Source organism: Arachis hypogaea, chromosome 12 (assembly GCF_003086295.3).
Source record: "Arachis hypogaea cultivar Tifrunner chromosome 12, arahy.Tifrunner.gnm2.J5K5, whole genome shotgun sequence".
NCBI lineage: Eukaryota > Viridiplantae > Streptophyta > Magnoliopsida > Fabales > Fabaceae > Arachis > Arachis hypogaea.
Window position 1 is genome coordinate 94,980,152 of NC_092047.1, and position 72,089 is coordinate 95,052,240.

The following is a 72,089-nucleotide window of genomic DNA, read 5'->3' on the forward strand; positions in this document are numbered from 1 at the left end:
CAAATGTTCTCTCCAAGATTTGAACCCATGAGCAAAGGGAAGAGTGGGGAGCACTACTACAAAGCTTGGCAAAAGAAAATACACAAAATGCATCCCCCAAGGTTCGAACTCAACACCTCAAGGAGCAAGGCATGAGATATCTTGGTTTCCTTCACAAAGAAAAATTGCCAAATTGCATTCAGCAAGTTTCGAACCAAGGACCTCTCCTTGGAGGAGCCAATGCTCTGCTCACTTGGAGAGCAGAGCGCTACTCCTTGGCACACACAAGCAACATTGACACGGGCCAAGGGAGCATGAGGCGCGCAATTAACACGGTCCAGGGAAGCAAGGAGCGCGCAAGACAACCCCCACACCAAGCCAATGCTCAGCTCCCCTTGTGAGCAGAGCATTCCCCTGGTGCCTCTCCCAGCCTAGCACGCTACAAAGGATCTCCAACATAAGCTCCAATGCTCTGCTCCCCACTTGAGCTGAGCATCCTCCTAGGAGCAATTTTCACATGGGCTAAAAATTCAATCAAAAATCCAATTAAATTCAAATCTTCACCAAATTAAAAATCCCACCCAAATTCTAAAATTCAAGAATAGAAAGTGTATAAATAGGAGTTAGTTTGATTTAATTATGACATTTTTTTACCTCTAGACTTTACTTTGAATTTTTCTTTGAACTTTCATTTTCATTTTGAGCTTTTACTTTTGAATTTAGATCTTAGAGAATTGGGAAGGGGAATTGATCTCTCTTCTTCCTTGTTCTTGCTTGAGCACTCTTTTATTTTCTTGCCTTTGATCTTGGGTGAAGAATTGAAGAACTTCTGTTTCAATCTCACCTTGAGATCTCTTGTTTACTTCTTCTGCATAATTAAATTTCAATTTCTGTTTACTGCTTCATCTTCTCTGTACTTCTGCAACTTACTTTTCATTTCCTTTTGCAATTGCTCTTGTTGGATCAAGGAAGGATTTGAGATCTAGACTTGTTTTCTAGTCTCTTCCACTCCTGAGATCTTCAACATCTTTTTAATTGCTACAAATTAAGCATCACTTTCTATTTTAATTTCTCAAGCATTTTTACTTTCTGTTTAGATTTACTTTACTTCAATTCACCTTCTACTCTTCTGTTTAATTGCAATTCACTTGTTCTCGTTTAAATTCTGCAATCCCAATTCCCAATTCCTTTTATAATTCAAGCAATTTACATTTCTTGCACTTTAAGATTCAGCCATTTACATTTATTGCAATTTAAGTTTATGCAATTTACATTACTTGTTCTTTAAGATTCAGCACTTTTATTTTCTGTTCTCTTTGATTTACTGCAATTTTTCCCTCTCCCTTTACAATTCATGCAATTTAACTTCTGTCAATTATAAACCACTCAACCAATACTTGATTCGCTTGACTAAATCAACCACTAAACAAAAATTGCTCAATCCTTCAATCCCTGTGGGATCGACCTCACTCATGTGAGTTATTATTACTTGATGCGACCCGGTACACTTGCCGGTGAGTTTTGTGTTGGATCGTTTTCCACACATCAAGTGCAAGTAACAATTATCACAATTAACATAATACATTCAGTTAGGCATTCCCAAATAAGGCATAGCAAACAAACAAACAAAATGCACATGATGTATTCTTGTCCTATGGCTGATGAGGCTCATCTGTCAGTTATCAAGTCAACCCGACAAGTCCGAAAATCCTTGGACTGTCCCCTGTTGCACATCCCATGAGTCTATGCATAGCTTTTCTTTATTTCATTCATAATTCATACACTCATATATAACTTTACTCAATGGGGGTTATCCATTCCCGGGAATTTATACGTGCCCGGTCACCCTTACGACGTAGGATCAACAAAGTATCGAGTCTCAACCTGGAACACGTGGTGGCGAGTCACGGTTCTGTACCCAGAGAAACTCGTATCTCAAATAACATAAGAATTCATAAGCCACATACTGTTCATAATCATTTATATTCATTTCTCAATCATTCGTCATAGCCATGACACCTTATAGCTTTCATATTTACACATTCTCCTCATATAATTTATCACTTTTAACCATTTCTTCATTCCCAAGTTACCTCTATTTCCTAACTCCGTTTAATTACTAGGCTTACTACTCATGATTTAAGGCTGAGAGAACAAAAATAGAAGTTTAAAAATTTGAAAATTAGGTTTAAAATTCAAAAACCCATATTTGCTTAATTAGGGGCCACGCGTTAGGGATGAGCACGGGTCGGTTTGGTTCGGGTTTAAAATGAAATTAGAATCGAACCGATCAAAATGTAATTAGTTCGGTTTGGTTCAGATTTGCATTTTTTTATACATGTACCCGAACCAAACCAAACCAATTAAGAACGGATTGGTTCGGTTCGGGTAATTGGGTACCCGATGAACAAAAAATTCATAAAAAAACTAAATTTTTATCTTAAAAATTCAACAAGTACAATAAACATGTAACATTAATATAAATAATCTAAACATATTAAATACCAAATACATTAAAAACTAAACTCATTAAAATCCAAACATATTAATAGTGAATAATCTCACTAAAAGCCATATATATATATATTTAATTAATATATGATCGGGTTTACGGGTTGGTTCGGATTCCGCACCCCTAGAACCGATACCCGAACCAATCACTAACAAAGGCCATTGGTTTGGTTGGGTTGAACCCGATTACCCGTTGGTTCCAGAATCAATTTAATTGGTTCGGTTTGGGTTTGGACAGGTAATCGGGTACCCGCTACCCGTGCTCAACCCTACCACGCGTATGGGTGGGTCACGCGTACACGTGGGCGTACGAAAAGACCAGCTCCATGCACATCCCCTCATCATACGTACGCGTGCATATTCTCCTCGTGTCACATGTACGCGTAGGCCACGCGTATGCGTGGGCATACGTTTTTCCAAAAAATTCAGTGAAGTTAAAAAGATGCAGAATTACATATTTTCAACCCAAACTTCCGACGCGCTTAACTTATTCGTTTTAAATCATTTTTCATTCGTTCTTTGAACAGCATAAACTTCATGAACCCAACTTGCATTTAAAACAAGTTTGAAACCATTTGGTGGTTTGGAAGCCAAGTTATAGCTTGCCGAAATTCGGCTAAAAACCAATTTTTACAAAATTTCAAAAACCTCAATTTTTCATTAAAACCAAATTCAATATCCACTTCCCTTCATGTATTCACCACAAACACATACCATAACATTTCCATATAACTCTACTATCCACTTATCACAATCCATCAAACTCCAATTTTTACCAATCCACACCCTAAATTTCATACTTCCATCAACAAAAATCACCAACACCTTGCCATACATTCATATACAACCAATATCATCAATTTACCAACACATACATAACTTATATTACCAATCAATGTTACTAATTCTAAGCATCCAACATTCATAGTTATTCCACCCTATCCTATAAGTTTTCACAGAACATTATATATTAAATACGTGAAACCTAAACCATACCTTGGCCGATTCCCGCGTATTGTCCAAGGCAAACTCACCAAAACCAACACAACCCCAAGGTCCAAAAGTTCACCAAAACACTAGTACTCAACCTTCACTAAATTCCAACGTCCACAATTTCAAGCTCCAATTACTTATTCACAACCTATATTCATAACACATATACACTCAATTTACATATCCATATATATATAAATTCAGTATTCATACACTAATTCAATAAATTGACTAGGGTTAATAATCCTTACCATATCCACAGATCAAGAGAGCCAAGTTCAACGAATTCTGCAAGCTAATTCGAACCTAGAGAACCAAAATCAACAAATTCTTCAACTTGAGCTCTCACAATTTTCAAAAATTAAGGGGTAGAAGAACTGGAGTGATAGAGTGGCTTACCTATGAAATTGTTTTGGTAGAATCGTAGAGTTCGATGCGGTGGTCGCATGGCCGCAAATGGTGCGACGATTGGAGCTCGGATGGAGGAGATATGGTGGTTTGAAAGTAGCGTAAGGGTTGAGTTATCTTCTCCCCTTCCGTGGCTGTTTTCAGCGTTATGCTGAATGGGGAAGAAGAAGATGAGCTTCAGCTCATTTAAGTGCTGGACCGGTTGGACCCTCGGGCCCAGTTTGGACTCGGTTCAGCCGGTTTGGCCCGTTCGGCCCAATCTTGGGCCGAATTCTTTGAAATTAGTGTCAAAATTTTCGTTTTGATGAGCTCTACCCTAATTTAATATAATATTCATATTTCTAACTTTTTTATTAAAATTTAATTTATTGACTAATTATTTACTAATTTAACGGGGTTTACACCGGGTGGCGGTGGTTGGATGTTGGACACCCGTTGTGGTGTTTTTGGCGCCCAATTTTAATGTTTTGGGTCTGGTTGGGCCTCCTTTGGACTCTATTTGTGTTTTCTTGTTAAAAAAGTTTTAATTCTTGATTACTTTAGGAACAAAAACTTCTGAAAACACAATAATACTAAAAAAAAAAACTCCAAATTCTTAATTAGTTTTGAAATTCCACTAAAAAACATAAGAATTTTGATTAAAATCTAAGAAAACTAAACCTAAAAACTACTAAAGATGCCTAGGCATCAAGATATCAATTTACATCCCATTTCTCGTTTCATCATCACTATCCATTCATTATCAGAATTCACATGGATTATAATTGACTTTTGAAAATTGATTCCCAATCTTGCCATCATCTTGAAGCATTTCAAGATTCTTTTGTATCCTCTCAACACCTCTCGTTTTGACACACAAAAAAGTATGGTGTCGTTCGTAAATTATAGGTATGATAACACACAACCCCTTTTGCCCACACTCAGACCTTCTACCATGTTGGTATTTACTGCCCTTTCAAACAGCTTGTTAGGCACCTCCGCTGTAACCAAAAGGTCGATAATAGATTGTCTTGTCTAAGACTTCTCTCCATCCTAAATGACTTTGTGGGGAGCAATGGATCATTACTGACATAGATGTTGTCTGTAATATTTCTTTCACCCATCTCCTCTATGCGCCTCCAAACCCCATTCTCTAAAGCACGTGATCAATGGAGTTCTATCTCATCGAGTCATATGGCTTTTTAAAATCTAATTTCACCACCTTTTTATCCTTTTTACTTTTCTTAAGCGAAGCTATTGATTCACACGCTACTAATGCTCCATCCAAAATCTGTCTATTTTAAACGAAGGCCTTTGCGACTTGCCAACTAGTTTCTCCATCAATGGTCTTAACCTTTCAACCATTACTTTTGAGAATTGAGATTACTTTGTAGATACAATCAACCATGATAATTGGTCATAAATTCTTTATTTTCTTCCCCCCATTTAGCTTGATTGCCAATACCTTCCAGGTCAGATTTATCCCTCTTGGTATTTTTCTTTTAATGAAAAATCTCCTTATCATATCAGTGAATTCTTTTTCCACCATGTCCTACATCTTCTCGATGAAACCAAAGTTGTATCCATCCATCCCTAGTGCTTTGCTTGATTCACATGCCCATACAACTTCTTTTATTTCTTCTTCCCTGAAAATTGTTTCGATGTTTTCAGCTTGCTCCTTTGTAATCCTTGCCACTGCCATATCTTGAAAACTAAACCTTCGGCATTTTCTTTTAAGAGTATAGCTCCTTAAAGTATCTTCTTGCCAATTGCTTTATTCTATTTGTCTCTGTCACATTCCTCTCATCCTCTTATATTTCTTCAATCCTACTATCTCTTTCATTTTGATAGTAGATTTTAGTTGAAAGAACTTGGTGTTTTTGTCCATATACTTTATAAACCTATCCCTTGATTTTTGTTTCCAAAACTCTCCCTTCTTCTGGTACCACACTTCTACCTGCGACTTCAAAGCTGCTTTTCTGACTAGATTTTTTTTCTAATTTTTTTTTGGCTCTCTATCATCATTTCAACCTTCTCTATTTTTGACTAAAATAACTTTATTTTTTTGTCAATGTTGTCAAACTTCTCATTGTTCTATAACTTTTGGCTTGTTCTTCATGTGCTTCATTTTTTTAACTATGGATGTGGTGCGGAATTTTGAATAGCACAAACTAACTGGCAAGTGCACCGGATCGTACCAAGTAATACCTCACGTGAGTGAGGGTCGATCCTACGAGGATTGATGGACTGAGCAATAATAGTCGAATGACTCACTTAGTCAGGCAAGCAAAAAATGGTGTTTTGAGGTTCAAAAGCATTAAACAATAATTCAGAGAGTAAGAACACAAATAGTGAAATTGGTGTGAAAAGTATGTGAAAAGATAGTTAAGGTTTCGGAATTATTTGTTCTTCCGGATTAAGTTTTCTTACCAACTATTTTAATCATACAAGATTCATTTCATGGCAAACTGTAATTGACTAAACCCTAATTTCTTAGTGATTTAGTCTCCTCTAACCTAATTAACCACCAATTCCTTGCTCATTTAATATAGATTAGAAGGTTAGGTTCAATTCTAGTTTATTAGCCACAAAAATCCTAATTACACAAATATAAGAGGATTATATGTCACGTATCCCGTTAAGTCCAAGTAATTAGCAGTTTTGGAGGAATTTACTTTCAAGCTAGTATTCAAGTGAGATAACTTTTCGGGGTAAGTATTGTTTTGGTCCCTAATGTTTAGGGTCAAAATCAAATTCGTCCCCACTGTTATTTTTTTTTAAATCGTCTCAAACGTTTTATTTAGTATTAAAATTGTCCTTTTGACTTTTTACGGACAAAAATACCCTTCACCACTACCATCTTTACCACCACCACCACCTTCCTTACTCCCACTAAATACCAATAATCATATTCAAGAACAACAACAATTACACAATATTCAAATTCAGAAACTAACAACATCAAATTCAACAACAAAATTAACACACAACAACAATAAAATCAGAAAAATAACAAATCAAAATCAGAATCAAAAGTAGAATCAGAAGCAAAAGCAGAAATAAAGTAGAAGCAAAAGCAAACACAGACACAGAAGCAGATGCAGATGTAGATGCAGAAGCAGAATCGAAAGCAGAAGCAGAAGTTAAATCGGCGACATGCAGCGGCGAGGACGCGAAGTGGCGGCGAGGTCGGTAGCAGCGGCGGCAGTGGCAGAGCACGACTCCCTGGCTCGTGTTTCCTCTCTCCCTCTCGAGCTTTCTCTCCCTCTGGTTCTGATTCCCGACGGCGGCTCCAAGCTTCGCCGACGTCGTCCCCCTCTTCTTCTTTCCCCTCATCTTCTCCTCCCCTCCCCCCTTTCCCTTCCCCTTTTCCTTCCTCCCCCCCCCTCCGCATCCTTTCCCCTTTTCCTTTCTTCCCCCGCGTTATTTCTTTTTTTTTTAATTTTATATTTTTTTATTAGGGTAGGGGTAATTTAGTAATAAAATAAAAAATTATTAAAAATGACAATTTCAATACTAAATAAAACGTTTGGGACGATTTTAAATAAAAAATAACGTTGCGGACGAATTTAGAATAGGAGTTATTTTTCAATATACTCAAATTCATAAGATGAAAAACGAAAATAATCCTTGAAATTAAATCAATACATTAATTAAAATAGAGTGATAATAGTATTAATCCATGAAAATAAATAGAGCTCATAACCTTAACCAAGGAGGTTTAGTTTCTCATGACTCAGAGAGAAAACTAGGGTTCAAAAGTATGAAAGTGCAGAATGAGGTTCGAGAGAAGAGATCCCCTGATGGGCGAAATCTTGTCCCTTTTATATCTAACCTAATTTGATTTCAAAATAAAATAAACTAATAATAACTAAAGCCCAAAAGATTGTGTTTGGGAATAAAAATTCTTAAAATAAAATAAAATATAATAATTAAAAGTCAAATCCAACTAAAGATGCTCCTTCGAGTGAGTTAATCCGTGTTGTTGGCGCTAAACGCCAGATTCAACGTTTAGCGCCTCAAGTGGCAGAAACTTCACTTTCAATTCTGACTTCCTGGCGCTAAACACCGAAGGTTCAGCGTTTAGCGCCCCTGATGGCAGTGGCTCTTATTCGTTTCTGACTTGCTGGCGCTAAACGCCCAGGTCCACGTTTAGTGCTAGCTTGGTAGATTTAAGATTCTTCTCTTTTCTTACACACGAACTCTGCCAAACCGATCCAAACTTCACCTAAAATAATTAAAGCACTAAAGCTATTCAAAGTAGCATCCAAATAGACTTCAAACACTAAAATCTAATTAAAACTCTATAAATTTATATCTAAAATAAATAGAAAATAGAAAAAAGATACTCACACATTAGGATGCTCCCCTATTGTTCTTCATTTCTATTCCACCATCCTTGTGAATTGAGGATAAGAGAACCACACATCTAGTGTTTTGAATGACTTAGGATCCCAATCCTTCTTTTCTTCTTCCATAATCAGTCGCACATGATCTGACTTAGAGCATTTTAATGCCGTAACCTTCCAGTTCAAAAACTTTTGCACCCAGCTTATGTCCATGCAAAATCTAGCAATTTTACTTACGCAGTTCTCATTCTTCCATGTGAACTTTCTTCCCCCCAATAGCATATCTATCATCTTCATATCATGTATCCACTTTTTGAATTTTCTCATCCCCTGTGTTATTTATTCTCCCACTACTCATTTCATCTTAATGTAGAATTTTAATAAAATCTCCAAGCATAATTGCCGGCAAATTGGTTTGGCTTTTCACATTCCACAATTCATCCCATACCTTCTTTCTTCCATCAATAGAATTTGGGGCATAAACTGACTCCACCAAAATTTGTTCATTCACGTCTTTTAGTGTACCAACCACACAAAATCATCTATTCCCTCTAATTACAGTTTGAACATCTAAAAAAAGCCTTCTCCCACATCAATATAAGACCGCCACTATTTTGTACTGCATCGACAATAGCCCATTTATGTTCTATGTTTTCCCACATCCTTTTAATTTCAAAATCCTTCATGCTATAGCAATTTTTGTTTCCACTAGTCCAAATATTTTTACACAATTTTTTTTCACCATATCTCTTATCACTCTACAATTTCATAGCACAATCATAAAGATATATTTATTGACTCACCTTATTTATTGTTGCCTCTTTTTCCCTTTTACAGCTTCTAATTCTTTTTCCAGTTTCACCCATCTTGTCTCTTCTATCTTTAATTTCTTCTTTCTTTTGGTACTTCTTCACATTCTCCTCATTATATATGCATAGTCCCAATTTTATGCCCACGCTCCAAATCTTGTTTGCCTCTATCTCAAGATCGCTAGCTTCATCTTCACTAGAAAAGTTGTTCTCAATCATGTCGTTCTCTTCTTCTACTACTCTTGCTTTTTTCATTCCTCACTTACTTAATAATTTCCTTCTTCTCTCTTGTTTTGTGATGATCCCCACCTTTTTTCTGGTTTTTTTCTTCTTCGATTCTTTTTTTTTAGTTTTAGTGAATTCTTGTTCTTTCACACTATTCACCTATTTATCATGCTTGTTGCACATTTTCTCGAATCCTAGTGTCATCAATAGGCCTAAAAGAGATCCATCTTTAAATGATACTCCACTTTCTTTTATATCTTCTCTATTTTTTGTTTTGGTGCCTGCTACCCTTTGCTATTTTAGGTCCCCTTATGCAAATCCAAACATGATTCAATGACTACATCTATAACATCTCTTTCATCTTGTAATGCTTTGAGTTTTCGACCCATGATCTTCTAACCTCCACCCGTGGCCCTCATCATTCTCCAAGTGGTCCATCCTTGCATCATGACGTACGTCCCATCCATGAACTATACCAATTGGTTCCACATTCAAAGTCTCTTTCACTATCGAGCCCTCCTTGATCCTTGCAGTTACATCTTCTTCTTTATAAACTTTATCTTGCTTAGCTCCCATATTATTGTTCTTCCTTATTATGCTCACTATTCACGTCCTTTTGATCATGTTCTTTTTCCTCATGATCGACTCCCTCTACTTTTGGATGAGTGCATAGAGGCCCCAACTCTTTTACAAAGATTTAAAATTCTTCACCTTCAATCCTTGCATTCAACATTGGCTGGATCATTGGTGAGAAATTAGAATCCACTAACACTTTAAATGAGTTGTATTATTTCATCTCTCCCTCATCTATCTTGATTACTGCTCCCCATACTTTTTCCACTCTCAACGTGTTCTCTTCATACCAAGCATGCAACGGCAGCTCGAAGACTTCGATCCATTGCCTTCTCATTGTGTTTATCTCCCCCACCGACCACTTTCTCATCTCCACAAGATGGTTGAGAAGGAACAAAAAGTTGGCTACCATCTCCATGTTCTCTGTGGTATCAAAAGTCATTAGCATTTTTATGGATACCATCATATTCACCTCTACTATGTCGCTTCAATCTCTAATTATAGTCTTCATCATCTCTTTATAACCAATTAAGTTAATCGCCTCCTCTCACTAAACTTCTCTAATATCCCATTGTCACATCTCAAATTTATTGTTGACTTTCACAATGTGAACACCACATTTTCATCTCTTAAGTTATAGTTTCTTGCTTGTTTCTTCTCCCATCTTCAACACGTCCTTATATTACCTTCCATCCACATGTTTCCTTCCTCCTTGATGTAACTCTCTTACTTTTCTTGCATCTTCTTTTTCATGACTCCCCTTCCTCGTCTGGTACCTAATAACAAACACAAACATTAGCTCATTCCTCGTTCCCTTCTTCCTTAATAAGAACACATCCACAACTATTCTTTCTCTAGAAAACACCTTCCAGATCTATTTTAGAGTTGTATTTTTCGAAAGATTATCGATAAAAATCATCACCACTTGCTTTTCCATTCTTCCAATGTCTTCCCTACTCATTTTCCTGGTTTATAGTCTCATGTGATCATGGTTGAGGTGTGTTGAATGGTGGTTTGATCCTCCATGGATTTTAGTTTTACGTCTCCTCAGAAGTTGCCACTCTTCTCTCTCCGTCTCTCACCTTCTTTCTATTTTTCTCTTCACTCTCTTATCTCATATTTGTTGATCTTTCTCAAAGCATCTATTTTAATAAGTGTTTATTACTCCTGTTTCTGCTATTGGTGGGTATTATTATTGGAAAAATCTTGGGCATCAATTTTTTCAAATTCTGGTCAGGATATAATCAGCAAAAAAAAGTGAGCCATTGGATGAAATCTCACACCAATCTCATACCATTAAAATTATCATTGATAATTATCATTAATGACTATTTGATGACTACAAATACCAAAAGTTACTGGATCCCTAGCCTTCCTCTTTATTATTTTTTTGGAACTTTTTCTAGCTCAATCACCTCTTTAATTGGCTAGAAAACAAGGTGAAAGTGAAAGATAGGAGATTTGGGATGAGATAGAATTAGAGTTCCATGTTAGGTTAGATTTTGTAAGGTAATTTAGAAAATTTGAATAATTTTTTAGAATTTGAGTAGTTTAAAAATTTTGAATAAATTTATTGACATTCTAAACATTCATAAATAAAAATAATAATTTACTCTTAAAAATATCAAATATTATCATTTATATATAAAAAAGTTATTTTTTATATTGTTAAATCATAATAAGTATTTTTTTTAAACATTTGCTATATAATAAATAGATAATACCGTACTATTAAATTCTTCCCGCTGTATGGCTACTGTATAATAATTACTTGCATGCTATATAATAAAAATGATTAAATTAATTAAATCTGGATCCAATCCAAAAAAAGGAGAAAAATAAAGAAAGAAAGAAAAAAAATAAAAAAAAATATTAATTGGAGTTTGAAGAGAGAGATGGAAGTGTATGTGTCTGTCTATGCCGTTAGGAATAAATAGTATCATTACCATTCAATTAGTTATATGTCAAATAATTTATTATTAATATTATATATATTATTCATTTAAAGGATTAATATAATAATATTTTTGATTGAATTTAGAAATTTATTATTACGACGATGATCATAATAATAAGAGATAATTTTTTTTATAATTTAATTTAAATTATTTTTTGTCATAAAATTATTAAAAAAGACATTAATCTCTCTATATGCACCGTCTATATATATAATTTAATAAATAAAATTTATTAATTTTCATCCAATAAAGATCATTATAAATTAATCTTTTTGAATTATTACACTACAATAATATAGATTATTTTTTAGGGTTATAATGTGTAAAAGAAAATCAAAATTTGTCAAAAAAAACAAATTTTGACACTATTTTAACTATGAAAATATGTTAATAAAAATTTTGTCAAAAATAGTATTTTTAACATATAAGTAATTGTGAAAAAAATTTAAATCTTATTTTGATAAATATTGGCTGTCAAAAATAATTTGTTAGAAAATTTTGAGAACATATTTTCTTCTGTGATACTTATTAATTGTCAAAAATACTATTTATTTTGACACTTATTGACTTTAAAATATTTTCAACAAAAAATTTTAACAAAGAATGAAATGAGATCTTGGAACTAAAGAATAAATTGAGATTTTGAAGATAAAGAATGAGTAGTATAATCCTAAACTGAGAGCAGTGTGATGTCAAAATTAACAGAGCCCAAAGAAGAAGAAAAATAGTGGAGTAAATTGAAAACAAATGAGTATCAAAATTGAGGAGTAATTTTCTACGATCAAATTATTCATCAAGAAAACATAGAAAATTTGACATTTGTGATATTTGTCAAAAATATATATTAATTTTGATATTTAATTATGGTGTTAAAAAATAAAGTGTTAAAATAACTCTATTTTCTTGTAGTGAGATATGACCATTGGAATGACTCACTCTGAGATTTCCTAATGGTTATAATTGTCACATATTTGTCAATAGGATATTCTCAGGATGAACGTAGTACTAGAGTTCCTTTGACCTGCGACTATTATAATAATTAATAATGTATTTATTATACTTTGATTCCGGACACCTAATATTCTAGTGTGCTAGTTGAATAGATATTGGATATGATTTAAATACTTGTAGAATTAATGATTAGTTAAGAAAGAATCCATCAATTCTCGGTAAAGAATTTGAACTCTATGATTATAATGTCTGAGATGAATGAAATCTTGGCCAAAAAAATTGAATGAACGAAAAAATGAGTTTCTTAGGCCATTCACATTTCATAATAATAATGGTTACAAGTTAGAGTTTGACAATTAAACCATACTCTAAGAATTAATCAAGAGTTGGAAAGATGGAAGGAATTATACTTTGTTATTCTCGGATTCTTAGTAAAAATATATTACTTCATACTATTAGATCGTTGAGAAGTGTTGCTAGATGCTAACTTTAATTAGTAAATTGAGTATGACTAATTTATCACCTGCTTAATATTGGACCTATGAGTCACACACTAACAAATATTTTAATTTTTGTTAAAGAATTATTTAAATATTATTTTGGGCAAAAAACCATTATAAGCCAATGCCATCTAGAATTTACGTATATAAGCCAACGGAGTTCGAACTGCATTTGTTAGTAATTCGAACCAGTGCAGTTCGAATTACATGTTGACTGTTGTTAATAAATCAAACCAAGATGGTTCGAACTTCAAGTGCATATAATTCGAACCAGAGTGGTTCGAATTATAAAGAGAGAAAGCTGACAAAGTAATTCGAGCCAGGATGGATCGAATTAAACCAACCATAATTCGAGAAAAAATTAATAATTTATTAAAAAATTATTAAAAAATTTATTAAAAAAATTAATAATTTAAAAATTAAAAAAATATATATTTTATTTCATACGTTAAAAAAAAGCTAACAAAATATTTAATTACGAGACTTCTTTAAAATATTAATGAGCTATCAATTCGAATTCCATACAATACTTTTCTGTCCATTTTTAATAGTTCATGAATATTCTTTAATAAATTTTTTTAAATTATACTACAAAAAATATTTTATCCTATGCAAAACAATTTAAAAAAGAATAGCTTAAAAAAATGTTAGGAGTACTATAAAAATTTGTAATGTTATAACTTATAATAACTTAGGTAAATACATGCATGTACTCAAATTTTAAATAAAATACTCTACATAGTCAATAATAATTTAGAAGTGAAAGAAAATATTTTATTCCATACAAAATAATTAAAAAATATATTTTATTCTATACAAAATAATTTTAAAAAATGACTTAAAAGATGTTATGAGTACTATAAAAGTTTGTAATATTCCAGTGATTTAGGTAAATACATGATAATTTTTTAATAAAATTATTTAAATTATATGGTGAGATATTACATGATTCGAATTACGTATAGGGAAGTTCGAATTACTTTGATTCAAATTATATGGTGAGCAATTCGAATTCTATACAATACTCTTCTGCCCATTCTTGATAGCTCATGAATATTTTTTAATAAATTTATTTAAATTATACCACAAAAAAATATTTTATTCTATGCAAAATAATTTAAAAAATGGCTTAAAAGATGTTAGAAGTACTATAAAAATTTGTAATGTCCTAATGACTTAGGACATTAAAGAAATACTCCACATAGTCACTAATAATTTAGAAATTAAAGAAAAAATATTTTTATCATGTATTTACCTAAATCACTAGAATATTACAAACTTTTATAGTACTCATAACATCTTTTAAGCCATTTTTTAAAATTTTTTGTATAGAATAAAATATATTTTTTAATTATTTTGTATGGAATAAAATATTTTCTTTCATTTCTAAATTATTATTGACTATGGAGAGTATTTTATTTAAAATTTGAGTACATGCATGTATTTACCTAAGTTATTATAACATTACAAATTTTTATAGTACTCCTAACATTTTTTAAGCCATTTTTTTAAATTGTTTTGCTTAGGATAAAATATTTTTTGTAGTATAATTTAAAAAAAAATTATTAAAAAAATTTATTAAAAAATATTCATGAACTATTAAAAATGGACAGAAAAGTATTGTATGGAATTCGAATTGATAGCTCATTAATATTTTAAAGAAGTCTCGTAATTAAATATTTTGTTAGCTTTTTTTTAACGTATGAAATAAAAATATATCTTTTTTAATTTTTAAATTATTAATTTTTTTAATAAATTTTTTAATAATTTTTTTAATAAATTATTAATTTTTTCTCGAATTATGGTTGGTTTAATTCGATCCATCTTGGTTCGAATTACTTTGTCAGCTTTCTCTCTCTATAATTCGAACCACCCTGGTTCGAATTATATACACTTGAAATTCGAACCATCTTGGTTCGATTTATTAACAACAGTCAACATGTAATTCGAACTGCACTAGTTCGAATTACTAACAAATGCAGTTCGAACCACGTTGGTTCGATTTATATTAATATACGTTCTGGCGCATTACTGAAACCATTTTCGATTTGGCTTATATACGTAAATTCTAGATGGCATTGGCTTATAATGGTTTTTTGCCCTATATTTTAATTTGATCAAATAAATAATTATATTAATTCAAATAAAATATTATTATATTTTTTGCTAGTACTAATAAGAATATAAAAATAATATTATAATTGAGAATATTAAATGAGAGTTGAGGATAATTAGTTATTCTATTTCTAAATTTAATTTTTAAGTTTGGATGAGATCCTAATTGATTCTATTTCAAATTGAATTGTGATATGATATGATTCATAAAATTTCAATTTAAAGTAAGATAAGATAAGATTTAAATTTGAAATGAGATTCAAATTTGAAATCAATAATAAATCTTATACTATATATATGTATGTGATCAAAATCCTCTAAAATGAGGAAGGAAGTTAGTAAATTGGTAAAATGAGGAGTCAATCACTCTTAAATTAAAATAATAGGACAGACATTTCATAGAAATTATAAAATCAATGACTACAAGAAAAACACCCATTCAGCCACACTTTTTTTAAACTACATTTGAAAAGCGTAGCCTATTCCTAGAATAGGCTACGCTTTTTTGCAGGGTGCCCTTTTATAAGAGAATAGGAAACACTATTGAGGCATCACTCCAAAAGTGTCTCCTTAGATATTTTAAACATCACTTATAAAGTGTAGCCGTATCTGAATAGCTATGGAGACACTTTTTACACCAAAAGAAACGCTTTTAAAAAATAACCCATTTATTATGTTTTGGGTGCGCTTCTAAAACGCTGCCTAATCCACGTAAGACTACTAAATCCCTCAACACTTACTAATTTTTTTTTCATTTTCACCAACACAAAAGTAACTTCAGAATTATTTCACTCGAGAACCCCAACTCCTCAGTCCTCATCACCACCAACACTTCGTCACTATCTCATCAAACCCCAAATACGTTCTGCCGTCGCACCATCCACTCGAGAACCATCGGTGTCGGCACTCCTCTTCCACACTCACCGCTCCTCTGATCCCGTCGCTCACCGCTCCTCTGATCCCGTCGCTCACCATCAGTCGTCTTCGCGGCGTGCTCACATCGGTCGTCAGCTTTGTCCTCTGATCCCGTCGCTCACCATCGTGGTGGAGAAGGTATCTACTCACGCCCATTTTGTTCTAAAATTTCAGAGGGTTAGGATTCCGACTTTAGGGTTTTCAATTTGGGGGTTTGGTGACCATTTGCGGCGTGAGTGAATTCTCGTACCCTCATTTCTCCTTTTAAGAATTTTATTATAACTTCTATGATGATTGATACTCTTGGACTCTTGGTACCAAATGTTCAGAAACTGATGACAGGAGAGGACCATCATTAAGAGCTAAAATTGTAGGAAGTAATCACAAGAACAAGAACAAGAATAAAGCTAAGGTGGGGTTAGCAAAACGAAGCAATCACAAGAACAATTCTTTTGAAAAATGTTTCATCCATCTCAGGTAATGTTCCTGAAACCTAAACTAGAAGCTTAGTAAAAACAGAAACAAGCATTCCTTTAAAGCTTTCGTGCCTTGGTGTGATATAAGATTTTTTGATAAATGCTCATAAAGAAAACAATTCTTTAAAACATTATATTCTTCATAAATGAGGTTAAATAACCAGCAACAGTAAGAACTGAAATGTGCCGGCTGTACAGATAGGGAAGAAGATTCTAACAAGCAAAGAGATTAAGATAATAATGCATTCTGTAGTAAAAACACTAAAGATACAATCAATAAACTGAAATTGAAAATAGACTGAAAATCAGCTACTTGACTAGTAGATATGCATCAATGTGTTTCTCAAGATCAAATGTACTCTCCTTGTTTTCTCCTTTATCTTCACCATTTAGGACATCTCTTTTAATTAAGCTAGTTCTATGGCCACTGAATTGTTCTAAAATTTGAGAGAGTTCTGATTTTAGGGTTCCGATTTGATTCACTTTTTGCTTATCAGCTTGCATTGTTTGATTTGATAGGGGTGTTCTCAAGAATAGGGCTATTATAATGGCATGTGTGTACAACTATGCTACTCTGTGAATTTGCTTCAGCTTGCGTTTTGCTTACTCTGGTTTGTGCATGCCTTCAATTTTGGTTCTTATGATTTTGTGCGTGCGTGTTTGTTCAGCTGCTTGAAAATGAAATCATTAGTTGGTGTTTATTCAGTTCTGTTCTATTCTGATTAAGCTTTTGAATTCCATTATATTGTTTATTTGATGTTGTCGTGAATTGTGATAAGACAACTGGAAAAGCATACACAAAATTGTACTGATATTGGGTGTGTTGTAGTGTTGAGTTGAGAATCTTGATGCGTATTAGAAAGTAGTATTATGACACTGACTTCTGGTAGCTAAAGAAAGTATCTAGTTCCAGTTGTTGGCTGATTTGTTATGATAACTCTGGATTTGTTTGAAGAAAAACTTTGGATGATTTGTTCTTAAATTGGTTTATGACCAATTAACAGCTTCTGTAACTAATCTTTTTATGCATGCTCACTGACATATTAGAGATGCATACCTATGTAAGACACTTTTATGGCAAACCTTATGCATTTTTATTCATGTTCTTAACAAAATAAACTAAATATTTTGGTATAATAGCTCTAGTTGCTAGGCTGAGTATCCTATAAAGTATAAACTAGACTTGAAGATTATATAGTTGCAATAATGGAATCACTCTTGCTGAATGTGACATCTTAATGGTCATGTTCATGGAATGAAATTATATCTAAAGTTGCAACATAATAATTATATTGCAATAATTTAATGAATTGTGTTCTTTTTAACTCTCTTTTTACATATTTAATATAATTAGTGTCATTTCAAGTGATGAAGACACAAATTAAAAACATATATTCCATAGTGATATGATATATTTTGCTCGCGATGATTTGTATATGATTTTCAAATTGAGCAAAATTAGTTTTTATTTATTTCCATTGAGCAAAATTCAAGCAAAACATACTGTGATCACAGGCATCCATTTTCCATAACCTCCACCCCGGATCATAATTACCCAAGCGTTCATATTAAGATACTTGGTGATTGGACTGGAAATCTGAAAGCCAAATTCGTTAAGGTGAATTAATCTTTATTTGTTTACTTATGTTCCTAATTGACCCCTTTCCCGACGCCCAGAGTCACCCCTACCCTGTTGCTTCTATAGTTATAATTAACCCCTTCCCCTAATCTGCTTTTATAGGCAGAATTTTAATTCCACTTTACATTTTCTATTCTATCCTTTTCTTTTTTGGGTGCTCTCTCTATCATTTGGATTTGCTTCCTTTTTCTGCAATTCCTTTTGTATTTTATTTAATTTTTTCCCCTTAAAATTCTCCTTTTGTTCTTGTTGCTTTTGGACATAAAATTATTATGAAAAAAAATTGAGATGTGTGATGTAGCAGTATCTATGATTTTTAATATATATTGTTAATTAGGATTATTATTGTTTATATATTGTTAATTGTTAATTAGGATTCTGAATATCTACTGTTAAGTTTAAAATTTTTATTTGTTAGAACTTAGGAGGATGCCAAATCTTTTTAATTTGAACTGAAATTGAAGAAGATGAAAGCTGTGATTTGGGCTTTTTGGTTTTGTTTTTTCATTATGTAATTTTATTATTGTTGTTATCAGGGTGGAAGTTGTAATTTTTCTGGTTTTTCTGATTTTTCTGGTTTTGTTTTTTCATTATGTAATTTCATGCAAAGTTTGAGCTTCTTATAATGTTAAAATAAAAAAAAAAAGAAAAATGTTATTATGCACTGCTTGTCACTTGCACAATGCACTTGAGTTTCTGATTTTAGTTCCCATTTAGTATGAAGTCGTGTTACTCCGTTTTTTAGTTTGTTTTTTAGTTATGTCCTTTATGGTGATTTATAGTATTCCCTGAATATGATTGTTATTTTAAAGCAAAAGACTTTGGTTTATTTAATTATTTATTCAAACATAGTATGGTTTTGTTTCTTATTTTATGTTTTTGGTGAAATGAAAAGAAGAGTAGTTTCAATTATCCTATGCCGCTCGGATATTGTATATGTTATTAATATGTTAATTACTTTTTTCTTGTTGTACTTTTTCAAATTATAATTATTTTTCTATATAATTATGCAGGATAATTCTGAAGATGTGAGTGAAGATTGAGATGCTGATCATGATGGTTTATTGACAAAGATGGAAATTGAAAGATGTATGGTTGATGATGATATCTTTTATTAGAAGCTAAGATACATTTATATGATATAATATTTTGGTTTTTCCTAGTTTATTAGCAGTAAACTCTAAGTGCATTATATGAGTATACATTTTATTCTAGTTTGAGATGTATGAATACTCAAAATTATGATCATCCCAATATTTTTGGTTCATTGTATAATTATATTTTGTTTCAGTATAATTTTTATTATTTAAAGATTATTGTATGGTATTATTATATATGTATTCATTTTTATTTTATAATAATTAACTAATTTAATTAAAAATACAGGATTATATATATAATTATATTCTCAAATATTAGAGTTTAGATAAAAAAAATTGTTAGAAATTTCTGTTTATATATATATATATATATATATATATATATATATATAAACAGAAATTTAAAAAAAAAATGAGAGACAAAAGGCTACACTTATGTAGAGTAGCTATAGGTATACTATTTGCTACATTTATAAAGTGATGCAGTAGTCCTGAAAAGTGTAGCCTATTCTTTAGAATTACGGTAACTATTAGTGCTGAAAAGCGTAGCTTTAGGTCTTGAACAGCATCTCTTAAAAAGCGTACCCTATTCTCAAAGGCCAGAAGCGTAGCCTTTGATACAGAAAAGCGTAGCCTTTGAGAATAGGCAACACTAGTGTAGGCATCGCCTACAAAAGTGTCTCCGAAGCCTAAAAAACGTAGCCTTTTCCTAAGGCATTACTTTTTTTCGTTTTTGGCTACACTTTTCAAGTTTACCTGAATGGGTGTTTTTCTTGTAGTATGGTGATTACCCTTTCACTTTACCACTTTGTCAACTTCCTCACTTTAGTAGATCTAAATTCATATGTATGACAAGAGTAGAGAAAAACACATAAGAGTTTTATTCATTATCTCTATACACACAAATATATGTGAGCATAATTTTTGGAGAAGAATTTTATGATTATGCAAAGAGTTGTAACTAGGTTTTTCTCAATTTAAATCAGATATCTATTGGTCAAAGAATTGACAGCAAATGTTGATCTCAGTATGAATACGCACAAAATCATCATACAATCGAAGAATAATGTTTTTACTAAAACGTACTAAAGATATTTGTATTTTATCTATGTTATTCGAATAAAATTTACACAAAATAGATCTTTAAGATTATTGTAGAGCTAATACCCATTTTTGCCCTTGAAAATTTACATTTGGCCTCAATTTCGATCCCCAAATTTTAATTTACTCAATTAAGATCCTAAATATTGAATCATGACTCACGTTTGTCCATGGAATTATCTCCGTTAACGAAAATTTGATGTGGCACGTTACCTTGCCACGTAAGAATGTCTAAAACGACGTCGTTTTTGTTCCCGCCCAATATTCACTGAATGCGCCATCATTTAAAGGCTTGGATGGGTTAAAAAAATTAGGTCAACGAATTGATGCACAGACTTAACTTGACCCTTCTTCTTCCTTTTCTTCTTCTTCTATTTTTCTTTCCTATGTTTTTGTTTTTCTCGCATGCTTGATTGTGAGAAAAAAAAATCAGAAGTGCGAGTAATATTCATCGTCTCTTGGGCTGTTAGGCGAGGTTATTGAACAAGTAGTATTAGCGCCGAAAGAAAGGACAAAGATAAGGTTAGGAAGTGAAGTTTTTTTTTTCAATTTTTTGATATTCTGTTCTTGGCTTTTATTTTGGTTTGTGTTTTGCATTGTATTTTTCTTTGCCATTTGTTGTCTATGAGTAGAGTATTGTAAGTTATTGTATTTGAATGTTGCTAGGATTTGTTTTTTGTTTTGGTTGCTGAAAAAAAATAACATTTGTATATTTTTTTTGTCTTTGAATAAATATTATTATGTGTGTGTTATTGATTGTATTTAAAAAATTTGTAATTAAAAAATAATGTTGTGTTTGGTTGTTTGATGGTTGAACTGAATTGAGTCATTATGTTATATTTTTTGAACTTTGTCAATCCCTCAACAATTAAAAGAAAAAAAAAATTTCAGTATATTCATCAACAAAAATATTAGTAAGCAACACATTAAAGCAGACGTTGAACTTACATTATAATTTGGATATTCATAAAAGAGTTTTTCAAGATTGATATCCATCTCAAACTATCGAAATCCTGGATGTATTTTACAGTCACACACTCACACCAATAAAAAATGTTCTCCAATCTTTTACGATTCAGGTTCTCACAGAAGCACCGTGAAAATATGACCGTATAGAGCTTCTTAAAACTTGGTTTCCTAAACTCATTATACCAGCAGCAAAATATCGAACATTCTAGAAAAATAGAATTATAAATTTAAGATTTTAACATTTTTAAAAAGAGTTAAATTGAGTAGAATTAACTTTTGTCACATCACTTAATCGCTACATATTCACCATAACAAATTGAGCCCTATATGAATACAGTCTTTGACAAGTTAACGTGCTAATCTCTATTATTGGAGATAATCCTAAGAACATATGTGAGTCACGATTCAATATTTAAAGGTTTTAGTTGGGTAAATTAAAAGTTGAGGTCAAAATTGAGGCTGCGTGTAAATTTGAGGGGCCAAAGATGGGTTTCATTATTACTTTAAGTGCATGTTAACACAGGGTAATCAATCATACGCAACCTTTGTTTCTTGTTCTTCCTTCTAATCTCTCTCCTTTTGTTGGATTGGCCAAATTCAATATCTTCATCCATCTTCAAATGCTTCCATACCCATTCTTCTCCGCTTCTTCTCCCATGTGAGTTAACTTAACGCTCTCTCTTTCTCTCTCCTATTTCTGTCTAGAGATTCACTGTTACTACCCCATGTGAAAAAGATTTATCTTTTATAACCCCATGTTGATCATGATGATGCTTGTTTTGTTTTTATTGAAGAATCTATTATTTTTCTGTGTATCAAGTTTATCGATGATTGCCACATGATCTGGGTCCCCAGTTGGGTTTTTCAATTTTTTATTTTTATCCTATGATGATGGCCATGTTTGAATCTGCATTGTAGTTGGAAAATTTTGCACCTTGTTGATGTTGTTGCGGTTGTTCCATGGATGTGCTCACGTACTGTTTGCTTTTTTGCATCATCCAGAGTGTTCCATGATTTCGGTTTTGCTTGATTATGATGCCGGTGCTTGGTTCGTGGATATTGACTCGTGATGATCACTGAGGTGATGCTTTGAACTGTGATTATGATCTTTTATTGATGTGTGTGAGTTTGACAGCGAGCTAGAATTTTGATCTTTTCTTAAGTCATGATCTTGAGTGGAGGGAGAGTTTAATTAGGAACTTCCTTTAAGGAAGGATGGATTTTCAGGCTAATATGCAGCCTGAATTGGGAAAATTGGAACAAATAGTTCATCAGTTTCTTTTGAAGAGCTTACATGTCATTTTGGACTCGAGGGTACCTTCGTTGTGCCAACATGATCGGAGTGGGGACCTGCCGATGGGGTCTCGTGTGAGGAGGAGCGACAAATGGTTTAACTTAGCATTAGGCGATCGTCCTGCTGCTCTAGATAATCTGAGTTTCTGGCACAGGAATTTGATGGATCAGATGGTAATTGACATTATACTAGTTCATGAAGAGAATGGTTCTTCTGTTGAAACAGTATTAGAGAGGTGGGTTGTTCAGTATGAGCGTCCCCGGGTAATGGCTCCACAAACTGGTGACATTACTGGCTCTTATAAGAAGACATACAAGAAGTCAATAGTATTGTTTCGTGCTCTTTATTCTCATATGAGGCTTCTACCGGCTTATAAGATATTTAGGAAGCTTAGTTTGTCGAGTCATACATGTAATTTTGATATTATTTACAAGGTCTCTTCGTTTAGAGATCCATTCTCTCGGGTGGAGGATGTAGTGCTGGAAGAATACAGTTTCACTCCCATTGAGGCAATTCCAGGCCGCCTATCAATATCTGTGACCTACCGGACCAAGCTGTCTGACTTCAACCTTGAGTGTTCAACATCGTTACCAACGCAAATAATTACAGATTATGTTGGAAGTCCTCTTGCTGACCCTTTGAGGCCTTTCCCTGTCTCAGAAAAGGGTGTTCGTGCCACTTCATTTCCGCTGAGAGGGATAGCACCTCCATCTTCTGCACCACTCGAGCGGCCGCATAGTTGGACTAGTGGCTTCCATAAGGCAGCACCTATGGTACAGAACCAGCACTATGTTGGATCCCCACCAGTGAATTGTGCTCCTTCCAAGCCATATGATATCCCATCTTCACCTACTGATAGCCACGGTATCAGAATTCACAACTATAGAATGCACAATCGACACAGGTCAAGTTATGATGAGTATCAACTGTCTCCCCCGTTCTCACCTTCACTGTCTCCGTCACCACCAACATTTTTCAATAGTGGCATTCCAATTCAAACAAGTGTACGTTCTGAAACTGCCCCTGTAACTATACCTTACCCAATGATGGGCAAAAGCTCAAGAACACTTTCTCCTAATTTGTCAGATCATAGTAGAAATTCTTTGCCACCAATGTCCCCCAAAAGGAATTATGCTTCATCACAAGAATCTCCATCTGGAATCAGGTCATTTAGGAAACTAGAGTCTTCGAGGATTGGAGAGTTACATACAGGGGTCACAAATTATGCCGGTCAAAAGGTAACCTTGACCATACATACCTGCTCTTGAAGTTCAAATTAATTGTATTTCTGAAAATGTTTGATGAGTCTTTTATTGTTACATAGATTGCTAGAGATAACAAGGAAAATTCGGGGCGGTTCTCAGGGTTGTTATCTTCAAGTGACTCACCACGGATTGGATTTTCCAGAAGCTCTAGTAGACTATCTTTTCAGGATGACTTGGAGAATGGTGACTTTTCGTGTCCCTTCGATGTTGATGATGTTGATACACCTGATGTCCAACCCAGGTACCTTGATAGACTTATCCACAACTAAGTCATAAACATGTTAAGCTTACTGTCAAAGAGAAACGAACACGTTTTTGTTTTAGTGGAACTACAATGTTTTATAACTGCAAAGCCATCTAATCTTAATCAGATATAGGCATAATCAGTTGCAGGATATATATTTATTTTCTTCGCATCTATGCCTGAATTTTGTTGACTGGGGGAAAAGGATGTTCCTCTCTGAATTCTGAAGTATTTCCTAAGTTGGTTCAGAATAATGGTTAAGTTTCTTTCCTTTTTTAAAAAAAAAAAAGAAACTATCAAATATCTTTGGTTCCATTTCCCGATGTTTTTCTAGATCTCTTGGATGCCTTTACTTTTTCATATATTAGAACTAGGTCAAAGGCGAGTCTCCATGGCATCCATTACTTACGCTCGAAATCTTAGATGATGGAGAACGGGAAGGTTGATAATATAGATGCTTAGAGATTCTGTTTAGCATGTAATTTTGATATAATATTATGTTTTCCATCTTATTCTGATATTTATTTTTTCCTTTTTGTGGTTTTCTGGGTAAATAGTCAGAGTAAGGATGGACAGAATGTGTCAGAGATCGGTTCAACATCACTTCCAATGAGCAAAAAATCACAAGACGCCGCTGTTGGTGTTCTTGTGCACATGCTTAGAACTGCACCACCTTTGCGCCAAGACTCAAGTTGCTATTCATCCCATTTTGTGAAGCCTGAACCCGAGGGAGGAGTTACTACTGCTTCTGGATTCTTCATGCCCCGGAAGACTGCCGATGCACTTGAAGAGCTCTGGAATTACAAAGAGATGAGGGACCTCCTTTCCAAGAGCGGAACTCAGATCCTAAACAAAGAATGAATCTTAAGCAATGCTGATAAAGTGGTTCAAGACATAACACAACTTCTTTAGAGAAAGAAAAACGATGCAATAGATCTATGTACATATCCTGACTCAAACGTTGGCTAGAAACACCAAAAATTTTGTTTTGATTTTTTTTTTAGCTTTTATCATGACCAAGATATGTCTAATTTGCTATCAATGTTTGTAGACAGTTATAGTTCTGAAATTAGGATGGTATATTTTGGAATGGTGGTTGATGAATTTCATTGTAAAGGTGCAAACACTGAACTGAAAACATATTCTATGGTTGAAATGTACATTGTGTTTATTTTCTTTTATGATTGTAAGTCACACTGATTAAATGATTCTACTGATGGATTAACTTCTTGAACTATTGCTGTATGTTATAATCTTGAATTTAATGCTGGTTGACTTAGGCTAGTTTGGGTAAATAGTTTAATTAAGTTTCTTTTGAAAAAATACTTTAAACAATAAATTATTATATTAAAAGTAGCTTATAAATAAGTTATTTTGTGTGAGTTTTTAGTTCTAAAATGCTTATTTTAAAAGAAATGTAATAAAAAGTTTATTATAAGAGAAGTCATTTTTTTTTACTTCTCTATAAGTTCCTAAATAGTTTCTTAGAAAGCTGCAATTTAGTTTTAAAAATTGCACTGTTTATTTGGGAAACTCCAAAAGCTACTTTTTTAAACTTTTGACTTATAAAAAGTTACATTAAGGCCCAGTTTGGGTAAACAACTTAATTAAGTTACTTTTGAAGAAATAGCTTAAATAATAAATGCTTATATTAAAAGTAACTTATAAATAAGTTATTTTGTGTTTGGTTTTTTAGTTCTAAAAGTACTTATTTTAAGAGAAAAGTGATAAAAAGCTTTTTATTATAAGAGAAGTCATTTTTTTTAACTTCTCCATAAGCACTAAAATAGCTTTTTAGAAAGTTGCAATTTTGTTTTGAAAATTATACCAGACATTACTACTATACCTTTTCATAAGTTAAAAGTAAAAAAAAAAAAGTCACTTATGAACTTATCGAAACGAGCCCTAATAGTGTTTGGTATAATTTTTTAGATAAACTTTTAACTTTTTAAAAAGTTATTTAAGAGCTTTTGAAAAAGTTAAAAAATGTGATTTCTCCTATTTTCAAAAGCTATTTTATCACTCGTATTTAATGCACAACTTTAAAACAATGACTTCTATAATAACTTTCCAAACACAAAATAACTTATTTAAAAGTTGTTATTAATAAAAGTCCTTATATTTTAAGTTCTTTTTTCAAAAGAACTTATTTAAGAAGTTTAGGCAAACTGGCCTAAATATTAATGCTATTACTCTTCATAAGTCAAAAGCTCAAAAAAATCACCTTTAAAACTTTCTAAACATGCCTTAAAGGAGTCACTAGTAATATGGATTTTTTTTTTATTTTATTTTTTTTCAATACAATCTTTCTTTTTCTAAACAAATTTGAGGCATAGATTAGGAATGTTGCAGACCTAATTTTAGAAACAAGTTATCATGTAATTCTCTATGTTAACTATGAAAGCCACTCCAACCATCTATCCAAATGATTAAAAATTTGCAACCGAAATTTAATAAATATATCGATCTTCTATATAGCAAATTATATTATATTATATAAAGCAAACAGGTTCTTTCTTTCTGTTATAAAATAACTAAATAAATAAATAAGAAAGAGGTAACAAATAAAATAAAGAAATATAAAGAGAGATATTAATAATGTAAAAAGAAAGAAGAGAATGTTTATTGTTGCTGTGTATTTTTATTCAGATGCTTAAGCCTTTATATAAGCCTCTATTTATAGGTGCACATGATGACATTTTTCAAACTACAATAAATGGAGTCATCCTTGATAAACCAAGCTATATTAGAAATGAGCATCCACATAAGATCTTATCACAACACTCTCCCTTGGATAACCATTTAGAATTATTGCCTTGTTAAAACCTTACTAAAGAAAAACCCAGTGGAAAAAAACTTTAGTGAAGGAAAAATAGTACAATATCCTTTAGTGATAGAGACTGTCTCATTAAAAACTTATCAAGAAAAACCCAATGGGAAAAAACCTGACCAAGGAAAAAAGAGTACAGTCTCCCCCCTCTTGTCGACACCATTTAATGTCTTGAAATCGGCGCATCCCAATCTTATGTACCAATCTTTCAAAGGAGAATTTTGGGAGTGACTTTGTAAATAAATCTGCCAGATTGTCACTTGAGCGAAGATGTTGGATATCAATTGTCCCTTGATTTTGAAGATCATGAGTGAAGAAGAATTTGGGAGAAATATGCTTTGTTTTATCACCTTTGATGTATCCGCCTTTAAGTTGAGCAATGCATGCTGTATTATCTTCAAACAGGACAGTTGGAGCTATCTTATGATCAATCAGTCCACATGATGGCAGAATATATTGGATCAGACTTCTGAGCCAAAAACACTCGCGACTAGCTTCATGAATCACTAGTATTTCGGCATGATTAGAGGATGTTGCAGCAATCGTCTGTTTCGTAGATCTCCATGATATAGCTGTACCTCCATATGTGAACAGATATCCTATTTGAGATCTCCCTTTATGTGGATCAGACAAGTATCCAACATCTGCATAGCAACTAATTGTGACTTGGATTCATATGGATAAAACAATCCCATATCAACCATTCCATGAAAATATCGAAAGATTTGTTTGATTCCACTCCAATGTCTTCTGGTTGGAGAGGAACTATATCTTGCTAGTAAATTCACAACAAATGATATATCAGGTCGTGTATTATTAGCAAGATATATTAGCGCTCCAATGGCACTAAGATATGGTACTTCAGGACCAATGATATCTTCATTTTCTTATTTAGGACAAAATTGATCATTTTTCACATCCAAAGATCTTACGATCATTGGAATATTTAATGGATGTGACTTATACATATAAAATCTCTTCAAGATCTTCTCTGTGTATGTTGTTTGATGAATAAAGATCTAACGTTTTGTATGCTCGATTTGCAGGCCGAGACAAAATTTAGTTTTTCCAAGATCTTTCATCTCAAACTCTTCTTTTAGAGTTTTTATAATTGTTGGAATCTCTTCAGGAGTCTCAATGATATTTAAATCATCAACGTACACAGCAATTATAATGAATCTAGATGCGGATTTCTTTATGAAAACACATGGACAGATATCATCATTCTTGAATCTATTTTTGGCCAGATACTCAGTAAGACGATTATACCAGATTGCTTTAGACCATATAAAGATCTTTACAATTTAACTGAGTATAACCCTTGCGAATATTCATTAGATGGTTTAGATATCTTTAGTTCTTCAGGGACTTTCATATAGATATTCCGATCTAATGAGCCGTATAAATAAGCTGTTACCACATCCATTAAATGCATATGCAGTTTATGATATGCAGATAAACTGACCAAATAACGCAATGTTATCGCCTCCACTACAGGGGAATACGTTTTTTCATAATCTATACCGGGCCTTTGTGAAAAACCTTGTGCCACAAGTCGGGCTTTGTAGCGCACAACTTCATTTTTTTCATTTCGTTTTCTCACAAATACACATCGGTATCCAACAGGTTTTACATCTTCTGGTGTACGGACTACAGGTCCGAAGACTTCACGTTTTGCAAGTGAGTCTAATTCAGCCTTCATGGCTTCTTTCCATTTTGGCCAATCATTTCTTTGTTGACATTCTTCGACTGATCTTGACTCAAGATCCTTACTTTCATGCATGATATTTAATGCCACAATTTATGCAAATATTTCATTAATAATTGTCTTATTTCGGTCCCATTTCTCTCCTGTAAAGACATAATTTATCGAGATCTCGTCATTTTCACAATTTTCAAGTACCTAAACGTCTTCTGGCGTTAAAATTATATCAGAATTTTGAACAACTGCAGATGTCTCTACTATGTCTTTTTCAACAGGAATAGTATTTACCTCTTTTCGCTATCGAGGATTTTTGTCTTTGGAACCGACAGGCCTGCCACACTTCTGGCGTATATTTGCTTCGGTGGCAATTTGTCCAACTGGGACATCAATTCGAATTGGAGTATTTTTCGCTGGTATATAAGACTTAGTTATCCTCTTTGTATCAGAAAATGCATTAGGCAATTCATTTGCTATTCTTTGCAAATGTATAATCTTTTGAACTTCTAGTTCACATTGCCCTGATCGAGGATCTAAATGCATCAACGATGATGCATTCCAATTAAGTTCCTTTTCAGGAAGCTTATTCTCTCCCCCTAATGTTGAAAATTTTGATTCATCAAAATGACAATCCGCAAACCGGGCTTTAAATACATCTCCAGTTTGTATCTCAAGATACCTCACTATAAAGGGAGAATCATATCCAACATATATCCCCAATTTTCTTTGGGGTCCCATTTTGGTGCGATTAGGTGGTGCAATGGGAACATATATCGCACATCTAAATATTCTTTAATGGAAAATATTTGGCTGCTGGCCAAAAGCCAATTGTATAGGGGAGAATTGATGGTAACTCGTTGGCCTTAACCGAATAAGTGCTGCGGCATGTAAAATAGCATGCCCCCAAACCGAGGTTGGGAGATTTGTTCTCATAAGTAAGGGTCTAGCAATTAATTGGAGGCGTTTAATAAGTGATTCTGCTAACCCATTTTGTGTGTGAACATAAGCTACTGGATGTTCAACACTTATTCCATTAGCCATACAATAAGCATCAAAGGCTTGGGAAGTAAATTCACCAGCATTATCAAGACGAATTACTTTGATTGGATTTTCTGGAAATTGTGCTTTTAATCGAATAATTTGAGCCAGTAATCTCGCAAACGCCAGGTTGCGAGAAGATAATAAGCACACATGTGACCATCTTGAAGATGCGTTTATTAGGACCATAAAATATCTAAAAGATCCACATGGTGGATGAATAGGTCCACATATATCACCTTGAATCTTTTCTAGGAATTCAGGGGACTCAAATCCAATCTTTACTGGTGATGACTTTAAAATTAACTTCCTTTGAGAACATGCAGCACAACAAAATTCACTAGATTTAAGAATCTTCTGGTTCTTTAGTGAATGTCCATGGGAGTTTTCAATAATTCTCCGCATCATGGTTGTTCCCGGATGACCCAATCGGTCGTGTCAAGTTATGAATTCATTTGGACTAGTAAACTTCTGGTTTACAATGGCATGTGATTCAATTGTACTAATCTTGGTATAATACAACCCAGATGAAAGTGAGGATAACTTTTCTAATATAATCTTTTTATTTAAATCATTGTGATACATAAATACTCATGATTTTCCTCATTCATTGTCTCAACATGATATCCATTTCGGCGAATATCTTTGAAACTCAATAAGTTCCTCAGAGACTTAGTAGACAATAGTGTATTATTTATTATGAATTTTGTTCCTCCGGAAAACAAAATTATAGCTTTTCCGGAGCCTTCAATCACATTGTCTGAGCCAATAATAGTATTAACATACTCTTCTTTTGGCACAAGATGGGTAAAATATATATTACTTTTAAGAATAGTGTGCGAACTTGCACTATCCGCAAGGCAAATATCTTCACAATATGTCCTTGCCATTTTTCTTTAAAAACAAATAATAATAATAATAATAAAATGAGCAAAAGTACATGCACAGTAAAAATTATTCACATGAATACTTAACAAACACACATTAAACTCCATCATTGATCAAATGGCCAATATTTCCTTCAAGATCCTCAAAGAAATTAGATACATCATAATGAGTGGTGAAATTTTCATAATTTGAAACAAAATTTGTTTCCTTTTCTTTGTCATCCTTTTTCAAGGATGCTTAATAAAGATCAACAAGGTGCCTTGGTACGACAGGTACGTGACCAATGGCCCTTTCCACCACAACGGAAGCATTTATCCTCAATTGATTTACTTTGCCTAGTGTTTCTTTCTTTATCCCACTTCTGGTGAGATCCTTTCTTATGAACATAATTTCTTTTCCTTCCATAATTTTTCTTGTTATCAAAATCTTGCCATTTACCTCTTTTGGGGTTATAATTTGCCGCATTTGCTTCAGGAAATGGGGCGGCGCCAATTGGACGCGCTTCATGATTTCTCAAAAGTAGCTCATTGTTGCGTTCAGCAACAAGAGGGCAAGAAATTAACTCAAAATATTTTTAATTTCTTTTTCTCGATACTGTTGCTACAGGAGCACATTCAAGACATGGAAGATCGAGAAAGTTTTCTCTAACATATCGGGCTTGAGGAAGTATCACCGTCTTTTGATGATTATACCTTTCTTTAAAGTCTTTCCACAGATCTGCAAGATCTTTTAATGTGATATATTCATTTTTCAATCATACGTCAAGACGACGGCAAAGAAAAATCATGGCTTTGGCTATATCCTTCTGGGATGTATTATTTTCAGCCTTAATGGTATCTCCAAGATCCATTGAATCAAGATGGATTTTAGCATCTAACATCCATGATAAATAATTATTTTCAAATATATCAAAAGCATTATATTCAAGATGAGAGAGTTTCGACATAATAAAAATTTGTTACCTAGAATCTTGCTAAAATTTCGTTAGAGTTTCGTACTGATAACGTGTTATAAAATAACTAAATAAATAAATAAGGAAGAGGTAACAAATAAAATAAAGAAATATAAAGAGAGAGATATTAATAGTGTAGAAAGAAAGAAGAGAATGTTTATTGTTGCTGTGTGTTTTTATTCAGAGGTTTAAGCCTCTATATAAGCGTCTATTTATAGGTGTACATGATGACATTTTTCAAACTACAATAAATAAAGTCATCATTGATAAACTAAGCTATATTAAAAATGGACATCCACATAAAATCTTATCACAACACTTTTTTGTCTGTCTTTATTTAAAAAAAGTGGCTATTGCCACTTGCTCTTAATTACTTTACCAATTTAATTAGCTTGTCCAAAATGACCTTTTCTTTCTTTTTGTAATTGAAATGTTAATCAAATATTTAATATTAAAGTAAAGACTCGTGTTTTTCGCATTATCAAATGACAAAAATATCTTAAAAATATTTTAAAATTAGACAAAATTATTCCATTGTTAAATATATATTCTCAAAAATAATTTTAAAGATTCGATTTAATTTTTTTTTTTGCTAATATAATCAGAAAAAATAACATATTTTTATACTTAAAATTTAATAACTTTAAACCAAGTGGATTTTTTTGTTTTTTTTTTGTCAATGGCATAAAATAATTTTAAAAAATAAAAATAATAATAATAAATTAATAATGTTGTAATTACTACCGTCCAACAATCATAAATTCAAATTGAAAGGACAAACGGGTGGTCTTTCCGCCATTTGCATCTTTTCAGCTTCTCATAAACCAACAATGGATTCTTCATCCATTTGCCCTTTCTGCCATTCATTAGTTCCATCCTCCCAACTCCAATGGTATCAATTTTATAATCTATTATATATTACTAATCTTACAATTAAAATATATTACATGTCTCTTTCTCATTACAATTGAAATCAAATTTTTCTTTCTAAAATTAAAGAGTTCTCATCTCTCCTCCTTTCTTTTCATTTTTTCTATTTCTCTCATTCCTTCACTCACTTACTCTATCTCTTTTTTATATCATTATTAATAACTAATTATAAATTTAATAATTAAAATATATAATATAATATTCTCTAATTTTAATTAAAATTAAAATATAATTATATTATTATATTACTAATTATTTAACTTTCAAAATATATTCCATAATACTTTCATTAAAATTGAGATAAAATATTTTTTTTCAAAATTAATAAATTCTTTTTTCCATTCTCTTATCTACCTCTATTTCCTTCTCTATTTTTCTTTATCTTTTCCACTCTACATAAAACTTATATTTTATATTAGGCAAAAATTCAGGTACAGTTAACTTCATGTGAGGTTGATAGTTAAGAGTCATTAGATGATAATTTAGTCAAATCTGTCAAATTATTTAACGACTCTCAACTATCAATTTCACATGAAGTTAACTACACTCGAATTTCCACCTTTATATTATTAATTTGACAAACCAAAATGTGTCATAAAATATTCTTTCATTACAATTAAAATAAAATTTTTTCTTTAAAACTAAGAAATTCCCTCTCTCTTCTTTTTTATCTTTCTCTTTTTTCTTTTATTTTTTATTTCTTTCTGTGTTACAGAAAAATAAAATTAATAAAATAATATCATTCAAATAAATTTATAAAACTATAAAGAATACAATAAATTTATAATTAAATATAATTAAAAAATAATCACACAATATTATTCACATTAAAATATATATTATTATATATATTTTTTATTTAATTTTAAATTTTTACCATTTATCTTTCTAATTGAATTTTCACTTTTCTTCCTTTAAATATTTATTACATATAATTTATAGAGAATACTAATGTTGTGATTAATTAGAATCAAGATTCAAATGTTTCAAAAAAAAATTAATTTTGAGTTAATTTTATAATTATTAATATAAAATTTTTTATACTAATATCTAATTATATTTTTATATAAAAAATATTATTTTTAAATAACAAGTATTAAAATTAATTATTTTTATTTATGTAATATACTTAACACCTAATTAAATGTAAAAGTATATACATTAAATTTTTTCATAATAAGTGTTAAAATTAATTATTAATAAAAAAATAAACTCTTTCACATAAAAATAATAACTGAAAAATTTATTATTTAATTTTTTTGATCTACTGAAATCCTGTTCTTTTAAAATTTAGTCGACGAAAACTTTTATCTTTTATGACCTTTTTGTAAAAATAGTTCAATTTTATAAATTGTTTATAATTTATAATGTCATGACAAAAACGACATAATTTTAAAATTTTCTTATTCAGGTAAAAACACTAGTATCATACATAAATGAACAAACATTATTAATCGTAACATACTAACATTGCATTGATTTATTTATTTATTTATTTTGAATATTACATTCATTGGTACATTGCAAGTGCAGGCACGCCAACAATCACTTTTTAATGATATATATCGCTACTTTTTGGTACTCAATGACCAATTTCAATAATCAGTTCAACTGCTAACCGAAGGCTTGTCCGGTTTGAACAACTATCAAAATTATCAGAATTGAGAAACAGAATCAGACTGAAAAAGTAGTCCAAAACCCAATACTTATAAAAGCCATTCTATTACCTACTTCTAGCAGTAGAAACAAAGGCATGTATAAAAGCTTGGAACCAATATTTGATTTGCTTTGATTTGATTTGTATTATATCCATAATTTTACAGTGAATGATACTGTAAAAACTAAAGCGAAAAGTCAAGTACAAAGCAGGTACTTCCAATTGTAATATGGGACATGCAAGGTAGAATCCATGGACCATAGCCTTTTATAACTTAAATATTCCTACCAAGGTTGCACTTGTTCTTCATCGACCCCAGTTTGAATAGGAAAATGTCCTGCCGTCCAAAATTCACCATTCATATTTTGGGCAAGCAAACCACTATGGTCATCATGCTTAGCCTCAAAATCCAAGTCTTCAAATATTTCCTCAAAACCATCATCATAACCATCTTCAAAATTATCAATATCAAAATTGTCATCATAATCAACATCAATGTCGTCCTCACTATTTTCATCAGTATCACTGAAACCACCAAGAAACTTGTCAATCCTGCCCCTTCTTCGTTCTCGTCTCATTCTCTTTGATTCCCTAACTAAGTCCCTCCATTTATTGCGTAAGAACAATATCTCATCCTTCTCCAATAACTCACCCTTCTCACCAAACCCCTCTACCAAGAAAACGGAGTGCCGCTGCCCTTTCAAACTCACATAAAACAATTCCGGATGTCTTATAATCATTGCTCTCAACTTGTTTGGGAGACCGAATTCCTTTCTGAAATGGGTCAAGTGGTCTATTAAAGTACTCTTTTCAATCATCATCCCAAGAACCTCTCTTACTACAGAACAAGATCTCTTTTCTGCTTCCAATGATACCTTAGCTAAAGAATCAACAGGGTTCCTATAAGGGCACAATTCCGGAATTTCTTCAAATTTTAGCAAGAAACTCTGGTGACGTCTCTTTATGTTAAGCCCTTTTCTAAGTCTTAGTTGTTTGAACTTTAAAGGCCGATCAACTATTAAATCAGGAGAACGAAATGCAAGAGGTGGTAAAGGCTTTGCCAAGTTTGAGTCCCAAGATACAAGCTCAAGTGCACGGCCATAGGAAGTTTCAACAGTCTTGAATTTATCTGGAAAATCGTTGCACAAACGGGATCTAAAATTAGGAGGAAGACCAAGATCTGGAGCAAGGTGAACCAACTTTGATAGGAGTAACCGGTAGTGAGATGATAACATAAGAAGCTTCTGGAGTTTGGTTGCCAAAGTGGTGGAAATGGAGGATTGAAGAGTGAGTTCCTCAGCAGAAAGAGCAGCAGCAGCTGGAGTTAGACGCACACATAGTTGAGGATATAACTTTGTTGCATTGAGTGGCTTAGGTGGCCATGGTATAGTGAAGAGTTCAAATATAGAAGGGTACCGATGGATCATAGCAAGTATGGAGTGAGGCGTAGAAAGAGTAAGATAAGACCAGCATTTAGAGAGAATGTGAACAGGAAGATAATGTTTTGGTTTAGAAAGAAGTAAGGTTTTCAGCTTTTGAACAAACCGAGTTTTATTCTTCAAAAGAACACGCCTATCAAGACCAGTGTCACGTACATGTTTGACTGAGGAGCAATAAATCGAAATCGAGATGTTGCTGAGGTCATTATTATGTTCCTTTTGTTTTCTGAAGGTGGAACAGGACAAAGAAGATGTCCCGGAAAGAAAGCTGGAACCTAAGTCACTGACTAGTTTGTTATTACTGAATTGACAAGGAAGGCACAATGCCATTTTTATTGTTTCAACCACTCACACTTAACCTGAAAATGAGAAAAAAATCAAATAAGAACCAAGAAGAAAAAACTTCCTGAGATAAAATACCAAGGTCCAAGTGTTTGACTGAACTAATTTACACAAAACGACCCTTGGTTTCCTAAAATCTTTAACTTCTTGGAGGCTTCTTGACAATTTGGCACAGAATACTTAATTAGAATGAAATGTATTTCTACTTAACAAGGATTTGACAACAGAAATTAGAAATACATAAAGTAAGGACTTCACTCCTTAAATTCAGAGTTACAGTAACATGAAGGATCATAACATTGGCAAATCTTTGGTGAATAATCAATCAATCATATCCTAAAAGCACAACCTGTCAATTCTGCAGATTAAGAGTAAAGTTTTACATTTCAGGGCTCTTCTAAGTAGAAATCCTTATTAACATAGAGACTAGTTTCTTTCCAATGATATTATGCTTTTGCATAACTGCCTCAAGAAACTTGCTATTAGAAATTCTGACATTTGAAGTGGAAATCTTATGCAATAATCCTATGGCCATTCAACTTTTCTGGTAATCTTATAATTACCAAGAAGTTAAAAATCAATATATGCAATATACTAGTCAGGAATGCATCAAATAGAGAAGGACTCACATAAAACCAAGAATTCATCAATCCAAGCCAGCAAAAAGTACTGTGGTAGCACAGTGAAGAACAGGATAGCTACTATACCAAAATGAAAAGATAAAATGCAAATAACTTTACATCAAACACATAAGAATGATCGAACTCAAAATACTCGACAAAAAATGCTATGTGCACAATAAACATCAGTTACCAAATCGACCGCCATGTATTTGTGTATGAATACATGTGTTGTTTAACTCATTTTTTATGTGTATTTTGTATTTCATGTGTTCTCCACGGGTGGCTTTTTTTTAGTATGAACTTAGCACGGTTGGATACTCAAGACTTAGGGTTTCAAATTGCAGAGCTTCAATGTATCATTGCACTATCTTCTTAAACGGTCTGAAACTGCATCAGACAGCAGCTGCCGCATGAATGGAAATCACAGGAATGGAACATCAAAAGATTCTTTCGAATTAATATTTGAAGAGTTTAAAAGAATAAAATATGAAAAGTGTTTAGGAAAAAGAGAATCAAAGAGAACAGCAAAAAGAAACTCAGCTTTCCCCACAGGATTGGGTGCTGCAAGAAGATCCCCAATCTCCCGGTCAATGCGGAACTAGGGAAGGAGTGAAGCAAATGATAGTGGAAAATGATTCTCAGAGTGGCCTAATTTATGGTTTGGAATAAATTCATTAACGAATGAACTACCAGGAATGATTTCAAAGCAATCAAATTCATAATTGAGGAACTATCGACAAACAAGAGTGGATAATCATAAGCTACTTCATAACCGTACGGTGGCTATTATGGAGAATTAGAAACAGACAAGTTAATGACAAAGACAGAGACTTCAGAAGACCAAAGCATCATATGCAAAAGATAATAATGGAAGTGAACAAGAAAGAACCTTGCAAAGTTCCTTTGGGTATCACCACCGCGACATTTGCTTTCTCATCTCCCTCGCCATGCTTGTCTTCCTTCCTTTCTTCATGTGTTCCTTTTTGTCTGGGACTAATGACGAATAAAAATTACGTTAGCTAAAGCTTAAGGATAACATTAGTTAAGACTCTTAATTTCTAAAAATAACTAATTTGAAACTTGTTTTTAAAACTTTCCATAAAAGATAATTATAACTAGAACTTTCAAAAGCATAATATCATAAGTCCTTCATGCATAGAATATGAACTAATTTTGCCAAACTATTATTTGTCAAAGTCATGTGCTAGAAGTTGGGTCATTATAAATAGTATCATAGTAGTTCGTCTTTGATAGATCCTGAAATAAATTGACCATGTTTCACTGCATTCTCTATTTGTGTTTTTCTATGTTATTAGGATATCTCTGATAATACATTTTGCATGATAGTCTGTGAGTATTCATTTTTTAGAATACTAACACCTAAACTTAATTGTTTTATGCTAATAGGACCCTAATGGCTGCAAACAGACGTGACCATCGGCGAATAAGTCCGAATACCAAGCCGGCGTTAGATCCGGCTGCTCTGTTAGAAACCATGAATTCTATGGCTATGACCATGCATGACTCAATAGCCGAAACAAACCGGGCTGTAGAGCGTCTTGAATGTCAGAATGGAAATGGTACTGGCACTGGCAATAGTAATGATAATAGACATGGCACTGAAGCATCTGAAAAGATAGACCTATGACCCTGACTACTTTTTTAAAAGTCAATCCACCTCAATTCACTGGGACTACTAGTCCTACTAAAGCTGACGATTGGTTCTGAGACATGGAGATGTCTCTTCGGGAACAACAAGTTTCCGAAGGACAATATGTGGAGTTGCAACATACTTGTTGAAAGGAGACACGCAGTACTTGTGGCACAGAGCGCAACAATTACCAAGATAAGGAGATGCTGAGGTTACCTGGGCCTACTTTAGGACAGCATTCTATAAGAAATATTTTCCTCAATCGGCCCGTAGTGCAAACGAGCTTGAGCTGCTGCAGCTAAGACAGGGAATATATTGGTTGCTGAGTACACTCGCGAGTCTAAGGATCTGTGTCGCTTCTCTAAGGCCCGTCCGGGAGTCCCCACCGAACTTGAAGAATGGAAGTGTATTAAGTTTGAAGGGAGATTCAGAGAGGAGCTTCTGGCTTTTGTCGGTCCAATTGAGATCAGGAACTTCGCTAAACTAGTCAATAAGAGTCAGCTAGTAAATGAATCTTCGAAGAAGTTAACGGTGACATGAGCAAGTCGTCGAGAGGCTACACAACCAAGTTTCGATCGAGTTTATCTCCTCAAGGTAAGGACTTCAAAGCTAACGGTCAGCAACAGCACTGGAACCAACAAGGCGATGACTTTTCTGCTCATTTCAATGGCAGCAACAATAATCATGACTTGGGGCATGAACAAGGAGAACAACCTCACCAAAATCGGGATGGCCTCATCTGCCCAAAGTGTGGAAAAGATCATGGCGATAGGCCTTGCCGGTTTAGCCCAAATATCTGTTACTACTGCAGCAAGGAAGGACACCTAACAAAAGATTGCTATAAGAGAATTGTAGATAGGACCTCTAGGCCCAACAACAGCGAAAAGTTTTACCGCAACTACTGCCAATGTCTCTAAGACCGGATCTCAAGGTGAGTGTATAATAACTAAGAACCTTTAACTATACTGTATGGCCTAGATGTCCCTTTAACTCCTTAGATATAGCTGAAATTTTGATGGCAAAATTTTTTTTAACGATGGTAGAATGTAAAGACCCGACTTTTGGTAAATTAGAATTTTCGGCTATTTTGCGACTTATTCCACGAAACCCAAAACCATAGCTCATCATGATTTAGTGAGGCGGGTCCAGGTAAAAAAAAAAAACAAAAATAAATAAAATATGGTCATAAATGAGTCAAATTTGCTTTACTAGGACAATAAATCCCTCTGGTCAAATTTGATTTAGTAGAGACCTGTTCTTACTCATTTTTTGTCCGTTTTTTTCTCACTAGATAGTTTTTTAGCCGGGATTTGCTTTTAGTGACGGCTTTGCGCGCGTTGAAAAAAGTCAACGCCCCGAAGACCATGAAATCAGTAATAAATATAATTACCACCTTGGTAATTATATTCTAGGACTAAACTTAGGCACTCCTTGATTTATTCTTTCAAGAATAAATCTCAACTATTCATTATTTTACCACGTGATAAAATTTAATTCAAGGCGAACCCCAGCCTAGTATTCTGCAAACACTTCCTAGAGACTCCAAATTCTCTTTCTTCTTTTCCAAGTAACACGGTCCACTCTCTCCCTAGAGTGGCCAAATCCCTCTCTTTAACCTTGAGTAACTAACTGTGGATATATAAACTAAACACGCAAGTGCTGACTAAACTTCCTTATTTTCATTCCCCTTCTTCTCTCATTCTTCATCCCTTGACTATGAAATTTTCAGCACTCTTTTACCATCATAATTGCATGTTTACTTCAGCCTTTTATTTAAGCAAACTCACTAAGTAAAATTTGACAAGTTTAGTGAGAATTAAGAGAGAAGAAAGAGTGCATTTCAGCTAAGTTCATATATTTTCCAGCAAGCATTCAAGGTGTTCTTCCATAGTTCTTGGTTGGTTCTCTAAGGATTCAAGCCTTCTAAGTCCAATTCCTTGTTCTTTCTTGGTTTTTCTTGTTCTTACATACAAATACCAGCAAAGGTAACCATCACTCTTCACCTTTTTTTTAGGTTTTTAACTTGAATCTAAGGGATTATGTTGCTCTCTTCCATGTCTAGAAAATTACTCTTGAAGATATTAATGAGGCATGCTAAAAGCACTCCAAATTCAAGCTTAAAGTGGACAAAAATTCATCACTTTTTTCAGGACTCAATTTTATACCATGTGTCAAAACCTCCCAACAATATGATTATCTCCATCTAGCCTATACATGTTCTGCTCATAATCTCTTAGCAAGTTCTGCTTCATCCGTACAATCTATATAAAACTTTAGAAATATAAAAATAATCTTGTCAATGCATAATTTATTTATAACATATTCTAATATAATATGCCATAATTAATAATTTATTAATATACTTAATTTATAATCTATTATCATATTACATTAATAACAAAGATCACATACATAATAATAATGCTAATAATATGCAAATACTACTCTAAATACACTCTAAATTTAATTTAAAATCACAAATAATTTTATTATAAATGTCTATTTCTATATATTATAATCTACTCTAAAAATATCTATTTCTATAGTAATTAAAAATTACTATATATATTACTATTAACTCTAAAATTATAAAGTATTTTAAAATATTTATTTCTATAATAATTAATATTATAACACTAATCTAACGATTCACAAAACAATAATCTAACTATTCATATAATACTAATCTAACTAGTTCTAATATTTACTTTTATAATAATTAATAAACTAATCTAATTATTTAATTAATAATATTTTATAAACTGAATAAATAAATAAACATAACATAAATACTAAATAAAACTAAAAACAAAGAAGAATTACATGTTGATGAAATTGGAAGAGTTGAGAGATGGAGAGTGGAGAGACGTTGAATTGAGAGAGAAGTTAGACAAAGAATGATAAAAGTGAAATGGAAAAGGAGCGAAAGTGAAATGAAAAAGGGGAGCCTTTTATAATTGGGCGAATCCCCGTAGTTCGCCGCATCACTAGGGCTGCGTTTGTTTACAGACACGGAACACTGAGATATAAAATTATGTTTGGCAGAATAAAACATGAACAGAGATTTTGTGTCCAAAGATATTAAATTAGTGTATTTTATGTCTCTCCTGATAAGAAGGACACAGAGACAATAACAGGAAATACAACTTATTTTTTATTTTTCTTTTAGTTTGTTTCTGGTATGGATTTTGAAAATTTTTAGCGTGAAATATTATTAAAAAGCTTTCTAAAAAGATTATTTACATGGTACCATATGAAAATAAGGTTTATAACTTTATATATATTTTTTATTCTTTTAATATTTTTCTTCAAATTTAATTATTTTTGCTGATTAAGATAATTTAAACCGTGCAAAAGATTAGTTATGCACTAGTATATTAATCATGTATTGTATCTTTTTTTTTAGTTTTTCACAGTATTTTCCAACTCGACAAATCAAGGACTAATCCGTCGCGATACTAAACTTCATTTAAAGATTTGTCGCTGGTCAATAAGTTGGTGCATGCACAAGGCGAGATTGAAACCTCGGACCCTTGCTTATTTCTCTTTTGAGTCAAATGTATAGACCTAGCTTTCTTTTTTGTGATATGATGGAGGGCCTGAGGCCCAGAGGGAAAGACAACAAATCAAAAAATGAAAAACGAAAATTAACACCTAACCATACGAGGCATGGCTAATGAGCTTTAGCTCACATGGCATATCTCCCCCTCTCCACTTCAAAGGTCTAGGGTTCAAACCCTAGAGGTTGCAATTGAGGAAAAAAATATGGTAAAAGTGTGAGGAGTGTGTGGGTGTATTGTGTACCTAAGATTAAGAGTTGTCCAATCCACTGACCAAAAAAAAAACATACGGGGCGTGACTAATCCCCTCTTTTCTTGGAGGAACATCCCAGAGACGGAGACAGGTTCAGTTCCGATGCCTAATCCAGCCAAACAATCAAATCCTAAAGTCCTAAACGATAAAAAGTTTCTCCACAGAAGTCCAGTAAGCCAACTTGAGCCCAAGCCTTAATAAAAGTATAAAACAAGCCAACTTGAGCCCAAGCCTTAATAAAAGTATAAAACTAACACAGTAGAAGAATGCACCATATTGAGGAGTAATGCAAGGACCTCGCTGGAGATCTTATTCAACCTATGTCAACCCATCCCAAATATTATATAACCGTAGACAATTCAGTAGCAGATCTGGTTGTGTAAGGTATAAGTTATTTTACTAAAATAATAATGTGGTTCGTGTAATTAATAAAATTAATTTTTATTATAATGAGTTAAATACTATGGTTGTTACTCAATAAAAAATAGAATTAGTGAAATTTTTAAATAATATAATAAAAAGTGTCCTTCCCCTTTCTTTTCAGAACAAAAAAAATAGAAGTTATATATTTTTTTTGAAGAAAGACGTGACAAAAGAAGAAAAACATCTCTGCTCAACAACAATAATTTTTTTTGGTGCCATCAATAAAAAAGTGAAAAGGTAGAAAGAAAAGAGGAGAAAATACTCAGAAACAGAAACTTATTGGGAGATGGCAAAATAGTTCAATTTGTTATTAAGCGTGGTGTGTCCATAATACAAAAGTCAACCGTGGAAGCGTGGTGTGTCCATAACCTACGGGTCCCTGAATCAGAACCACATCAAAGAACAATAAACCAAGAACAATATCTGAAAACTCTAACATGGATTCAAGTATGTTTTGAGTTATGCTCTTATGTTGTAATAATTATAAATTTCAAAATCTTCTATTACTGTTTTAAATTGTTATGAAATTTATGATTATTCATAAATTAATTTATTCAAGTTTGTATAAATCAAATAAATATTGTCTGACTATTCTAGCGGTGCAATTCGTTTTCGTGTATTTAGAGTAGATTTATTAACCAACAAAAAAGTCAAATCCGATAATGTAAAAATATAGTGTTTGTTTCTGTAAGAAATTTAAGAATCACATCCAAAGATGGATTAATTGTTCTTATATTAAATTAGCAAGATTGTTAGTGTATATATAGTATTTAAAATATTTAAATATCCAAAGATAATAAATATTTTAGTTAGTGCATATCTGATAAGCAAATTAGAGGACAGAATTTAAGACAAATGGTGGCCAAATATATGAATTAAACAAAAAAACTCACTCAGACATTTTATTGAACACGTGGCGTGCACAATATGCAAACAGAGAAATTGAGCTCAGCCTAAGCAGCCAATACCCAGAAAAATCAGAAAGCAGACAATTGCAATCCAATTAACTAACAATTGATCAATCTAAACCTATCCTAATTGCTAAAATTAAAATTAAGATGCAATTAAAATGCAATTAAAGAAAGAACGGGTTGCAGGGGAGAGAAACTGGAACCTGCGTTGAAGGGTTGGGATAGGGGAAGGTGGGTGAGGTTGTGGCGGCGCTGTGTTGCCGGAGCAGTTAAGAACGCGAGCTGGGGCCGGGCGCAGAGTAGAGGCACGAAGACGCGGTAATGGAAGAAAGGGAAGGAGAAAGGAGAAATGGTGGGTGGTGCGGTGGTCGCCGGCGGCAGCAGGGTTGCCGGGCGGGACTGGATGGAGGGTGGTGTTGTGGTCGTTATGATAGACGAAGAAGCCAAAAAGAGTGATAAGGGCTGAACGCGCGTTAGGCTCTGTTTCAAAATCCACGCTCAGTACGAACTCTGTGCGTACGCACAATAGGAGGATAATTTGAAATGTATGCATGCGCACAGAGCTATGTGCGTGTTGTTACGGTCTAGGACACACTCTGATGTTACTGTGTCGGCACTCGAACATTTTGAGTTAAAACTAAGTCATTATAACTCTCAATACTTAGCAAGAAAGTTAAAAATATAAGAGAACACACAGAAAAAAGGAAGTTTTGGTGAAAAGAACCCCTTTATTACTCAAGTGTTTGTTACAAATGATTCACACATACTCACACTAACTCTCACCTCCTATTTATAGTCATTCACCTCCTTAATAGATGGTTAGGATTAAATCTATTCAACGGTCTAGATTAATTATCTAGAACCTTCATTACAAATATCTATTCTACTACAACTTTCTAAATACTTCTAGATTCTTCTATACTACTCTTCATACTCCTATATACATCCACACTCTTCTAGAATACTCTATGACCTTTCAGAGTCTTCTAAAACCTTCTAAAGTATTTCGAGACCTTCTAGGACATTCTAGAACGTTCCAGAATCATCTAGAACATTCTCAAAAACTCCAGAAAATTATACAAACACTGTTAAATCTAACCTTCTAAAATTCACCGTGACATTCTCCCCCACCTAATGCGCAAACGTCCTCGTTGTGTTATGTTCATGATAGCGCTCTAGGTGTTCTTGAAATTGTCACAGATCTTCACGAGCTTCCCAACTAGATTCAGTTATCGGGAGCCCTTTCCACTTGATCAAGTATTGGATACTTGGTGGTACCCCTCTTCGTCGCACGACGCGATTAGCTAAGATCTTTTCGATTTCTTTATCAAAGGATCTAATCACAACAGGCGGAGCATGACTCGAGTCACCTCTACTCGGTTCATCTTGGTCTTCATGATATGGTTTAAGCATACTCACATGGAAGACCGGGTGGATCTTCATAGAGGGAGGGAGTTGTACTTTGTAAGCAACCTCCCCAACACGTCCAATGATCTCAAATGGCCCTTCGTATTTGCGGATTAAGCCCTTATGAACCTTGCGAAAAGCTTTGAATTGTTGTGAAAGAAGTTTAATCATTACCTTGTCTCCCACTTGATAGCTTGCATGCCTCCTCTTCTTATCTGCCCATTTCTTCATCCTCTTTTCAGCTTTGTCAAGGTAAGAACGAGTGACATCTGCTTGTTCTTCCCAAGACTTAATCATATGATAAGCTCCAGGGCTCTTCCCTGAGTAAGAGGAAGAAAGAGAGTGAGGTGTAAGTGGCTGTTGTCCAATCACAATCTCGAATGGACTCTTCTCCGTGGACTCGCTCCTTTGCAAATTGTATGAGAACTGAGCAATGTCGAGAATTTTTGTCCAGTCCTTCTCATTAGCGCTTACAAAATGCCTCAAGTAACACTAGAGTAAGGCATTCACTCTCTCAGTCTGCCCATCGGTTTGAGGATGGAAGCTTGTTGAAAAATGAAGCTCTGACCCAAGGAGTTTGAACATCTCTATCCATAGTCGTCCTGTGAAGCGTGGATCTCGATCACTAATGAGGCTCTTAGGCAATCCCCAGTACTTCACCACATTCTTGAAGAATAGTCGTGTTGCTTCCTCTGCAGTGCAGTCAGTAGGGGCATGTATAAAAGTAGCATACTGTGAAAATCGATTCACTACCACGAGAATAGATCCAAACCCCTCGGACTTCGGTAAGGCAGAGATGAAATCTAGAGAGACACTTTCCCACGGTCGCTCTGATGGAGGCAGAGGTTCCAACAACCCACTTGGTGTCTTGTTTTCAATCTTATCTTGTTGGCACACAAGACAAGTCTTCACATAGCTCTCCACTTCATCTCTCATTTGAGGCCAATAATAAGAAGACTCAATGAGTGCCAAGGTCCTTCGCTGACCTTAATGACCAGCCCACTTGGTGTTGTGGCATTCTCTTACTAATTTTCTTCTTAGATGTTTCCATTTAGGGACATATAATTTTCTCCCTTTAGTGTAAAGAAGGTCGTCTTCTAGCCAAAATCTTTTGGTCTTACCTTCTCTAGCCAACTCCACCAACTTCTTGGCTAATGGATCATGATGCAACCCTTTCTTGATGGTATGCACAATATCTCCTTCGACCATGGAAATGCCTACCAACTCAGCCTTGCGGCTCAGCGCATCTGCTACCACATTTGTCTTGCCAGCCTTGTATTCAAATTCGAAATCAAACTCAGCTAAGAAATCTTGCCACCTAGCTTGTTTGGGGCTTAAATTCTTTTGAGTTTGGAAGTAGCTTGTAGCCACATTGTCTGTCTTGACGATGAAGTGTGAACTAAGCAAGTAGTGACGCCAAGTTCTCAGACAATGTACCATTGCGGTCATCTCTTTCTCTTGGACAGTGTATCGCCTCTCTGTATCATTCAACTTGCGACTCTCAAAGGCAATAGGATGTCCTTCTTGCATCAAAACTCCTCCAATAGCGTAGTCAGAAGCATTAGTGTGGACTTCAAACACCTTTGAGTAGTCGGGTAGTGCTAGTACTGGTCCTTCTGTGATAGCAGCCTTCAACTCATCAAAAGCCTTTTGACACTCCTTTGACCATTCCCAAGAGTGATTTTTCTTGAGAAGATCAGTTAATGGTGTAGCCTTGGCGGAGTATCCCTTGTTAAGTGCTCGATATTCGATGCATAGTCTCAACGAACAATCATGCTTCTTTTGGAACAAGACTGGTGCGCCATAAGGTGTCTTCGATGGACGGATGAACCCAGCATCTAGCAAATCCTTGAGTTGCTTCTTTAACTCCTCAAGTTCTGGCGGTGCCATCTATAAGGTGTTGAGGCAGGTGACTTTGCTCCTGACTCCAACTCAATCTTGTGGTCTACCTTCCTCCTAGGTGGTAGTTATTTTGGCAACTTGGGAGGTATCACATCCTTATTTTCTTCAAGGACTTCCTTGATTTCGGGAGGAACGTCTTCTCTTCCAGATGTTGACTCCTCTTGTAATAGAGTCAAATATGTAATCTCTCCTTTCTTAAACCCTTTCTTGAGTTGCATAGCAGAAAGCATCGGTGGTCCTTCAGCTTTAGAGACTGTAGGGACCATGCATGGAAACCCTTTCTCCATGACGCATACTATGTCATAGTATGACATATGTATTATATTTTCCTTCCTTTGCACATCAAGCCCAATGACTATTTTGAAATCGTCCATGGGTGCTACTGAGAAATCTACAAGACCCTTCCAAGAACCAATAGTCATCTCAACCCCTTTCGCTACTCCCTTAAGGGGTTCACCCTTAGTATTCACGGGTTTGAACCAACCATTCTTTTCGGTGATCTTCAACCCAAACCTCTTTGCTTGATCAGGCGTGATGAAGTTGTATGTAGCACCAATGTCGATCATAGCCATGATGGGTTTTTCATTGATAAAGGCCTTGACATACATCAAGCCTTTCTTTTCTGTGGTGCTTGCCTCTTTGCCCTTCACAACATTCATGAGTTGGATAGATCCAACACACTCATTTACTTGAGTTTGGGCCTCTCGTTCATCGGCGATAGATGCCAGAGTCCCTAGCTTGGGACAGTCCTTCATTTGGTGTGGTCCCTTGCACACGAAGCATCCTCCTTTGGGCACAAAAGCCTTCTTCTTTTCCTCGTACTCTTTTTTTGAAGAGTATTTTCCTTCCTTCTTGGTTGAGAAACTCTTCCCCTTGTCTCTGCCACCTTTAGTAGAACTAGGCTTAGAGGAAGACTTGGGTTTAGAGTCTCTCTTATGATACTCAGTGAGTGATTCGGCCACCACGATGGCCTCATCGACATCCTTAACATTTCTTCTTTGTAGTTCTTGCTTTGCCCATGGTTGGAGTCCATCAATGAAGAAGAACAATGCATCCTCTGATGCTAAGTTGGGGATTTGAAGCGTGAGAGTAGTGAACTCCTTTACGTATTCGCTAATTGTACTCTTATGCTTCAACTCCCTCAACTTCTTCCTTGCTTCATAAACCACATTCTCAGGGAAGAATTGTCTTTTCAATTCCCTTTTGAAATCTTCCCATGTGGCTATGTTGCAAGTACCCTTCTCTATATCTACGCATTTTTTCCTCCACCACAAAGTTGCATTATCAGAAAGGTAGAGAGCTGCAGTGCGTACCTTTATTGCTTCTTCGACCACCCCTTGGCCTTCAAAGTACCTCTCTATTTGCCATAGGAAGTTCTACACCTCTCAAGCGTCCCTCACGCCCTTGAACTCCTTTGGCTTGGGGAGATCAATCTTTGTCGTCTCCCATATAATGGTTGGTCGAGATTTTGCCTCCTCAAACCAAACTGGAACTTCCTCAAATAGTTTCAAGGCATTCTCAAGCTTCTCTTCAATTTGAAGCATGCTTTCTTTGAAAGCAGCTAGTTCTCCTAACACGTGAGCCTCGAGGGTCTCCTTATCATGTTCTATCCTTTGGAAATGCTCATCCATAGAGGATAGAACATTCTCCAACACAGAAACTCTCTCTTCTAAGAAGTTAGAGTCTTTACCTCTAGGCTCACTTGAAGAACAGACCTTCTTGCTTCCCCATTGAGAAGGAATAGCATTCCTTCCCCTTTGAGACTCAACATGCTCCATGGTTACACTAGAAGCCATGCCCACAAACCACTTGTGCTCCCTCTCGAACCAGCCTCTGATGCCAAACTGTCACGGCCTTGGACATACTCCAATGCAACTGTGCCGGCACTCGGACTTACTCAACCTCTTGAGTTAAGACCAAGTCAGTCTAACCCTCAATACTTAGCAAGAAAGCTAAGAATACAAAAGAACACACAAGAGAAAGGAAGCTTTGGTGGAAAGAACACTTTATTACTCAAGTGTTTGTTACAAATGATTCACACATACTCACACTAACTCTCACCTCCTATTTATAACCATCCACCTCCTTAATGGATGGTTAGGGTTAAATCTAATCGGTCCAGATTAATTATCTAGAACCTTCATTACAAATATCTATCCTACTACAACTTTCTAAATACTTCTAGATTCTTCCATACTACTCTTCATACTCTTATAGACATCCACACTCTTCTAGAATACTCTATGACCTTCAAGAGTCTTCTAGAACCTTCTAGAGTATCCCGAGACCTTTTAGGACATTCTAGAATATTTTGAAACCATCTAGAGCATTCTCAAATACTCCAAAAAATTATACAAACACTGTTAAATCTAACCTTCTAAAATTTACCGTGACAGTATGCACACATATCTTTTTTTTTCAAAAGGCTCATGTACGCGAACTATAAGTACGCGAGGGGTGCTCTCTGCCTTGGCCATTCACGTACGCAGAAATGGACCACGCACGTATCTTGGTCCAATAATTGAATGATGCGTATGCAGCAGTTTAGCCGTGTACTCAGGCTGGCCCAATTTTTGCATGTGTGCATAGGCACAGGTGCGTGCGTACGCACGGGTCAATGGAGCAAAGTGTGCGCACTCACAGGACACAATGTGCACAAAATTTTAAGGACTTTGAGGGTACCAAACAGGACATTTAACATAATATTCCAACCCCAAAATTTATTATACCTCAAAAATATACAATTGACACTAAAATTCAAACAAACCAAGCTACAAAACAAGCCAAGAAATCCAACTAAACCAAGCTAACTGTGAGACACAAAATTTAATGAATAAAATTGATGAATTCATATTTGATGGTAAATTTTGCCTTGAATTGAGTGGATTTCATTATATAAACTCACATTTATAAACTTAAATAGCATACTTTTGTGATTTCTCTCTAAATTGCAGCTAAATGTGAAAACATGTTATTTTGTACTTGATTTGATTAATTTAATTCCATTTTATTGCATTTGATGCCATGATATATTTTGTTGAGTGATTTCAAGTCAATTAGGCAAGAATGGCTTGGAAAAAGTCGAAGGAAAGCATACAAAATGGGATTACACAAGAAGAAACAAGGGAGATACACACACTAAAGTATGCGTATGCGCACAACCCTGTGCGTGTGCACAAGGCTGAGAGCGTGACTTTATTAAAAAGTCACGTGGCTCGCAATTTAGGGACCAAAAACTTGACGATAGAGAATTCGTCGGTTAGGAATTTTCACAAAATAATCACGTTGCAAGTATTAATCCAAACCAACAATCAACCCTTAATCAAAGTTTAATTTTTTTGTCACAATGCAAACTAATAAAAACTGAGAGTATTTATACCTCGAGTTGTCTCTCAAGGAATTGCAGGGAAGTGTGCATATTATTGGTTATGAGAATTTTCGGGGGGGTTTTTAGAGTGATGAATAAGAAATGTAAATAACAAGAAAGTAAGCTAACAACTAAGAAAGGTCTTGGCAAGAGGTAAGAATTGGAATTCCTATCCTCATTATCATCCTCAATTGTGATGGTAATTATCTTTTGCTGTCACTTAGTCATCCTCTAACGATTGAAGAAAAGTCAAGCGAGCAAAATTAACTCAAGGCCACAAGTCCTAATCAAAGATTAGCTTTAATTTGACAATTCAAGAGTCTCCAATTACTCAACCCAAACTAAGAACACAAAATTCTACTCTAAAATTCAACCAAGTATTTTATCAAATACTTGGAAGGTATAAAAGAAAAGCATATTAAAATAGCAAGAAATATAAAATCCAAAACTACCAAATGCAAAATAACAATAATAGCGAATCAATTAAGCAACAATAAATAAAGAAACATCAAATTGCATTAAATGGAGATTGAAATTAACAAGAGTGTTCATAAACTAAAAATGACTAAATAAAGGAAATAGCAAGTAAAACTAAGAGAACAAAAATGTAGTAACAAGAAATTGCAAGAAAAACTAAATCAAGACAAGAATTAAAACCTAAACCTAAGAGGAATTTAATCTAATCTACCCTAATTCTAGAGAGAAGAGAGAGAACTTCTCTCTCTAGAATATGACCTAAAACATGTTCTAAACTAAAATTAATTGCCCTCCCTTCATCCTTCTTGAATTTGGTCTCTAATAGCTTCATAAATGAGTTGGATTGGTCTTTGGCAGGTCCAGAAATCGCCCCCAACGTGTTTTCTTTAATGAGGCACGTGATCACATTCGTGCATACGCATGCCTGATCATGCGTACGCATGGTTGTAGAAAAATACGAGCGTGCTCACACATCAAAGCTTGTGCATACACATGGCTGTAAAACACTCCAAACTTAATTTCTTCATGAATTCTTCACTTTTGCATGCTTTCTCTTCACTCTTTCAATCCATACTTGCCTTGGAAACCTAAAATCACTTCATCAAACACATCAAGGCATGAATGGAATTAAAGTGAATTAAAATTAGCAAATTTAAGACCTAAAAAGTATATTTTTACTCTTAAGCACATTTTAGGATGAATTTATAAAACCATGCTATTTTATTGAATAAATGTAGAAAAATGTAATAAAATCCACCCAATTGAAGCAAATAAATATCATGAAATGTGGATTTATCGCAACCCCACACGCACACTTAAACAATAGCATGTTCTCATACTAAACTCAAGAAAGATATAAGAAAGGTGTATAATTATTCAATGCAATATATCTAAATGCAAACTATCTACCTAAATGCAACTAATCTAGTTAACACTAACCATCTATCTATATATAAGTTTAGTCAAAATAAATCCAATTCCAAGAAAACATATATATACAATCAAGGGCCAAAATAATCATAACCAAACCAAATTCACAATTGAATTGAGTCATCCAAAAGAATTTACAAACTTACAAGATAATCATGGTCATAGATGAAAATATGGAATTGAGCAATTGAACCCTCACCAGATGTGTATATATACTCTAGTCACTCAAGTGTTTAAGGTCAATCCACTCAATTCTCTTCTAATCATATTTTTCAAGATTTGTTTTTTATCTAACAATCAACAATTATTCAATGCATGTATACAAATATCATGAGGACTTTTCAAAGGTTGTAATGGAGTTAGGGTCAAGGTAAGATTGTATTTGGTCAAGTGGACTAGAATTTGAATCTTCGATTAACTTAAACTTCCCACCTAACCTATGACAACCTATTTAACTCTCATTCAAAACTAGCTACCCATTATTCACTTTTTCACACACTCATACATTCCATTTTTAATCACAACACATATGCATTGTTATTGTTACTTTACTTTAGGCATTTTGTCCCCTTTTTATTACTTTTTTTTTCTTTTTCTTTTTCTTTTTTTTTCTTTTTTTTCTCAAAATAAAATATACACAAGAGCATTAATGCATATGGTTTAAACATTCAATGCATGAGTATGTACCCAATTCCCAAGATCTTCAATGAAAACTCAAAATACACTTTTATCTCTACCAATGTCTCCAAACTTCTCCACACTTAAATGATACACACTCTCACTAGTTTAAGCTAATAAAAAAAAATCTAAATTAAGGACATTTATTGTTTTCTACTTAGGGGTAGTAATGTGCTAAAATAAAGAACAAAGGATGATTAAAATAGGCTCAAAATTTGCTAACAATGGTGGATAAAAGGGTAAAGTCATTTGGGTAAGTGAGCTCAAATGAAATAAAGATCTCAATCATATAAATGCATTCATGCACAAAATAATGGACATAAAGAATCAAACAAATCAAAGATTGAAATCATAGAAAGAGAATAGCACACACAAGAATGAAATAGTAGTTAATATGATATAACCAAACAATTAGGCTCAAAACTCACATATTGTGTATTTTTTGCTCAAAAACTATATTCCACAATGTATAAATCATGAAAAGTTTCCATGAAGAATTTCAACTCAAATTAATTTGAATTTCAATGTCCTATATAAAAGGAAGTTTCTTGGAAATTTTATTACACTTATTCTATATATATATAATGTGATTGGATTGAAAAAGTAAAAAAAATCCTAAGTTCATTTTTTAATTTAAGTCAACCCAAATCATCAAATATATAGGAAATCAATTAGGTACAATCATCACATCATCCAAGTTACAATCATAACTAAAGCTAGAGAGCATATATACAAGCCAAAATTGAAAGAAAATGTAAAGACATGCATCATTATAATATAATACTAGGTTATGTACAAGCAAAGTTAAAAGATGTAACGAACTAAGAAAGTGCAATAAACTAAGTACAAAGTTTTCAAAAGGATAAAATATGTACAAAGCAACTAAAAAGCACAATAATAAAACTAGACTGCAAGTGTTTGGAAATGAAAGTTTTCACCTAAAATATATTGCTGAAGTCAGACGACCTCCCCACGCTTAAAATCAGCACCGTCCTCGATACTTAGAATTAGGCAAAATGGAAAGAGTCATCACTAGCATCACCTCCACCGCCAGCTGGTGGGTCTCGTGCCTCCTCCAGCTCATCATGTTGGGCCTCCTCCACATCAGAATGCTCAGATGGAGTGTTCGGCTCAGGTGGGATGTCAGTACCATCGGAGAGGATGATCCTTCTCAAGTGCTCATAGTGTCGTATGGAGCGGCGCTCCGAATGGGATATGTTGTCAGATAGCTGGTGGATCAGGCGGTAGAGTGGTTGTAAGAATGCTGGTGGTGCTGCTGAGTCTGAAGGTGCTGAAGCTGAAGGAGCTGAGGCTAAAGGTCCTGCCTCTGTAGAAGGTGCTGGCTACTGTCTGCCTCATCGTCTAAGTGTAAACTCAAGTCTAGCCTAGTCGCCATGTGGAATTTCCTTCTTGTGGCCGGCGACTATCGGTCTCTCATCTGTGGCCATCCAAATAACCTTAGCCTCCGTGGCTAGCTGAGTGATCAAGCACGGAAAGGCAAGGTTGCCAACATAGTGACCCCGCCCCATGTATCGTCTGATATGTCTTGGAAGGTACAGCTCTCTACCATCCAAGACACACTAGACCATGACCGCCATATCCGCAGTAATCCTGGTCTCATGAGTGCTCGACATCACGTAGTTGGACAGAAGCTGCTGCCAAATACGGGCCTCATTGGTCAAAGAGCGAATAAGAATCCCCTGAGGAGTCGTCTTGTCAGAACCAAATATCCATTGAATCTCAAGCTTGGCAATCGCTGCCAGTACTCTATCCCAATCAAAAGTCTTCATCTTCCTCTCACTTTCTGCCTCTTCAAATGCATCTTTCCCGCTCGGTCCAGGCAGAAAGTAGAGGGCATACTTAATAGCCTCCTCAGTAACCAAAATCTTCTTGCCTCTCAAGTGAACTGCATCGAGGGCCCCAGTGTAATAGTTAGCATAAAATTCCTTGACTCACGATGAATTCACTGTCGGGAGTTCCCGACCTAGGAACCTCCAACCCTGCTGAATAATTCTGTCATCAGTATATATGCTTAGCTCCTCCGGGATTTGGAGTATCCTCTCAACATGCAAGTTCCTCTTTAGGAAAATTTTAAATTTCTGCTCTGAATATAGGTTGTTGAACTTTTATGTGTCGGTGGGAGGTGTACTCTGGTCCAGTCTGTCTCTCCCACCTATCTGCCTCTCATAAAATGCTGCATGATGAATGGATTTTTGTGTAGTCTAGAATTTCACAAATGAAATCTCGTTTCAATATAGCTTCTAAACCAACAATAGTCCTTTCATACAAAAATTTGTTTGTCACAAGTACAAACCCCTAAAATTATAAATCGAAGTATTCAAACCTCGGGTCGTTCTCCCTAGGAATTGCGATAAAGTGTTCTTGTTATTGGTTATGAGGTATGTTTGGGGTTTTTGAGATAATAGACAAGAAATATAAATGGCAAAGGAAATAAACTAACAACTAACAAAGCTCTTGACAATGTATGAGAATTGGAAATCCTATCCTAGTTGTCCTCTTCAATTGTGATGAGAATTGTCCATTGCTCCCACTTTTGGTTTCCTCTATCGTCCCTACCTCCTTGTTGATAATTGTCCCGCCAACCTTGGTTGGAATTGTCCTTCCAACCTTGATTAAAGTTGTTACTCCCTTGGTTGTAATTGCCTCCTTGTGAATAGTATCCTTGATTAGGGCGGTCATAGAAGGGGCGATCATAAAAGTTATGGGTAGCCGCCAAGGTGTTATCTTCTTGGAGGTTTGGGCATTCATCCGTGTAGTAGGAGTAGCATGAGCAAATACCGCATACTCTTTGGGGACTAATTGTTGACTTTGTTGGTGTTGAGGAGGTGGTGGCGGTTGTTGATGGGATGGATGTTGTTGTTGATTCACTTGGAGTTACTTTAGAAGACTTGTCATCTCACACAAGGTTTTGGTAAGGGTGGCGGTCTCACCACTAGAAGAGACCTCATTAACGGCTCTAAGGTGATTGCTCCTTTGTCTAGCATGCAAGGTGGACTCGGTCAAGTCGGAGATCAATTGCCAAGCCTCCTTCGCCGTTCTATATTTTGTTAAAGATCCATTGCTTGAAGCATCTAGGAGGATCTTGTCTTGTGGTTTCATCCCTTGACAAAAATAGCTTATTAACACAAGAGTGTCAATCATATGGTTGGGGCATGAGTTAAGAAGCTTTCGGAACCGCTCCCAATATTCATATAAAGTTTCCAATTCACCTTGGACGATGCATGAGATTTCTTTCCGCAACTTATCGGTAACCGCCGCAGGAAAGAATTTGTCTAAGAACTCTCTTCTAAGCAAGTCCAAATCACCAACAATCTCACTTGGCAAAGAATAGAACCACTCCTTAGCTCTCCCTTCAAGAGAGAAAGGAAAAGCATACAACCAAACCGCAACTTCACTAGAGCCTTCCCGCCTAGTAGTAGAGCATACACCTTGAAAGTCCTTAAGGTGTCTAAAAGGATCTTGAGCGGGAAGTCCTTGATATCTGGGAAGAAGATTGATTAAAGCCGTTTTAAGCTCAAAGTTAGCATTCAAGTCCGGATGACAAATGTGAGTGGGTTGAAGAACAAAATCCGGAGCACCGGCTTCTTTCAGAGTAACTCGCCTTGGGGCGGCCATGGTGTCCATACCTAGATCAATGGAAGAGTTATTAATGGTATCTAAGGAAGATTAAACAATGCCTTCCTCGAATGACGATTCGGAATCAACTTCGGATATGATAGGTGAATTGGTTGGAACCTTTTCACCACCTCCAAAGGCTAACCGTCTCCGAGCTTGTCTAAGATGAAGCAAAGTTCTTTCTATTTCCGGATCATATCTAGCTAAACTCGGATCGGGTAAAGAACGCGTCATTCAAGGAAAGAGACAAAGAGCTCATGACAATCAAGTGTACAAAACAAAGTAATTCTAACTAACACAAAAATCAAGCAAAATGCAAGTATGTACATATTCACATATCTACACTAAGCAACAACATGGCACTCATGTACAACTCCCTGGCAATGGTGCCATTTTGATGGATAGATTTTTGTGTGGTCTAGAATTTCACAAATGAAATCTCGTTACAATATAGTTTCTAAACCAACAATAATCCTTTCATACAAAAATTTGTTTGTCACAAGTACAATCTCCTAAAATTATAAACCGAAGTATTCAAAACTCGGGTCGTTCTCCCTAGGAATTGCGATAAAGTGTTCTTGTTATTGGTTATGAGGTATGTTTGGGGTTTTTGAGATAATAGACAAGAAATATAAATGGCAAAGAAAATAAACTAATAACTAACAAAGCTCTTGACAAGGTATGAGAATTGGAAATCCTATCCTAGTTATCCTCCTCAATTGTGATGGAAATTGTCCATTACTCCCACTTTTGGTTTCCTCCATTGTCCCTACCTCCTTGTTGATAATTGTCCCGCCAACCTTGGTTGGAATTGTCCTTCCAACCTTGATTAAAGTTGTTACTCCCTTGGTTGTAATTGCCTCCTTGTGAATAGTATCCTTGATTAGGGCGGTCATAGAAGGGGCGATCATAAAAGTTATGGGTAGCCGCCAAGGTGTTATCTTCTTGGAGGTTTGGGCATTCATCCGTGTAGTAGGAGTAGCATGAGCAAATACTGCATACTCTTTGGGGGACTAATTGTTGACTTTGTTGGTGTTGAGGAGGTGGTGGCGGTTGTTGATGGGATGAAGGTTGTTGTTGATTCACTTGGAGTTGCTTTAGAAGACTTGTCATCTCACACAAGGTTTTGGTAAGGGTGGCGGTCTCACCACTAGAAGAGACCTCATCAACGGCTCTAGGGTGATTGCTCCTTCGTCTAGTATGCAAGGTGGACTCGGCCAAGTCGGGGATCAATTGCCAAGCCTCCTCCGCCGTTCTATATTTTGTTAAAGATCCATTGCTTGAAGCATCTAGGAGGATCTTGTCTTGTGGTTTCATCCCTTGACAAAAATAGCTTATTAACACAAGAGTGTCAATCATATGGTTGGGGCATGAGTCAAGAAGCTTTCAGAACCGCTCCCAATATTCATATAAAGTTTCCAATTCACCTTGGACGATGCATGGGATTTCTTTTTGCAACTTATCGGTCACCGCCGCAGGAAAAAAAATTGTCTAAGAACTCTCTTCTAAGCAAGTCCCAATCACCAACAATCTCACTTGGCAAAGAATAGAACCACTCCTTAGCTCTCCCTTCAAGAGAGAAAGGAAAAGCATACAACCAAACCGCAACTTCACTAGAGCCTTCCCGCCTAGTAGTAGAGCATACACCTTGAAAGTCCTTAAGATGTCTAATAGGATCTTGAGCGGGAAGTCCTTGATATTTGAGAAGAAGATTGATTAAAGCCGTTTTAAGCTCAAAGTTAGCATTCAAGTCCGGATGACGAATGTGAGTGGGTTGAAGAACAAAATCTGGAGCACCAGCTTCCTTGATAGTGATTCACCTTGGGGCGGCCATGGTGTCCGTACCTAGATCAATGGAAGAGTTATTAGTGGTATCTAAGGAAGAGTAAACAGTGCCTTCCTCGAATGACGATTCGGAATCAACTTCGGATATGGTAGGTGAATTGGTAGGAACCTTTTCACCACCTCCAAAGGCTAACCGTCTCCGAGCTTGTCTAAGATGAAGTAAAGTTCTTTCTATTTCCGGATCATATCTAGCTAAACTCGGATCGGGTAAAGAACGCATCATTCAAGGAAAGAGAAAAAGAGTTCATGACAATCAAGTGTACAAAACAAAGAGTAATCCTAACTAACACAAACAATCTAGCGAAATTCAAGTATGTACATATTCACATATCTACACTAACCAACAGCATGGCACTCATGTACAACTCCCCGACAACGGTGTCATTTTAATGGATGAATTTTTGTGTGGTCTAGAATTTCACAAATGAAATCTCGTTGCAATATAGTTTCTAAACCAACAATAATCCTTTCATACAAAAATTTGTTTGTTACAAGTATAAACCCCTAAAATTATAAACCGAAGTATTCAAACCTCGGGTCGTTCTCCCTAGGAATTGCAATAAATTGTTCTTGTCATTTGTTATGAGGTATATTTGGGGTTTTTGAGATAATAGACAAGAAATATATATGGCAAAGGAAATAAACTAACAACTAACAAAACTCCTGGCAAGGTATGAGAATTGGAAATCCTATCCTAGTTATCCTCCTCAATTGTGATGAGAATTGTGCATTGCTCCCACTTTTGGTTTCCTCCATTGTCCCTACCTCCTTGTTGATAATTGTCCCGCCAACCTTGGTTGGAATTGTCCTTCCAACTTTGATTAAAGTTGTTACTCCCTTGGTTGTAATTGCCTCCTTGTGAATAGTATCCTTGATTAGGGCGGTCATAGAAGGGGCGATCATAAAAGTTATGGGTAGCCGCCAAGGTGTTATCATCTTGGAGGTTTGGGCATTCATCCGTATAGTGGGAGTAGCATGAGCAAATACCGCATACTCTTTGGGGGACTAATTGTTGACTTTGTTGGTGTTGAGGAGGTGGTGGCGGTTGTTGATGGGATGGAGGTTGTTGTTGATTCACTTGGAGTTGCTTTAGAAGACTTGTCATCTCACACAAGGTTTTGGTAAGGGTGGCGGTTTCACCACTAGAAGAGACCTCATAAACGGCTCTAGGGTGATTGCTCCTTTGTCTAGCATGCAAGGTGGACTCGGCCAAGTCGGAGATCAATTGCCAAGCCTCCTCCGCCGTTCTATATTTTGTTAAAGATCCATTGCTTGAAGCATCTAGGAAGATCTTGTCTTGTAGTTTCATCCCTTGACAAAAATAGCTTATTAACACAAGAGTATCAATCATATGGTTGGGGCATGAGTCAAGAAGCTTTCGGAACTGCTCCCAATATTCATATAAAGTTTCCAATTCACCTTGGACGATGCATGAGATTTCTTTCCGCAACTTATCGGTCACCGCCGCAGGAAAGAATTTGTCTAAGAACTCTCTTCTAGGCAAGTCCCAATCACCAACAATCTCACTTGGCAAAGAATAGAACCACTCCTTAGCTCTACCTTAAAGAGAGAAAGGAAAAGCATACAACCGAACCGCAACTTCACTAGAGCCTTTCCGCCTAGTAATAGAGCATACACCTTGAAAGTCCTTGATATTTGGGAAGAAGATTGATTAAAGCCGTTTTAAGGTCAAAGTTAGCATTCAAGACCGGATGACGAATGTGAGTGGGTTGAAGAACAAAATCTGGAGCACCGGCTTCCTTGAGAGTGACTCGCCTTGGGGCGGCCATGGTGTCCGTACCTAGATCAATGGAAGAGTTATTAGTGGTATCTTTGGAAGAGTAAACAGTGCCTTCCTCGAATGCCGATTCAGAATCAACTTTGGATATGGTAGGTGAATTGGTAGAAACCTTTTCACCACCTCCAAAGGCTAACCGTCTCCGAGCTTTTCTAAGATGAAGCAAAGTTCTTTCTATTTTCGGATCATATCTAGCTAAACTCGGATCGGATAAAAAACGCGTCATTCAAGGAAAGAGACAAAGAGCTCATGACAATCAAGTGTACAAAACAAAGAGTAATCCTAACTAACACAAACAATCAAGCAAAATGCAAGTATGTACATATTCACATATCTACACTAACCAACAACATGGCACTCATGTACAACTCCCCGGCAACGGCGCCATTTTGATGGATGAATTTTTGTGTGGTCTAGAATTTCACAAATGAAATCTCGTTGCAATATAGTTTCTAAACCAACAATAATCCTTTCATACAAAAATTTGTTTGTCACAAGTACAAACTCCTAAAATTATAAACCGAAGTATTCAAACATCGGGTCGTTCTCCCTATGAATTGCGATAAAGTGTTCTTGTTATTGGTTATGAGGTATGTTTGGAATTTTTGAGATAATAGACAAGAAATATAAATGGTAAAGGAAATAAACTAACAACTAACAAAGCTCTTGGCAAGGTATGAGAATTGAAAATCATATCCTAGTTATCCTCCTCAATTGTGATGAAAATTGTCCATTACTCCCACTTAGTTAACCTTTAACCATGGAGAAAAGTCAAGTGGATGGATTAACTTAATTCCACAAGTCCTAACCAAATCCTAAAGGAAAGACTAGTTTTAGTGGAATTCAAATCAATTAGCAACTTCTAATTATCAATCAACAAAAGAATTAGATAACTCAAGAGTCACTAATTACTCTACCTAGGCCAAGAGGAGAAAAATCTATACTAAAATCCAACCAAACATTTCATCAAACACTTGGAAGGCATAAAAGGAAAGTAAAAGAATTAAACAACAACAAAGCAATTCAACAATAAAGGAACATGAATCATAAATTGCATTAAAAGGAAAGTGGAGGAAGCAAGAGTTCATCAACATAAAAGTAAACAATGACAAGAATGAAATACAAAATTAAAGAGAGAAAAGGTAGAAGAAGAAGAATTACAAAAGAAAAAGTAAATCAAAGCATGAATTAAACCTAGATCTAAGAAATTCTAATCTAGATCTAACCTAATCTTAATTCTAGAGAGAAGTAAGAGCTTCTCTCTCTAAAACTAACTTTCCCTCTAAAACTAAACTAAACTAAACTAGTGTGACTTCTGTCTTGATCCCTCTTCAAGAGAAGCTCCTATCGAAGTTCATTATGAACCGTTGGGTATCTATCATGAGATTTATGGTCATTATATAGTAGTAAGAAGTATAAAAAAACAAATTCGTTGCATATACATTCGAACTACTGTTGGTCATATTTCTTTTTATCGAGAAATCGAAGAAGCTATACAAGGTTTTTGTCGAGCCCATTTATATAGTATCTAGTTAAGTCAATTTCTGATGCGGATTTGAATTCAAGGATCAATTAGGATCGGGTAGCATCTTAGTTTTTCATTCCTTGGGTTAAATAGCATCAGAAATGAGTTGGATCTTGGCCTGGGAAGCCCAGAAATCGCCCCCAGCGGATTCACTTTAAGTGGGTCACGTGCGAACATCGACGCGTACGCGTAGGTCATGCGTACGCGTCGCTTGACAATTTTCCATCCACGCGTACGCGCCATGTACGCGTACGCGTCGCCATGCGACGTCACAATCCACGCGTGCGCGTCTGCTGCGCGTGCGCGTGGAGTGAATTTCTCCCAATCCTTGATTTTCTATGATTTCTCCGCTTTGCGTGCTTTTCTCTTCATTCTTTTGATCAATTCCTAGCCTTTTCAACCTGAAATTACTAACACACACATCAAGGCATCTAATGGAATCAAAGGTGAATTAAATTTAGCTAATTAAGGCTTAAAAAACATGTTTTCACACTTAAGCACAAATTAGGAGACAATCACGAAACCATACTATTTTAGTGGGTAAATGTGGGAAAAGGGTGATAAAATCCCCTAAATTCAGCATAGGATGCACCCACCAAGTAGCGGTGCATCACTGCATCAGATGTCTCAGTGGACTCTGAGGTCTATTTCCTCTTTTCAGACCCTGTGGCCTTGCCCTTTCCCTTTCTGTCAGCCATCTGAAAAACAAGAAAGGAAATGGGGGAGATGAACATAATCTAAAGGCACTCAAAGCAAGGAGACATAACAAACAGGCAAGAAGCAAAAACTGAGTCATAAAACAGCATATATGTGAAGTGAGCAGAAACATAAAATTGGATGGAAGCATGCATGAAATTCCAAGTAAAAGTAAATAAGAGCAACCTCCAAATCAATAAAACACATAAAAGCCACTTGACTTGCTTGTTTATCTAAGATAAAGAGAAGAAAGAAGCATTATTGCTATGTACGTATAAAAAGAAAATAGTTAGTTGAAAAAAGAAAAGAAAAGTTAAAGGTTAAGTGTATAGGAAGAATGATCCTTAATTCTAAAAACTTCAAACAATTTCCAAAACAAACAACAAGTCACATTCAACTTCACACAAGAATATGCCTTATGCCAAAGTGATTAATGCAACTAGATGTAGAGCACACTAATCAAGAGAATAATAGTCACAGTCACTTGGTAAGAATTTAAGCAATTGGCATTTAAAAAGTTTAAGGCATTGATGAACAAAATAATCAAGGAAGATTCAAACACCAAAATGCAATTGAGCATGAAATTCGCAAAATTGAAATAAGAACCAGAAAATTCAGATTCTATGTAACTAGAAGCAAACAAGCATGACAAAAATAGATAACACTAGCTACATAGTTTAAATTTCTCAATTTGCGAATTCATGCAAAGAGGCTCCACTCCAAGTTTTTGGTCAATTTTGAAAGTCAATTTAAACTACTCAATGGTTAGGAGTAAATTAGCATTAAAAACTAGCAAAGAATGTTAGAAGCATGACCAAAACTTGCAAAGACGTTCTTGAGGAAATTTTCAAAACCGTTTAGCAAACAGGATTCTATTGACACAGAAGTCCATTAAATAGAATCTTGTTGCACCAAATAATACGATGTCACTTAATGAAATAAGGTTAGGAAAAATTCGGCAACATTTCAGCAGTAAATTGGCCTAATTTCCAATTTCAATCAATCAATTCAAATTCCATATGAATGCATTAATAATGAAACACACATAAGCTACATATGAACTTATATGAATTAAGCAAATAAGCCAACATTGATTGAGCAATCAGCAGTAGTCAAACTTAAAACAAGAACACAGTGGATAAACGAACTTGAGCAGTTGACAATTCAAGTTAAAATCAAGAAAAGCAGCATCATTCAGCAACAAAACAGCAATGAGCACTCAATAGCCTAACATCACTCTTAGCACAGCACCAAAATAGCCACAATGAACAATTCAGCAACAATTCTACTGGAAATGACAATTGACCCAGTCAGCATTCCTTTTCATCGAATTCAACAACCATTCAACAAGCAAGCAATATGAATTCAACAATTACACATAACTGAATCTAACAATGAATTTCAAATTGAAACAAAAATACAGCAGCAATGAACAATCCACATCAGAGAAAAAAAAGTGGCATCAGCCAATGTTGCATTGCAGATAAAAGGGAAATCCACTCCCAAACACCGGCAGTAGCAACAACAGACCTAGTAAATCCACTACAACTAAGTTCAAAATACCTAACCACCTAATTCAACTAAACATGCATAATCTAACTAAACAAAATAAACTAACTAGCAGTAATATAATTAACGAAACAGAAATAAACAAAGGAAAAAATGGAGAAACCTGAAAATGTAGAAAGGAACAAAAAGATGGAAGGGGAAGGGTGACGGGGTGTAGCCACAGCAGAACGGCCGGCCAAGCTGGCTGATGCAGGGTTGAGGCAGGAGCGACGGTGAAAGAAACAGGGGTCACGCCCTGTTCATATTTTCCAAAGACAATGGAGGAAATGGAACGGTGAAGGAATGTGAAGCTCGATTGGAGTAAGTGGGAGAAGAATCGTAGTGTGAGTGTTGTGGTTGGTGGTGACGGCGGCTGTTGGGACAGAGATGGAAGGATGGAAGATATAGGACCAGAGAGAGAAGGGGCAAGAAGGGACGAAAGAGAGGGAAAGAAGATAGAAGGTAGAAGAAGAAAGGGTGACGGCGGCGCCGGGTGGATCGCCGGTGGTGGACTGGCGCGATGGGTTGCGGTGTTCAGCAATGGAGGGAAGGGGAAGAAGGAAGAAGGACGTTAGAGAAGGAAGAGACGTTAGAAGGGTGTGATGGTGCGAGTGTGCTTAGGGTTCACACTCATCCAAACAACTTTCTTGATCCTTCTAATTTAGCAATACACTATCCTTGCAATTAGACTTTTAGCATTCAACCACAATGAATCCAAAATTGTATTTCTAATCACTAACCATTTTTCTTTTGCTCTTAAATCCACAAAGAGTTTTAAGTTGATCATCCGTTTCAACCATATTCAAGCGAAAAGATAAAGCTTAAGAATAAGAGATTTACCCACTTGAATGAAAGAATGGATGGTGATGACTTGGAGAGAAGTGTTTCTAATGGTCTTACAAGTTCCATTCCCTTATACTCTTCTTTGATGACCTCCACCTCTTGGCAATTCTCTTCCAATCCAATCTTTTCCTCATTACTTACCAAGGGTATGAGAGGTTGTGTACATTTTTCTATGACATCTATTTCATGTCCAATGGGAGAGGATTCAACAAAATCATTTAGGGGATTAATTAGTGTAGATAAAAACTCATCAATGATTGAATCAATTTCTTGATCAACCTCTCCAACTTCAGAGGGCTCTACAACTTTAGATTCCCATGGACTTTTAACTCTCCTAAGTCTTCAACTACTTCTTCCTCTTCAACTATTTCGGCTTCCTCCACTTGTTTCAATACAAAATCTCACTCCTTGTTCTCCATCGGAGTTTCTAACCTTTCTTTCATACTCCGTTCTTCATTTGATTCTCTACATGTGACCATGAGAGTGCCTTGAGTGCTTAAGCGTTGTGAGGCTAAGTTGCTTATTACCTTAGTCAAGGTAGCCATGAATTCTACTTGCCTCTTTTGAGCTTCATGTCGCTCTTGAAGAATGCTATGAAATTTCCTTTGCTCTTGGAGAATTGAAATGAGAGTGGTATCCATGAGTGTTTGAGGTGGAGAGAAGAATTCATTGTTTGGGATAAATGGTTCATAATAAGGAGGTGGTTCATCTTGGTGAGAATATAGAGATGGTGTATATAGAGGTGGTGGTTCTTGGGAGTATTAATATTGGAATTGGGGTGATTCTATGTATGGTTCATATGGCTTATATGGTTGTTGGTATGGTGGATATGGGTTAGGATCATATGGAGGTGTTTGGTGGTATGAGACTTGTGAGTATGGTGGCTGAGAACAAAGTTGAAGAGGGGGGTCATATGGGTATGCATTGGGGGTGGGTTGTAACTATATGAAACCGGAGGAGGTTGTTGCCAAGAGGGTTGATCATAAGCATATGGCTCCTCCCACCTTTGATTGTCCCATTCTTGATGCATATCCTCATTGTAATTCCCATTTTCTACAACATAGTTAGAACCAAACTCATATCCAAAGTGGTGAGAATTCATAATAGCAAGAGAAAATAAAAACAAAAGCTAATAAGAAATAATGAAAACAAACTCCTAAAACTAACAAAAACTAGCAAAGAACAAAAAATTAAGTTATTCACAATATCAACATATATACAATAACCAATAAAAAGCGCACATTTACAATTCCCCGGCAACGGCGCTAAAAACTTGACGATAGGAAAATCGTCGGTTAGGAATTTTCACAAAATAATCTCATCGCAAGTATAGATCCAAACCGATAGATAACCCTCAATCAAAGTTTAATTTTGTTTGTCACTTAAGTCAAACCAATAAAAACCGAGAGTATTTAAACCTCGGGTCATCTCTCAAGGAATTGCAAGGAAGTGTCCATATTATTGGTTATGAGATATTTTTGGTGTTTTTGAGAATGATGAACAAGAAATGTATATTGCAACAAAGTAAACTAACAACTAAGAAAGGTCTTGGCAAAGAGTGAGAATTCAAATTCCTATCTTCATTATCATCCTTAATTGTGATGGTAGTTATCTTTTGCTCTCACTTAGTTAACCTTTAACAAATGAAGAAAAGTCAAGTGAGCAAAATTAACGCTAGTAAGTCCTAATCAAAGATTCGCTTTAGTGGAATTCAAGTCAACTAGCAGTCCTCAATCACCAATCAACAAAAGAATTTGACAATTTAAGAGTCTCCAATTACTCAACCCAAGCCAAGAATATAAAATTCTACTCTAAAATTGAAAGTGGCATTTTATCAAACACCTAATATGCATAAAAGAAAAGTAATGTAAATTGCAATAATGATAATAATCTATAGCTACCAATTGCAAAAAAAATAATAACAATCACTCAAATAAACATCAAGAAATATAAAACATCAAAATTGCATTAAAGAAACTCTAAATTAACAAAAGTGCATTAACATAAAAAGTATCAAAATAGAGAGTAATAATAAAAGAAAACTACAAGAACTATAAAGTTATAACAAGAATTGTAGATAAAACTAAATGAAAGCAAGAATCAAATTCTAAACTAAGAAGAAACCTAAACCTAAAACCCTAATTCCTAGAGAGAGGAGAGAGCCTATCTCTCTAGAAATCTCACTCAAAACAAGCTAAAAACTAAATAAAATGCATTGTGTGTTGGTTTGGAATGTTTCCCCCTTGAAAGAGCTTCTATTCAGCCTCTGGGCATCCAAAATTGGGCCAAAAGACCCCCGCAAATCGCGAGCCACGTGACTTTTTAATGAAGTCATGCTCCCAGACTTGTGCGTATGCACTGAATGTTGTGCGTACGCACATTTCAGTGTGTGTATCTCCCTTGTTTCTTTTTGTGTTCTCCCATTTTGCATACTTTCCTTCCACTTTTCTCAAGCCATTCTTGCCTAATTGACCTGAAATCACTCAACAAAATATATTACGACATCGAATGGAATAAAAGTAGAATTAAATTAATCAAATCAAGCATAAAATAGCATGTTTTCACACTTAGGTGCAATTTAGAGAGAAATCACAAAAGTATGCTATTTAAGTGTATAAATGTGAGTTTATATAATGAAATCTACTCAATTCAAGCCAAAATTTGTCAATCTCAGTTAATTCCCGGCAACGACGCCAAAAACTTGATGAGCAAAAATTGAAGCTCACAGATATTAACAAGTACACTGGATCATTCAAGTAATACCACGGTGAGTGGATATCATTCTCACGAGGATTAAAGGATTGAACATGCAAATATCAAGTTAAATTTCTAATTACATCAGATAAAACCTGGTATTGATGAGGGCAAAGTTGTGTCTTTCTTGGAATCTTAGAAGTTCAGTGCTTCTGAGGTAGAAATGTTGATTGAAAAAGAATAATAATAGAGAATATCAAGGGCTTCGGAGATGTTTATACCCTAGAAAAATCAAATCTTGTTTACCTATTCTAAAGCATGCAAAGATCTTTTCACTACGAACTTTAATTAACTGATTTCCAATGTCTTGGTTCCTTAGTTTCTTCTCAATTAACCAACCGCCAATGTCTTGGTCAATCAATCAATTAAGTACAAATCTGATTCAGTTCCTCATAAGATTCAAAAGTAGTCCTTAGGTCAGATTATATGTCATGTATCCAAGCTAGTCCTGTCCGATTGAATCTTATGAGAAGACACAATTTTCAAAATTCGTTCTAATCCGAATTATATGTCACATATTCAAAATTAGAGTAATTGAAAATTATTTATTATCGCACACTAATTGAAACACTATGTCTAGTTGAATTCAAAAAGTCATGTGAAAGTGTTTTCAAGCATAATTTGGATATTAGTTCTGTCGAAGTAATAAATAAATTTAAAATGGGATTAACATTCCTTTAAATACTATTAATCCTCTAAGGATGAAAAACGAATAACTCAATCATCAAACAGATCAATGCAATACTTTAAAATAAACAAAAACTTATATTAATAATCCATAGAAACATAAACAGAGCTACTAACCCTTTGAAAAAAGGATTAGTTACTCATGGAGAATGGAAAACAATAATTAAAAGAAATTGTGCAGAGGAAAAACTGATGTCCTTTCTATGAAGAATCTTTACTTATTTAAATCTAGGATTTCTTCTAATTCAAAAACTAAATCTTATCTTAATCAGAATAATTAAGATAACTTCTAATAATTCAAATTCTAAAACAAAATCAAGTCAAAATAAAATCACAACAGAATCTTCTTCAATCTTCAAACAAAAATTAGAATGGGCCTTGTTAATTATCATTGGTGTTGCACGTGGACTTACTGGCATGTAACTTGAGCATGATCTTGGGCTTGGGCATTTAACGCTAAGTAGTGGCATTAAACACCACCTTCATTTGATGGGACAGTGTTACACACCTATTAGGGCGTTACACGCTACTTCCAAAAGCATCCAAGGCGTTGCACACCCTTTATATGGCGTTGCATCTCACATGTGTCTCAGCTTCCAGGGAGTGAATTCCTTCAGGGTGTGTGGTGCACGAAATTGTGATCTCCAGGCTCAAACAAATCCTGGTAATGGCTCCAAAGCTTGGTGCTCTGATCTTAATTCATAATTGTCACAACTTCGATACAACTAACCAGCAAGTGCACTGGGTCGTCCAAGTAATACCTTACGTGAGTAAGGGTCGAATCCCACGGAGATTGTTGGTATGAAGCAAGCTATAGTCACCTTGTAAATCTCAGTCAGGCGGATATAAAACAGTTATGTGGTTTTCGAATATTAATAATAAAATAGGGATAGAGGTACTTATGTAAATCGTTGGTAGGAATTTCAGATAAGCGAATGGAGATGCTTTTCGTTCCTCTGAACCTCTGCTTTCCTGCTATCTTCATCCAATCAGTCTCACTCCTTTCCATGGCTGGCTTTATGTGATACATCACCACTGTCAATGGCTACTTTCGGTCATCTCTCGGGAAAATGATCCAATGCCCTGTCACGGCACGGCTAATCGTCTGGAGGCATCACCCTTGTCAATGGCTTCATATTATCCTCTCAGTGAATAATATGCTCACGCACCCTGTCACGGCACGGCTATTCATCTGTCGGTTCTCGATCATGCTGGAATAGGATTTACTATCCTTTTGCGTCTGTCACTAACGCCCTGCAATCGCGAGTTAGGAGCTCGTCACAGTCATTCAATCATTGAATCCTACTCGGAATACCACAGACAAGGTTTAGACTTTCCGGATTCTCTTGAATGCCGCCATCATTCTAGCTTACGCCACGAAGATTCTGATTAAGAGATCTAAGAGATATTCATTCTAGCTTAATTCATGTAGAACAGAAGTGTTTGTCAGACACGCGTTCATAAAGGAGAAGGATGATGAGCGTCACACATAATCATCACCTTCATCACGTTCTTGGGTGCGAATGGATATCTTAGAAGAGAAGTAAGAAGAGTTGAATAGAAAACAGTAGTACTTTGCATTAATCTTTGAGGAACAGCAGAGCTCCACACCTTAATCTATGGAGTGTAGAAACTCTACCGTATGAAAATACATAAGTGAAGGTCCAGGCATGGCCGTGTGGCCAGCCCCTATGGTCTAAGAACAATGCGTTCAAAGATGCCTAATACAATAGTAAGAGGTCCTATTTATAATAAACTAGCTACTCGGGTTTACATGAGTAAGTATTTGATGTATAAATCCACTTCCGGGGCCCACTTGGTGTGTGTTTGGGCTGAGCTTAAGTGTTGCACGTGCAGAGACCATTTGTGGAGTTGAACGCCAGTTTTTGTGCCAGTTTGGGCGTTCAACTCTGGTTTTGTATCCTTTTCTGGCGCTGGACGCCAGATTTGGGCAGAAGGCTGGCGTTGAACGCCAGTTTACATCGTCAATTCTTGGCCAAAGTATGGACTATTATACATTTCTGGAAAGCCCTGGATGTCTACTTTCCAACGCAATTGGAAGTGCGCCATTTCGAGTTCTGTAGCTCCAGAAAATCCACTTTGAGTGCAGGGAGGTCAGAATCCAACAGCATCAGCAGTCCTTTTTCAACCTCTGAATCTGATTTTTGCTCAAGTCCCTCAATTTCAGCCAGAAAATACCTGAAATCACGGAAAAACACACAAACTTATAGTAAAGTCCAGAAATGTGAATTTAACATAAAAACTAATGAAAAAATCCCTAAAAGTAGCTAGATCCTACTAAAAACATACTAAAAACAGTGTCAAAAAGCTTATAAATTATCCGCTCATCACAACACCAAACTTAAATTGTTGCTTGTCCCCAAGCAACTGAAAATCAAAATAGGATAAAAAGAATAGAATATACTATAAATTCCAAACTATCAATGAAACAGAGCTTCAATCATATGAGCGGGACTTATAGCTTTTTGCCTCTTGAATAGTTTTGGCATCTCACTTTATCCATTGAGGTTCAGAATGATTGGCATCTATAGGAACTTCAGATTTCGAATAATGTTATTGACTCTCTTAGTTCAGCATGATGATTCTTGAACACAGCTTCTTTATGAGTCTTGGCCGTGGCCCTAAGCATTTTGTTTTCCAGTATTACCACCGGATACATAAATGCCACAGACACATAGTTGGGTGAACCTTTTCAGATTGTGACTCAGCTTTGCTAAAGTCCCCAATTAGAGGTGTCCAGGGTTCTTAAGCACACTCTTTTTTTTTTTTTTTTGCTTTGGACCTTGACTTTAACCGCTCAGTCTCAAGTTTTCACTTGACACCTACACGCCACAAGCACATGGTTAGGGACAGCTTGGTTTAGCCGCTTAGACCAGGATTTTATTCCTTTAGGCCCTCCTATCCACTGATGCTCAAAGCCTTGGGATCCTTTTTATTTGCCCTTGCCTTTTGGTTTTAAGGGTTATTGGCTTTTTGCTCTTGCCTCTTGGTTTTAAGAGCTTTTGGCTTTTTCTGCTTGCTTTTTCTTTCTATATTTTTTTTTTCGCCTTTTTTTTTTTTTTGCAAGCTTTGCTCTTTGCTGCTTTTTCTTGCTTCAAGAATCATTTTTATGATTTTTCAGATTATCAAATAACATGTCTCCTAGTCATCATTCTTTCAAGAGCCAACATATTTAACATTCTTAAACAACAACTTCAAAAGACATATGCACTATTCAAGCATACATTCAGAAAACAAGAAGCATTATCACCACATCAATATAATTAAACTAAGTTCAAGGATAAATTCAAAACTCATGTACTTCTTGTTCTTTTGAATTAAAACAGTTTTTATTTTAAGAGAGGTGATGGATTCATAGGACATTCATAACTTTAAGACAGAGTTACTAACTACTAATGATCATGTAATGAAGACACAAACATAGATAAGCACATAACATAGAAGATGAAAAACAGAGAAAGTAAGAACAAGGAATGAGTCCACCTTAGTGATGTCCTTGAGCTCTTCTATGTCTCTTCCTTGCCTTTGTTGCTCCTCCTTCATTGCTTTTAGATCTTCTCTTATTTCATGGAGCATGATGGAGTGCTCTTGATGTTCCACCCTTAGTTGCTTCCAATAATTGTGTGGAAGAAAATGTAACCCCTAAGGTATCTCAGGGATCTCTTGATTTGCAGTCAAATGTTCTACCACTGAGCTATAGACCCTTGATGGAAGCTTTTGTCTTCCTTTTCTTCTTTCTAGAGGTTTCTCTGGCCTTAGGTGCCATCAATGGTTATGGAAAAAACAAAAAGCTATGCTTTTACCACACCAAACTTAGAATGTTGCTCGCCCTCGAGCAAAAGAAGAAAGAATAGAAGAATAAGAAGAAGATATGGAGGAGATGGATGGGAGTGTGTATTCGGCCATATGGGTGGGATTGGGTGGGAGAGAGATGTTGAATTTTGAAGGTAGTGGTTGTATGGATGTGAGTGGTAAATGGAAAACAGAAGGGATGATCATGAATGGGAAGAGAGATGATGAGGTAGGTGGGGATCCTGTGGGGTCCACAGATCCTGAGGTGTCAAGGCATTTACATCCCTGCACCAATTTAGGCATGCAAAATGCCCTTGCACACAACTCTGGGCGTTCAGCGCCAGGTTGGTGCCCATTTTGGGCGTTCAACGCCCCTTTGCTGCCATTTCTGGCGTTGAACGCCAGAACCATGCTTGTTCTGGGCGTTCAGCGCCAGGATGCTCCCATTCTGGGCGTTCAGCGCCAGAACTATGCTCTGTTCTGGCGTTTGAACGCCAGACAGATGCTCCTCCAGGGTGTGATTTTTCTTCTGCTGTTTTTGATTCCGTTTTTGATTTTTTTTGTTTATTTTGTGACTCCACATGATCATGAACCTAAGAAAACCTGAAAAACAATAAAAATAAGAATTAGA

The 72,089-nt window shown here is 35.1% G+C and overlaps 3 protein-coding genes and 1 long non-coding RNA gene across 7 annotated transcripts; 2 read left to right on the plus strand and 2 right to left on the minus strand.

The window, feature by feature from the left end:
• Positions 1–13,473: 13,473 nt before the first annotated feature.
• Positions 13,474–19,691, plus strand: LOC140176799 (uncharacterized). The gene is made up of 5 exons (XM_072208349.1): positions 13,474–13,544; positions 16,067–16,497; positions 16,595–16,742; positions 18,257–18,359; positions 19,394–19,691. The coding sequence occupies exons 1-5, from the start codon at positions 13,474–13,476 to the stop codon at positions 19,421–19,423; spliced, it is 783 nt and encodes a 260-aa protein (XP_072064450.1). The 3' UTR covers positions 19,424–19,691.
• Positions 19,692–21,877: 2,186 nt separating this feature from the next.
• Positions 21,878–25,534, plus strand: LOC112727753 (autophagy-related protein 13a). 2 transcript variants are annotated; one of them, XM_025777643.3, is made up of 4 exons: positions 21,878–22,208; positions 22,469–24,082; positions 24,169–24,350; positions 24,911–25,534. In XM_025777643.3, the coding sequence occupies exons 2-4, from the start codon at positions 22,766–22,768 to the stop codon at positions 25,212–25,214; spliced, it is 1,803 nt and encodes a 600-aa protein (XP_025633428.1). In that variant the 5' UTR covers positions 21,878–22,208; positions 22,469–22,765; the 3' UTR covers positions 25,215–25,534. The 2 variants fall into 2 exon arrangements, with proteins under 2 accessions (XP_025633428.1, XP_029146612.1); XM_029290779.2 differs by having other exon boundaries at positions 22,553–24,082.
• Positions 25,535–34,449: 8,915 nt separating this feature from the next.
• LOC112727754 (protein WHAT'S THIS FACTOR 1, chloroplastic) lies at positions 34,450–44,317 on the minus strand. 3 transcript variants are annotated; one of them, XM_025777646.2, is made up of 3 exons: positions 43,756–44,317; positions 37,644–37,747; positions 34,450–36,148 (listed from the first exon to the last, which is right to left on the minus strand). In XM_025777646.2, the coding sequence occupies exon 3, from the start codon at positions 36,117–36,119 to the stop codon at positions 34,635–34,637; it is 1,485 nt and encodes a 494-aa protein (XP_025633431.1). In that variant the 5' UTR covers positions 36,120–36,148; positions 37,644–37,747; positions 43,756–44,317; the 3' UTR covers positions 34,450–34,634. The 3 variants fall into 3 exon arrangements, with proteins under 3 accessions (XP_025633431.1, XP_072065625.1, XP_025633432.1); XM_072209524.1 differs by having other exon boundaries at positions 37,644–37,741; positions 43,756–44,080; XM_025777647.3 differs by lacking the exon at positions 43,756–44,317 and adding an exon at positions 38,622–39,559.
• Positions 44,318–60,614: 16,297 nt separating this feature from the next.
• Positions 60,615–64,223, minus strand: LOC112727756 (uncharacterized). Its single transcript, XR_003165983.3, has 2 exons — positions 63,486–64,223; positions 60,615–61,815 (listed from the first exon to the last, which is right to left on the minus strand). It is a non-coding gene; the product is annotated as an uncharacterized lncRNA (long non-coding RNA).
• Between the last annotated feature and the right edge of the window lie 7,866 nt (positions 64,224–72,089).

Bases quoted from the DNA above. Each gene is read 5' to 3' on its own strand.
- LOC112727753 (XM_025777643.3), top strand. From the start codon at position 22,766: ATGGATTTTCAGGCTAATATGCAGCCTGAATTGGGAAAATTGGAACAA. The intron at 24,083-24,168 runs GTAACCTTGACC...ATTGTTACATAG, and splicing joins CAAATTATGCCGGTCAAAAG to ATTGCTAGAGATAACAAGGA. The intron at 24,351-24,910 runs GTACCTTGATAG...CTGGGTAAATAG, and splicing joins ACACCTGATGTCCAACCCAG to TCAGAGTAAGGATGGACAGA.
- LOC112727754 (XM_025777646.2), bottom strand. From the start codon at position 36,119: ATGGCATTGTGCCTTCCTTGTCAATTCAGTAATAACAAACTAGTCAGT.
- LOC140176799 (XM_072208349.1), top strand. From the start codon at position 13,474: ATGGTTCGAACTTCAAGTGCATATAATTCGAACCAGAGTGGTTCGAAT. The intron at 13,545-16,066 runs GTAATTCGAGCC...AATCCACGTAAG, and splicing joins AAAGAGAGAAAGCTGACAAA to ACTACTAAATCCCTCAACAC. The intron at 16,498-16,594 runs GTGAGTGAATTC...CCAAATGTTCAG, and splicing joins GTTTGGTGACCATTTGCGGC to AAACTGATGACAGGAGAGGA.